General features: G+C 36.2%; 6 protein-coding genes and 1 non-coding gene across 7 annotated transcripts; 5 read left to right on the forward strand and 2 right to left on the reverse strand.

Annotated features, from left to right (window-relative positions):
* The first annotated feature begins 8,396 nt into the window (after positions 1-8,396).
* LOC130933497 (uncharacterized) lies at positions 8,397-10,250 on the forward strand. The gene has a single exon (XM_057863132.1). It carries the CDS (start codon positions 8,397-8,399, stop codon positions 10,248-10,250), a length of 1,854 nt encoding a protein of 617 aa, XP_057719115.1.
* Positions 10,251-10,400: 150 nt separating this feature from the next.
* On the forward strand, positions 10,401-13,517 carry LOC130933498 (uncharacterized). Its single transcript, XM_057863133.1, has 3 exons — positions 10,401-10,422; positions 10,529-10,668; positions 10,923-13,517. The coding sequence occupies exons 1-3, from the start codon at positions 10,401-10,403 to the stop codon at positions 13,515-13,517; spliced, it is 2,757 nt and encodes a 918-aa protein (XP_057719116.1).
* A 5,141-nt stretch (positions 13,518-18,658) lies between these two features.
* Positions 18,659-21,602, reverse strand: LOC130936228 (serine/threonine-protein kinase CDG1-like). The gene is made up of 5 exons (XM_057866263.1): positions 21,474-21,602; positions 20,547-21,128; positions 19,997-20,443; positions 19,792-19,907; positions 18,659-19,628 (listed from the first exon to the last, which is right to left on the reverse strand). Exons 1-5 carry the CDS (start codon positions 21,592-21,594, stop codon positions 19,071-19,073), a joined length of 1,824 nt encoding a protein of 607 aa, XP_057722246.1. The 5' UTR covers positions 21,595-21,602; the 3' UTR covers positions 18,659-19,070.
* Positions 21,603-22,833: 1,231 nt separating this feature from the next.
* On the forward strand, positions 22,834-24,932 carry LOC130936014 (violaxanthin de-epoxidase, chloroplastic). Its single transcript, XM_057865980.1, has 5 exons — positions 22,834-23,250; positions 23,331-23,485; positions 23,569-23,665; positions 23,745-24,136; positions 24,252-24,932. Exons 1-5 carry the CDS (start codon positions 22,987-22,989, stop codon positions 24,751-24,753), a joined length of 1,410 nt encoding a protein of 469 aa, XP_057721963.1. The 5' UTR covers positions 22,834-22,986; the 3' UTR covers positions 24,754-24,932.
* Positions 24,933-48,621: 23,689 nt separating this feature from the next.
* On the forward strand, positions 48,622-50,640 carry LOC130932530 (uncharacterized). Its single transcript, XM_057861864.1, has 4 exons — positions 48,622-49,350; positions 49,434-49,625; positions 49,972-50,220; positions 50,310-50,640. The coding sequence occupies exons 1-4, from the start codon at positions 49,327-49,329 to the stop codon at positions 50,364-50,366; spliced, it is 522 nt and encodes a 173-aa protein (XP_057717847.1). The 5' UTR covers positions 48,622-49,326; the 3' UTR covers positions 50,367-50,640.
* A 3,355-nt stretch (positions 50,641-53,995) lies between these two features.
* On the reverse strand, positions 53,996-56,586 carry LOC130936113 (U-box domain-containing protein 9-like). The gene is made up of 2 exons (XM_057866108.1): positions 55,798-56,586; positions 53,996-55,269 (listed from the first exon to the last, which is right to left on the reverse strand). The coding sequence occupies exons 1-2, from the start codon at positions 56,083-56,085 to the stop codon at positions 54,193-54,195; spliced, it is 1,365 nt and encodes a 454-aa protein (XP_057722091.1). The 5' UTR covers positions 56,086-56,586; the 3' UTR covers positions 53,996-54,192.
* Positions 56,587-57,501: 915 nt separating this feature from the next.
* On the forward strand, positions 57,502-57,574 carry TRNAA-UGC (transfer RNA alanine (anticodon UGC)). The gene has a single exon. It is a non-coding gene; the product is annotated as a tRNA-Ala (tRNA).
* Positions 57,575-72,089: the final 14,515 nt, after the last annotated feature.

Genomic DNA, 72,089 nt, shown 5'->3' on the forward strand with positions numbered 1-72,089 from the left:
ACTTTTTTTGATGTGTCATATTTTAATAGGTGTTTATTTATTTTAAATTTTTAATAAAATTTATTAAATGACTAATTTATCTAATAAAATAAAAAATAAAAAATTAATTTTAGGTCATTAAAATTTGTTGAAAATTTAATAAAATATTTAAAAAACAATGTTATATATTACTCTTTTGTTTTTCATACAAAATCTTTAATTTTTAACAAAAATTAAATAAAAATTCAGACCTTCATAAAAAATAATTGTAAACTAGCTACATTAATTTTTAAAAAATAAGATATAAAGTGTTTTAATTTTTTCCTTTTCTTTTCGTATAATTCTAAACCAAATTCTACAGAATAAATTTACAAATTTAAGAATCTACTTAATACGATAAAATTTTCAAATTGAAAATTTTGACAGTGACACTAATTCGTGTTTCTATTTTTAATTTGTCACATCAATATTTTAGTTTAAAATTTAGTTAATATAAGAAAATTTTTAAATTAATATTTGAATAAATATATAACAAATATATTAAAATAAACATTGAATTAGAATATGACACTTCAGAATGAATAACTTACATGTTATTTTAAAGAGAGTAGGATCAGATAGCATTTATCAATTTTATAATAGTAAATACATTTATATTTAACAACCATGTTATATACTTATATGTCAATCACTAAATTAATTACTTATATAAAATAAGTGTTAAAATATAAAATATTTTTTAAAAATAAATTTAATAAAATATGATAACTAATTTTGTGATTATTTTTATGTATACATAATATTTTTATATTTTTTAACCTTTTTTATGAATTTATAAGTCTAGTATTTTATGGAAATGATTTAAAACTTATTTAATATTTTATCATAAATTTAAATCTATCACTTTTTCCAAAAATTCTTAAGAGACCAATATTTTTTAAATCCTAATTATCCTAATTCTACATCAATTTTTTTAAATTTAATTATTTTATTAATCTCTATAATTTTATTAAAATTTTAATTAAATCTTTGTATTTTTTTATTAATTAAGTTCTTATATCATTAAATTTTGAAATTAAATTTTATGATGACAAAAACGTTATAATTACTAAAATATTCTATTAAAAAAATAAATATATCTAACATTTGTCTAAATATTTTATTTTATTTAATAAAATATTTTATTAATTTTAATATTTTTTATTATTATAAAAATTTAATAAAAATATAGAAACTGAGAAGTAATTAAAACTCTTTTAATCATTGGAAACATGATTGATCAACATTATTGAACATCACGATACCAACAACGACATCACATCACAAAACATGAAAACAATATAAATCCTTTATAGTAGTTTTTGCATTGTTACCCCCTTTGCCGCGTCAAACAATGTGACCTTATGTGCTCAGAGAAACCAAAGGGTGAGTTTACCGAAACAAACGAATACAAATTTTTCTTGTTTCTTTATTTAAATAAATAAAAAAAAAACTGAAAAAATGTAAACGATAAGCTTTTAATTTAGCTAATGACTTATCGTAGTAGTGTCCATTTGAAATTAATATTAGTAATTTATTCCAATTAAATTGTATTCATTTAATTCGAGTAAAACTATTTTGATTATACTGGATTTATCCAGTTTGCTTACACTCCTAGTTCTAGAAATGACAACGGAACATAGCAGAAGCGGAGAATGCCTCCTTGCTTTTTGTTTTCGTTCTTAGATTTATTTTTCGTTTTTGATTTTGATTTTGCTGTGAGAAAATATTGTCCCTTCATCTTTATTTTTTGTAAGCTCCATTTTTTGTGGAGTTTATTTTTTAATAATTTTTACTGATGATCAATTGTCATAAGAATAAAGTTGTAAGTATCCATTATATATAAAAATTAGAGGTGTGCATGATCTGACCCGAAGATCTGTCCGACTTGGAGGCTGGAGTACTTTAGAGATTAATTTGGTGTGATTTTATTGGGTCTAGAACCGGATAAGGATCTCAAAAATAGACCCGGTCATTATTTCGGGTCGGGTCCGAGCTATGGCTCGAGCCGCCCGAAGTCGGTCCGGTGACCCGATCATCATATACAATTAATATTTTATATTATTAGTGATGGATGATGGCTATTCTTATGTGGAATTTAAGTATTGTAAAATTTAATATTTTGTATTATTAGTTATTATAAGACTATAAGTTAATGTTTTATATTTAAAATGCATAAGATTTTAGACTAATGCATAATATTGTGTTATTTGTATTGATTTAAATATTTGGTGTCATTATACAATATTAGTATTGATTATGGTTATACTTTAATTTTAGAGGAGTTGGTTCTTGTTATATTTTTCTAAGTAAATTTTACCATGTCAAATAATAGTTAGAGTATTGAAAATTTGGATATTTTCACGTGCTAACTTATAAGAAGGTATCAAAGTAATGTAATGTTAACGGCCCGGTTTTCACCCGATTTTTACTCGGTATAATCGTGGTCCGAAAGTGTATAGGTTTCATCGAGTTTAGGACCGGGTTCGGGTCTAATAAATAGGCCCGGTATATATTTCAGGCCGGGTCTGGATCACATAAAACCCGATTTCACCCGACCCATGCACACCCCTAATAAAAACAACAAAATTTTATATAAAAACGCTAAACGACACACGGTAATTTTTTTCAAACTGACGCGGTGGAGAGATGCAATGGCGAGGTGGAGCACAGAGCAATGAATGAAGTGGAAAATGCGACAACAGAAAAGAAAATGGACATAACGGCGGAGTTGTGGAAAGGAGAATAGACGGACCTCGAAGAGGAGAAAGAACATTGCGAACAGAGAGAACGGTGCGGTGAGGGGTGACGGCATGGTGAAGGGTGACGGTGTGGTGAGAAGGGAGAGTGATGAAGGGGTGGCTGCAGATAGGTTGGATGGAGTATGGACGGTGCTAGCCATTAAGGATATCCAAATTGAAGAAGGGTTATGCAAATGAGAATTTGAAATTTAGGGTCTCTCTCTCCCTCTCCCTCTCTCCCTCTATCCCTCTCTCTCCCTCTCTCTCTCCATCTATCTAGCTCCTCTCTCTCTCTCTCCCTCTCCCTTTCCCTCTCTCTCCATATATATATTATTTTGAGTATGTAAAATTACTAAAAAAATATATATGAGAAAAAACTATGAAAGACAATTACGTAAATTTATAAATTTCGAAGATTAGCGAGAATGGGGCGGGATCTTTGCTCGTGTTCCTAGGCCTGCTTTGGAAAAGTTTTACCTATCTCCATCTCTACAAAAAAAATTCATAGTTGGATCTCTATTCAAAGTGGTCTTTATGGAAATTTTTGTGTCTCAGAGAGAGATATGATTATACCTCAGATATGCATTCAAAATATTTTCAAATAAACAAACAGCCCAATATAAAAAATTGCCTCCAACCCTCTCAAACTCGCCTTGAAACTCGGAGATAGTGGTGAAAGGCCGTTCACTTTAAACAACGATAAATAGCAACGCTAATACGACTAAAAGGGACAGATTCAGAAAAATAAATGACAATCCTAACATTTTTAGTTCTGTTTCCACTTTAAGAGATATATTATTGACTTGAGCGTTAGAGTCCTTTTTGCAGGTTCTACGACCAAGCTCAAGCTCTGAGGATCTTACGTCTCTGCTATCTTGGAAGCTCGGAAGCATTCATCACACAGTAGCGACGAGTTATAGCTCGGAGAGTATTCTTGACAGAACATTTGGCGCCCATCATGAGGACAAATTCTAATTTTACCCCATAATTATTTTTCTTTTGCTTGTTCTATCTCCCTTTTTTTGTAGAATTCTGAGCATGGCCGATGACTTGTCACCACCACCCCTTTCTACTCATGCTGAATTGATAGCCATGAATGCAACTCTTCAAGCGAAAGTGAAAAAGATGTCAGAACTTCTAGCAGGAAGAACATGTGGAGATAGAGACGAGGATGACAAAAAGAATACGAGCAAGAAAAACCTGGAGGACGAACATCAATCTGGAACAAATAAAGGCAACGGAGGTTACTCCCCCGAAATCTACAAAGAAAAGGACAAGTCCTTTCTCTGCAGAAATAATGAACTTCCAAATACCAAAGAACTTAACACTCCTGACCACATTAAAACCCTATAAAGGTTTCGGTAACCCAAAATCCACTTCACTAAATTTGAATCTATGATGTTTTTAAATGGCACTTCTGACCCCATCTTATGTCATTTTTTTCTGACCGTTTTGGACGAAGTTGCTTTACTATGGTTTTCTAGTCTCCCTGCAGGTTCAATTTCTACCTTTGATGAGTTCGTTGACCTTTTCGTCAACCATTTCGCAGCCTCGAAGATTTACGTCCATGACTCTAATTTTCTTAGTACCATCAAATAAGGACAACATGAAAACCTAAAAGACTACATGACAATATTTTCCAAAGTCGCAATGAAAATCCCTGACCTCAATTCAAACGTACACCTGCATGCGCTAAAAAGCAGACTACGCCTGAAAAGATTCCAGGAGACTATTGCAGACACTAAACCTAAAACATTAATCGAGTTCAAGGATAAAGCCTCGGGACAAATAGAAATCGAAGAGCTTATATAAGCTAGAAAAGCCAAGAAAGAAACGCCCCGAAGAGAAGAGGACATACATGGAAGATCAAGTCAAATGCGAGAACAGAAGAAACCCTTCAAATTGATGCCAAGGTTCAATTGGTACACAAAGTTCAACACAAATAGAGAATACATAATAAAGGAACATGCTAAGATCATAAAACCACCCAGCAAAGCAGAAAGTTCTTAAGATAAAAAATATGTGGACAAAAGCAAGCACTGTGTATTCCATCAAAAGTTTTGCCACACCACCGATGAATGTGTGGTAGCCAAAGAATTATTATAAAGACTTGCAAGACAGTGGTTGCTAGATAAAAACATCAGTGGCAGGATTAAAAAAGAAACATCAAGCCCAACAACAGATCAGCCAAACTATACCTCAATAACCAAAGACAAAGGAAAATGGCATACTCCATCTAAACTTTCCACACCAAGGGGAGTCATTAACTATATCTCAGGAGGTTTTGCAGGAGGAGGCATCACCAGCTCCACAAGAAAACAAAGTTACCGAACAATGCTAGCCATGGAAGGAAATTCGTTGGCACAACAAACCTCGTTCCATGCAGGGCGCATTTCTTTTGATGCATCGAACTTCAAGTTACAATGCCCAAACTTAGACGATCCTGTCGTAATCTCGGTAAACATGGGAGACCAGACAGTCAGAAAGGTCTTACTTGATCTAGGAAGCAGTGCTGATGTATTATTCTATTCAACTTTTAAAAAGATGTAACTCAAGAAAAAAGCTCTACAACCTTCAATTGGAGAATTGGTAGGCTTCTCTGGGAAAAGAGTACCCATAATAGGTTATATATGGCTAAGAACGATACTAGGGGAGCACCCATGCTCAAAAACCCTATATATCCAATTTTAGTAGTTGACTGCGTCAGTCCCTATAATGTTATTCTGGGACGACCATCCCTTAATTCTTTTGGAGCTATTATTTCTACAGTTCACTTGTGTGTAAAGTATCATGTGCAGGATAACATCGTTGAAACCGTACACACCGACCATAAGGATGCACAACAATGCTACAATATAGACCCAAAATTGAAGCCACTGCCAACAGAAACCATTTGATGGGTCAACTCTGTCTATAATACAGAGGACATCCCGACCTTGGCTGAACTCGACCCTCGAGACAACATCTCCAGCCGACGTACTCCAATGGACGACCTAAGTAAAGTATAACTCACCGAACTTGAAAATCAATATACTAATATCGGATTTGCTTTTTCATCTTGGCAGTGACATCTATGATAACATCTTCTTTCTTCTTCACAGACTTTTCCAAGTTTTTTATCTTTTCTGACACACCTTTCTCGTCGGCACCTAGCAGCTCGGTGGTCTGACTTATACACAACAACCTCGACACAACTACCTATAAACAAAGAATCGCATCAGATTGAGTAAAAAGAAAACAACAAATAAACAAAAGAAAAAGAAAACTACTTGCATGTACTTTCCAATACCCTCCCTTCCAACTCTCTTTAGCATCCTAACATCACTAGCATGTTGAGCAACCTTATCAGAAAGCTCTACCACGGGAAATTGTTCACTCCACAGAGACTGTGGTCCAACTCCATCAACAAAACCATGTAATTTCTTTTGCTTTTCAAAAACAATTTGATCCCCAGTCCCCACATCTAACTCCTTCTCAGAAAAAAATCTCTAAAGACCTCTCTGAGTCAACATATTCATTTCACTTGATGAACAGGGCGAACACTTGAATGAGCAGCGTCAGCGCCAGCCTCTTTCTCCACACCCGAAACACCACCATCTTTTTCACCTTTCTTTTTCTGGCTTAAGAAACACTGCAACCAAGAAGTTGTCAAGTTCGGAACTCTTCCACCTACAACACAACAAAATACACATCAAAAACACGTTACAGTAGCATAAACTCCCTGAAACCATTCACGTATCTTTATGTACCCCTAGTGCCTCCTTATCTGATTCAACTTTTACCATTTTAGAAATCGACAACAAATTACTTGCTGTAAAGCAATCTATCAAGAAATCCAAAAATAATTTTTCATCTTCATTCCTCCCAGTGGCTTCCAATATTTGCATTGGCTCTGGACACCAGTAAAAGAAAAATTTTTCACCGAACTCATCGTCTAAAAAGAAGGGGTATTCGGTCTCTCATGACTGAACTTTACAAACATAACTTTAAAATCTTTAAACGAAGATTTATACAAAATAAATAGCGAACGACCAAGATAGTTACTGAGGTTAATTCAAAGACCTTTTCGATCACCCTTAGATTGAAATAAAGAGAAATAGATATTTAGTAAAGGTGAAAAATCAAGAAAATCCATTATGTATTGAAAGGCCTGCAGAAAAGCCCATGTATTTGGGTGAAGCTGTGAGAGTGCACAGTTCAACTGAGTTAAGACATTACACTCAAAATCTGAAAATGAAAATTTCAAATTTAATTCTATCAAACACGGGGTGTACAGGTAAAAGTACACCCAATCTCCTCTTCTCTCACAGACTCTTTCCTCGCTGCTACAAGGGAGCAACTCTACACCGATAGCAGCACCACCCTTTATCAATTTCAAAGAATTGAGTCCACGCTACAACTCAACATTGTTGAAGGTTGAAGCGTGATGCTTCACGTCAACGTGAACCCAACAATAGATATCCTCCTTTTAAAATTTTACCACCTTATCCCTAGCCATTACTGAAAGAAACAAAGTCAAAAGACAAGAACTACTAACTTTTAGAAGTCATGTCTTTTTCTGCTTCACACTAAGATGCAGTAGATAGCCAATATCATTTTCCAAAGCACAACAAGTAATAAAGAAATCCAATAAACCCCATCACACCTTCTCCTACTACTCAACAGTTAGATTTTAAAACTGTTCAGTTACCATAGTGATGTGTGGCGGTAATTTTCTCAAAGTAACCGCCAAAGACATTATTACACCCATCACACTTTTTGCATTCTAAAAATATAGAAAAACCAAGCTTGCCTATGCCTACCGAAATGACGCGCGTTGAACTTGGGGGCTCAGAGGATAAGGATTAATCCAAGGTATAACACCAGGAGTAAAGCCCAACTTGCTAACGACAGGATACGGATCTAGCAAGTCAAGCTTGGGGGCTGTGTTCTTTAACTCTCATAACTCGGAGAGATACGGTTATACCTCGGATACGCATTCAAAATATTTTCAAATAAACAAACGGCCCAGTATGAAAAACTGCCTCCAACCCTCTCGGATTCGCCTCGAAATTCGGAGATGGTGGTGAAAGGCCATTCATTTTAAACAACGATAAATAATAGCGCTAATACAATTAAAATGGACAGATTCAGAAAAACAAATCACAATCCTAATATTTTTAATTCTGTTTTCACTTTAAGAGATGATATGACCAGTAAGATCGGTTACGAATTATAGCTCGGTAACGCACCCGCAATAATGGCCGAACATTCGCAATAATCAGCATTTATCTCCATAACGTCGGACATGCGATTAATGCTCTCCTCAGACGTTACAGCTTAGACAAAACGGTCATCCCAATCCGAACAAATATAAAAGCAAAGGACAGGAACGAAAGAGGTATGCAATCTTTCTAAGAAAAACTCCTCATATATTGTCCACCTATTAACTTGAGCGTCGGAGTGCCTTTGCAGGTACCCACCTCCACCTCTCTCTTGTCGACGAAGTCTGGGACATATCTTGGAAGCTTGCCGACCTTACCAGAGGGAACGACCTATACCTCGGCTCACGCTGGTAAGAACATTGGCGCCCACCGTGGGGCCGAAAAATTTTAAAAACATCATTCGTGGCAGGCCCCAAAATTTACATACACTTCCATGGCTGACGCTCCCCCGCCAACTCCATCCGAACTTCTGAGGATGGTGACTGAACTACAACAAGCAAATCAGCGAATGGCAGAGGAAAACCAGAGAATGCAAAACCAAATCGCACAATTAGAACAAGCTCGCCTAGAGCATCATAATCGCGATCATGAAAACAACGAACGAACTCATGTCTCGGAGACGCCGCAGAGCGACAATGAAGGAAATCGGCGCCATGATGAAACCCAACCCGATAACGAAGAAGAACAACCCGACAACTCGGCAGGACCATTCACAGCAGATATAATGAACTTCCAACTCCCCCGACAATTCACTCTACCGACGACTTTAACCCCATACGACGGGTTGGGTGACCCGAAGCAGCACGTCAAGAAGTTCCGATCTATTATGATCGTTAACGGTGCATCTGATCCAATTCTTTGTCGATGTTTTCCATCTTTTTTAGACGGTCCTGCACTTGACTGGTTCTGTTCTTTGCCTGCAGATTCGATATCTCGTTTTCAAGAGCTGGCCGCCCAATTTGAGGATCATTTTGCAGCATCCGCAATATATCTCCACGATTCTGATTACTTGACGACCATAAAACAGGGAGCACGAGAAAGTCTAAAGGACTATATCACCCGCTTTACAAAGGTCGCCATGAGAATTCCCGACCTCCATCCAGAAGTTCATTTACACGCCATAAAAAGCGGCCTTCGCCCTGGCAAATTCCAGGAAACTATTGCGGTGACCAAGCCAAAAACCTTAGCCGAATTTTGTGAAAAAGCCAAGGGTCAGATCGACGTGGAGGAACTCAGACAAGCAAGGAAAACGGATAGATCGGCAACGAATAAGGACGATGATAAACCTCGGGATAGCAAAAAAGCATTTAAGCCAGTTCCACGATATGACTCATACACCAAATTCAATACAAAAAGGGACGATATTATAAAGGAGATATTAAACTCCAAACTAATCAAGCCTCCTCGCAAAGCTGGCAATTACCCCGAGTCAAAAAGCGTCGACAGATCAAAGTACTGTACCTTTCACCAGAAACACGGACACACCACCGACGAATGTGTCATCGCCAAAGATCTCCTTGAACGGTTAGCAAGGCAAGGACATCTCGATAAATTTATTGCAGGGCAGATGCAGAAAAATACTAGCCCCACACCAGACACATCAACAGCTGGCACCTCCTCAAAAGGAAAGGACAAAGCACCGGCACAACCAAGAGGTGTAATAAACTGTATCTCAGGAGGCTACGCTGGAGGAGGGCACACAAGCTCAGCCAGAAAGCGTACTTACAGGGCTATGCTAGCAATTACGGATGCCCCAAGCCATCCTCGGCCGCCGACGAACATTTCAGAAGTAACCTTCAGACCAACTGACTTCAACGGTGCCGATGCCAATCTGGACGACCCTGTTGTCATTTCAATTCAGCTGGGAGACTTGATAGTGAAGAAAGTTTTACTCGACCCAGGAAGCAGTGCAGATGTTCTATTTTTCACCACCTTTGAAAAAATGAAGCTGAGTAACAAAATTCTCCAACCATACATGGGAGACTTGGTTGGATTTTCAGGAGAACGAGTTCCTGTACTCGGATCAGTGTGGTTACAAACCACACTCGGTGAGCAACCATTACACAATACACAGGATATTCAGTATCTTGTGGTCGACTGTTTTAGCCCATACAACGTTATATTAGGCAGACCATTTTTAAACAAATTCGCTGCAATTGTTTCCACTGTTCACCTCTGTGTCAAGTTCCCTGTGCAGGACAATGTCATAGCTACAGTTCACGGAGATCTCCAGGAGGCGAGGCAATGCTACAACACAAGCCTAAAGCCACCCAAAAAAGTCGGATAGTCACATGTCAACTCTATAAAGTCGGAACCGATAACAATATCCGAACTTGACCCACGGGCCGACTTTCAGGACCGGCATACGCCGAACGAGGAGTTGACAAAAATCATTTTAAAAGACGATCCACTAAAATTTACTTTTGTAGGTACTTCCATGACTCCAGAAGATACGAAAAGTCTAACAAGCTTTCTGCAGGAGAATGCCGACCTATTCGCATGGACCTCCGCTGACATGCCAGGAATAGACCCTTCTATTATAACATAAATTGGCACTGAATCCAGCAGCTAGGCCGATCTCCCAGAAAAAAAGAAACCTCGGCACCGAGAAGCGACAAGCATCAATTGCCGAGGTACAAAAGCTCATTCATGCAAACTTCATCAGAGAAATCCGATTTACAACATGGCTCGCTAATGTGGTTATGGTAAGAAAAAATAATGGTAAGTGGCGCATGTGCATCGATTTTACTGATTTAAATAAAGCATGCCCAAAAGATGCTTACCCCCTACCTTGTATTGATACACTGGTTGACAACTCTTGTGGCTATGGTACTTTAAGCTTTATGGACGCATACTCTGGCTATAACCAGATTCTTATGCACAAAATGGACCAGGAAAAAACGGCTTTCATAACTGAAAACGGAAATTATTGCTATAATGTCATGCCTTTGGTCTAAAGAATGCAGGAGCCACATATCAGCGGCTAATGAACAAGATTTTCCAGCAGCAAATCGGCCGAAATATAGAAGTTTATGTTGATGATATGGTCGCCAAAACAAAGCTCGGCGACTCTCATATCCAAGACCTAGCTGAAATCTTCGGACAGATCCGGCGATACAACATGAGGCTAAATCCAGAAAAATGCGCCTTTGGAGTGCAGGGAGGAAAATTCCTCGGATTCATCCTCACAAGCCGAGGAATTGAAGCAAATCCAGAAAAATGTCAAGCAATACTCACCATGCAAAGCCCATCCACAGTAAAAGATGTTCAACGGCTAACAGGACGATTAGCCGCTTTATCTAGATTTTTACCATGCTTAGCTCCTAAATCGTCAAATTTCTTTCAATGTTTAAAAAAGAATGCAAAGCATTTTGAATGGAACCAGGACTGTGAGCTGGCTTTCCAGAAATTAAAAGAGTTTCTTTCAAAACCCCCTGTCTTACAAAAGCCAAAACCCGGTGAACCATTATACATATACTTATCTATCACTGACAATGCTATCAGTTCTGCACTTGTAACAGAAACGGATCGGAACCAACAGCCAGTCTATTTTGTGAGCAAGTCCTTACAAAACGCCGAGCTTCGCTACCCAAGGTTGGAAAAGCTTGCCTTAGCTCTAGTGTTCTCATCAAGACGCCTCCGACCATATTTCCAAAGTCACACAATCATCGTCAGAACAGGACAACCTTTGCGGCAGGTTCTTTCAAAACCTGAATTAGCAGGAAGACTAATTAAGTGGGCTATCGAGTTGTCAGAATTTGACATTCAATATCAGCCACGAGGGTCGGTCAAGTCCCAATACCTCGTAGACTTTATCGCCGAACTTACAGAACCATGTTCAGCCACATCCAGTCCAACCTGGACCTTATTTGTAGACGGGGCTTCCAACCCTCAAGGCGCGGGCGCTGGAATACTACTCGAAAGTTCAGATGGGATAGTCATCGAGCACTCCCTCAGATTCTCATTCAAGGCCAGCAACAACCAATCCGAATATGAGGCCCTCATCGCAGGGCTCAGGTTAGCAACCGATCTACATATTGATAGTTTAAGAGTTTACTGTGATTCATTATTGATTGTCCAGCAGGTAAACCACAGTTTTCAAACAAAAGACCCGATCTTATTAAAATACTTGGATATTGTTCATCAACTGTTACAAAATTTTTCAACAATAGATATCATTCATATTCCTAGGGAACAAAACCATAGAGCAGATATTCTGTCAAAATTAGCAACTACACAGACATACACCACTACCCTTCTACAGTCAACATTAGATAAGCCGAGCATTGATACACATAACGTTCTAAACATTGTTGATAAAGAAAATTGGCAACAACCTTACATTCAATACCTCAGTTCGGGAACCATTCCGAGCTACATTGACAATAAGGGTAAATTCAGAAGACAAGCCTCCTATTATACACTGTTAAATGATAACCTGTACAGGCGAGGATACTCTCGACCTCTACTAAAATGTTTGGACAGGGCAGATGCCGAACTTGTATTATCAGAAGCACACGAGGGAATTTGTGGAATACACTCTGGAGCTCGAAGCCTATCACAGAAAATCCTCCGAGCCGGTTTCTACTGGCCGACGATATGGGAAGATAGCAAACACAAGGTCAGAACATGTGATAATTGTCAGCGGCATTCGCCGACCATTCATCTACCGGCAGAGCATCTTCACCATTCGACGGTAAGCTGGCCATTCGAAAAATGGGGAATCGATATTCTAGGACCTTTCCCCACTGCTCCAAGACAGGTAAAATACTTGGTAGTGGCAATTGATTACTTTTCCAAGTGGATTGAAGCACAACCTTTGGCAAAAATCACATCCGCACAAATGATAAGCTTCGTTTGGAAAAACATAATATGCAGATTTGGCATACCGAGTAATATTATAACTGACAATGGCCTTCAATTTATCGACCAAAGTTTTAAAGCTTTTTTGCAGAGTCTTAAAATAAAACAGCATTTTTCTTCAGTCGAACATCCACAGTCAAACGGATTAGCAGAAGCCGCCAATAAGGTTATTCTCCAGGCTTTAAGGAAAAAGCTAGACGACGCAAAGGGATTATGGGCCGAGCTTGTGCCAGAAGTGTTATGGGCATATAATACTACTGCTCATTCAACAACAAAAGAAAGCCCATTCCGTTTGGTATACGGATCTGAAGCTATGATCCCCATAGAAGTCTCACATGGCTCAATGCGGACGATAGCTAAGGAGCATGACCAAGCTCGGCAAGCAGAACTCGATCTAATTGAGGAGATACGAGAAACAGCAGCCATTCGACACCGAGCATTACAGCAACAACTCAGCCGACGATATGGGCAGAAGGTGAAACCGAGGACCTTCAACACTGGTGACTTGGTACTCAGAAAAACCGAACAAGCCCGCCGACCTCCCTCTCATGGGAAACTTGCTGCAACATGGGATGGTCCCTACAAAATATCTGAAGTCCTCGGCAGAGGGGCGTACAAGTTGGAAGACATTAATGGCACTCAACTTCCTAGCACATGGAACGTCGGCTCCCTGAAGCGATACTACAGTTAGCAAATCAGCAGGCCAGTACTCTTTCTCCTACCACGAGAATTTTTCCCAAAGTTTTTTGCTCGTGGAGGTTTTAACGAGGCTGGCTTACCTTGAAAAAATTAAACATTTCACAGGTACTGCTGTTAATACATTGTAATTTACATTTCACTTTAATCAAACTGATCAATCATTCCCCGAACGGGACTTACTCCAGACCAAATTACACTCCTTTAAAGGAGAAACAGATTATATCTAAAGTCGCATTATTACTATACGAATGCGCAAATACCATAATCCAAACTGTCATTAAAGCCATCCGAAGGCAACAAAATACACGATGGGGAAAGCAAACAAACCCCAATCAAAACAGTTTTCTGACAGATAAATACTTAAATACAAAATATTACTGTTCAGTCATAACAAACCAGATCCTCAATTCAAAACAAAAAATTTTTTCTCAAAAGAAAATATCAGTTATTTAAACTGTCACCTCCTTCTTCTTCATCGTCAACAAGCTTACCATCCCGAATTACTTTACCGGGATCCATGGCCGAAAAATCTTCTTCCGGACACAAAAACCTCGCCTGATTAATAGCCCGTTGAAAACCCTCAGCAAAAGCATCCAGAACATCTCCTTCCCTACGATTCTCAAGATCTTTCATCTTCGCCGACACCTCAATCACCTGAGTACTCAAACTCGACAAATCATTTTCTTTTTTCTTCAGCAGACCAGAAATCTCCTCATAACACTCTTTTTGGACCTTCAGTTCACTCTCGACCTCAGACAGCTTTTTCTTCAAATCAATTATGTTCGTTTCTTTCAACGAGAGTTGTTCCTTCAATTCAGAAACTTGCGAAACCTCACCAACCGACTTCCTGTGTTTTTTCTCTTGGCTACGACCAATGCAAGCTAGCCGAAACCCCAACACCTAATACCCACAGACCAAAATTCAGTCCAAAAAAAAAAAAAAACAAAACAAAGAACAACAGATACCTGTAAAAACTGATCAACACCTATATCCCCAACCTCCTCTACTCGCCTAACGTCCGTCACAGTCTGAACGACTTCATCAGCAACAATATTAAATGGAAACTTTTGGTTCCACACAGACGAGCTCTCGCCTTCCTCTTCAAATACATGTAGCCTCTGCTGCTTCGTCAAAAAACTTGACAAATCATCCAGCTGAACATTTTCCTCCTTACCCTGCATATCTCCCGACAAAGCTGACTCTGTCTTCCTTTTCTTAAAAACAATCGCCTTCTTCCTCGGCGGGGGCTGATTAACCTCGGCACCCCCATCAGCCTTGTCCGGATTAGACGACGAACCCTCAAAGTTTTTTGCTTTAAATCGAGACCTTAGGCTAGATGCGGTCACCCCTGGAAAAGCACCAGCTGAAAACACCGAACAGTTATTTAGCTAGGCAATCAAAAACACATAACATTAAGAAACAATTTTTCAAATCCTTACCAAAGTATTCTACAACAGAGCCCTTATCTTCCTCCCAAGGAAGTAACTCAGACACCGAAATCAAACCACTTTTCTCAACCATCTCTAGCAGAAATGAAATTTTACACTCATTTTGACCGTTTATGAACTCGGGGCCCAGTATGTGTTGCGGATGGCAACACCAATACATAGGAAATTTTTCCCCTAAATGTTCATCAATGTAAAAAGGGAATTCTTCATCAACAGATTTCACTTTCAGATACATTTCCTTGAAATCCTTAAAGGAAGATTTATAAAGTTTAAAAACCGAAAAACCTGGAGTACTATTCAGATTAATCCATAGACCTTTCCATACCCCCTTAGCCTGAAATAAACAGAAAAACAGTTCTAAATCCGGCTTAACTTCAAGGAAATCCATCAAACCTTGGAAACATCTAATAAAAGCCCAGCCATTAGGATGTACTTGGGAGGGCGCACAGTTCAGTTGTTTCAAAACACTACATTCGAAACTGGTAAAGGGAAGCTTCACTCGCAACTCCTCCATGACGCAGCTATACATATAAAAACTTTGAAAATCGTTCCTTCTATGAAAAACACGATCGGACCGGTTGCATGGCAACAGTTCTAGCCGAAAACCAGCCCTAGCTATCCTACCCAGATTCACCCTGTTGACACTCTCAACATCAGAAAACAATGAGCCTCGAATATGCACGTCCCTGTCAACCCAACTATAATCCTCAAAACTTTCGATTTGAGGTAAAAACTTTTTCTTTTTATCACCCATTCCCAAGAAAAATTTAACAAAGGAAGAAGTAGGAGAAGGTTTACTAACCTCTAGTACTCATGCTTCTATGAAAAACTGAAGCTTCAAACTTAAACGGAAAAACAGAGAAGCCACTCTCCTTCCAAGCCACTAATTAAATGAACTTTTCAGTTCCATCAATTAATCCAAACCGCACATCAACACCCACTTAGAACGGTTATAAACCCACTTGGGAAGTTGAACCAAATCATAATAATAACTATACACAAGGCCCAATAAAAACAGGCCCTAAACTAATACATTTTGAAATCTCTAAAAAAAAAAAAAAAGAGAACAAACAAAAAGTACTGCTGAGTGAGCCACGTTGACCTGGGGGCTCCATACACCGAGCTATAACCCGGCAAAAAGCTCAACCCGTCTCCTCAAAGCCAGGCTAAGCTTGGGGGCTGTGATATGACCAGTAAGATCGGTTACGAATTATAGCTCGATAACGCACCCGCAATAATGGCCGAACATTCGCAATAATCAGCATTTATCTCCATAACGTCGGACATGCGATTAATGCTCTCCTCAGACGTTACAGCTTAGATAAAACGGTCATCCCAATCCGAACAAATATAAAAGCAAAGGACAGGAACGAAAGAGGTATGCAATCTTTCTAAGAAAAACTCCTCATATATTGTCCACCTATTAACTTGAGCGTCGGAGTGCCTTTGCAGGTACCCACCTCCACCTCTCTCTTGCCGACGAAGTCTGGGACATATCTTGGAAGCTTGCCGACCTTACCAGAGGGAACGACCTATACCTCGGCTCACGCTGGTAAGAACAAGAGATATATTATTGATTTGAGCGTTGAACTCCTTTTTGTAGGTTTCACGACCAGACTCAAGCTCTGAAGATCTCACATATCTGATGTCTAGGAAGTTTGGAAGCATTCACCACACAGCAACGACAAGTTATAGATCGAAAAGTATCCTTAACAGAACAATATGTATACGATAAAGATGGCAATAACTAGTTCTATAATAAAACATAATATTATACTATTGTAAGAAAATTTGATTACACATTTATAAAATATTTAATTATTTTATTACAATAAATTTGATTATTTTAATAATTACGATGTGTATAAAGATGAACAAATATATAACATCTAATTTTGTGTACTCATTTTGTATTTTCGCAAAAAATTTATAGATGTGAAAATTAAAGAAAAATGATGAATTAATCCGTTTTCATGGATTTATGTATTATTAGTGTTTAAAATGATTACACATACACACAAGTTAAATATGTTAGAGATATAACTATTTAATAATTTTATAAAATAATATATATCAAAATTTTTATGATTTAAAAGTTTAGAGATGAGATCAAACCAAAACAAATAGAAAATGTATAACTATTAACTTTAACCTGTATTATTTATTTTGTATTTAGATGACAAATATTCACTTAAGAGTTAAGCATGTTTTTAGTCCTTAATATATAAGTCAAAAATTTTATTCGTTCCAAACTTTTTTGTGAGTTCAAAATCATCCTTAACATTGAATTTAGATTTAAAATTATCTTTCACACAAAAATATCTTTATTAGTTTTTCTTTCTCTTTATCACGGTCTTTTTTCCTCTTTACCTTCTCCATTACTCTTCATATTTGCCAGATTTTCTCAAGCTCTAACAACAACAACAACTATATAACTGCTGTCCTTTTAAAACTCAAGTAAATTAATTAAGCAAATAAACAAATTAATCAAGCATCTTAACAAATTAACACAATAAAGAGAGAATTCAGTTCAATTTAATAGCCAAACAACTGCAATAGGGACGGACGGCAACGGCGGAGATCGGAGAAACCGGAAACACACACAACGCATACAACGGGTCACACACACAATCTGGGACACAAATACAATGCAAACATAAAACAGAACGAAGAGCAGAAATTGAGAGAGATACATTATAGAGAGAGAAGAGAGAATCCAAGAGCAAGTTTGTATCAACTTCAGTTGAAGAACAAGATGGTGGTTGAAGATACCTAGAAATCAAGCATCACTGACGACCAAATCACCGTAAACCCTAATAACGAAAACGAAGAACTTGAGGAGGGAGAGATCCTCAACGATAACTCCTTCACCACCTCCAGGCCACCTTCCTCCTCCGGCGCCGATGCCCTTGCCCGCAACCCCGCCCCTATTCTCTTGAGAATTCTTCGACCTTCTGGTTCGATAACTCCTCTGCTAAGTCCAAGCAAACAGTTTGAGAAAGCTCCATCAGACTGATTTACACCTTTGCTGTCGTTGAAAAATTCTGGAGGTCAAGCTTCTTTCTTTTCCCATTTTTTCACTTTTGGGCATGATCAAAATGGGATGGCGAAGGGGGAGAGGCGTCGGCGAAGGAGAAGTGGGAAGTTGGGATGGCAAGGAGAGAGAGGGAGGTGCGACCGGCGAGGTCAGATGAGATTGGAGAGAGGAGGATAGTAAATTGGAAGAAGTCAAGGAAGAAGGAGAGGAGGGCGGTGAATTAAACTGATGATGGTGAGTGAGAAGGAGGAGGAGGGTATTTTTATTAAAAAATTAGAGAAAGAACGATTTTAAAATCAAGTTAAATTTTAGGAACAATTTTGTAAGTAAAAAAATGTTGGGAATGAAAAATTTTTGATCTATACTTAAGAAGTAAAATTGTATTTAACCCTTCATTTAATTTAATTTAGATAGCAACAATAAGAATATCATCGGCATAGTAGCTATAAAAGCATATGATTTGTTTATAAACAGGTTTTGATTCCGAAGGATTAATCATTGACTTGTCCCATTGAAGAATACCCTTAAAAGGCATATGATGCGTTTCAGGGAAAACTCAAGTTTTTACTCTTTAGAAAGATCACGAGCGAGTTGAAAGAAGAAGAGAAAAGAACGTCGCCGATTAATTGAGAAATAAAGTAAGTTTTATTAATCGGTTTCCGAATTATTCATTTCAATAGTCTAGTAGTACAATAGATTCATAATAAAAGCACAAAAGAGATTTGCTACCATAGGTCTGCAGCATTGTTGTTATGTTTTGTTTTCGGGTGTATTTGCATAAGAGGAAGACCTAATGAACTCAATTGAGTCCTTTTGAGGAGTGTATTGGATCTATCGTTCCCGTTTAGCTGCAGTAGGGGCGCTATATGAATTACCATTGGAGGCGCAGGAGTATATAGCTTGTTCGCCAGAACAGAGCACCTTTAATGGGAGTATTGGGAGCATTTCAAGATGGAGAGACACATATATAGCATTCACACCACACCACTCCATCGCTGCATAGATAGAGTTGCAAGCTGCAACCTTTATATATAGTCCATGTTTGTTTTGTTGACATGGATCAAACAGAGATCTGTTTGGGGGACTTGGAGCTTGAGCTGGTGGATGGAGTTGACGACGATGGCGGGCGCTTATTATTGTCTTGCTTTGCGGCGGAGATGCGTAAACAGGTATCCTTATAGACGGCGTCGAGCTCGTCAAAGATAACTTCAATGGTTGGACGACTCTTGCCGTGTTTTGCAACACACAGAACCGCTATGTGCAATATGGATTCGAAGTTCGCCTTGTTAACCTCGCCTCCTAGCCTCGGGTCCTCAAAATCCCTCAGCGGACGCTTTCCCATACTTACATCTCGAGCCTTTCTGGTTAGCTGGTCTCTTGCATCAAGATCCATCTCTATCACTTTCTGTCCTGAAAGGATTTGTAAAGCCACAATCCCAAAACTGTACACGTCACTTGCACAGGTTAGCTTCGCATTGCTCATGTACTCAGGATCCATGTACCCTATTGTCCCTCTAATGTCTGTGAATACCTTGCTCTCTTCTACCCCCATCATCCTTGCCAATCCGAAATCCGACAGTTTCGCTTGGTATTCCTCCGTCAGAAGTATGTTTGTCAGCTGAAAACATGCAAGCATTAAATTTGTTAGAATATGTAGGATAATATTATAAATTTACTGCAAAATCAATCACTAGTATAAAATACATGTTAAAATACAAAATATACATTAAAAATTAGTTAAACAACACATATATAGTGATTGAATTAATCAAGGTACATACCTTTATATCTCTATGGACAACGCAGCCTTCTATATGATGGTGGAGATACTTTAGTGCAAATGAACAATCCCTCAAAATTTTCACTCTTGTTTCCCAATTCAAATGGCAGTCTTTTTCTGAATAACCAATGTTATGGTTTATTTTTTAATCACACTGAAGATAAAGTTAAAGGAGCTAGCTAGGTAGATGAGAATAGATGACTTACTTAGTAGATGTTGAGCTAGATTTCCGTTAGCACAAAATTCATAAACTAAATATTTCTCGTCACCTTCAATGCAACAACCAAAAAGGCAAACAAGGTTCGGATGGCGAAGTCTAGAAAGGCCTTGAATCTCCCGAGTGAATGAATCAGAAGGGCTGCTCTTGGTCAAATGCTTGATGGCAACAAGCTGACCGCTGGGGAGAACGCCTCTGTAAACCTGCCCGGCACTTCCGCGTCCTAGGCATATCTTCTCATCTCCGTAATTCATTGCCTTTTCGATTTCTTGTTTCGTGAAGCAGTATAGTCCTGCCCATGATGTTATCTCCTTCAATTGAAATGGCCTCAATGGCTGCTTCTTCTTCTTGTATGTATACTTTATCAGTAGAGCTATCAACAACAATACTACCACCACTACTGGCACGCTTATTAACACTAGACTTGCCGAATATTCTGACACAAATTAAAGTAATAATCAACACTTCATAACAAGTTAATAATTAATTAATTCAATTTGATCTAAAGTTTGAGGTTGGTATTTAATTTGTTAAGTTACTTGATTTTTTGACCGAAATCGGTGGCAAGCAGCGTAAGAATTTGTCAGCGAGAGATGGGTCATTTTGTTTGCCACCCATAACAGCAACAAGAGCTGCCACCCCGCATACGGCTCTGTCTGCGCCATCTCCGTTGCCTCCGTTCAAAGCGTCTCTCAGGCTCAATATTGCAGTGGTACAATCCGGACATGCCTCAACAAACGGTTGATCGAAGTGTGAGCATTGGTTCAAGGTATCTTGGTACTGCGGCATGGATGCAACATCTTGCATAGCCAAGTTGGAGCAATGGTAGATTTCCTTGTCCATGAACAACGCGTCAAAGCCACACGAGTGTGCTGGGATCTTGTATTGGGAGTAGAATAAGGTGCTGCAGTTCTGCCATTGACGCGGGGAAACGAAGAGTGGTCCATGTAGGCTGTGATTATGCAAGGCCAGTGCCTCCGACAAAGCTGTGAGGGCATTGCGGCAACACATGGTGGCCGGGAAGCCATCTGCGGTCCAGCTGCTTATATTCTCTTGGACATTCCAACACTCACCAAACGATGCCACCAACGGGTATGTCGTGAAATTCAAAGCACATTCCACTGCCAATTCAGAATGACAGCTTATATAAGGTATAATGTCAAATTTTAAAGTGTGTTACCCTTTGGACAAAGGAAAAAATGTCATGTGAGAATATTTTTTTATTTGGTCAGCCACTAAATTAGCTGACTTTTTTTTTCTTTTAATATTAGTGGGTTAAAAGTTTTAGTAAAAAAATTTGGTTGAATATAAAAAGATATTTTTTTTACTAAAAATATCTATCTTTTAATATTTTGTTTGATATATTATCAATGTTAAATAGTCTAATCTAATTTAAAAAATATAAAAAATACATCATTACTTAATATAGAATACAAATATAAGAATATAGTGAGAGTGGATTTTACCTTGTGGTAGGTCATTAGGTGCACTAGAAACAATTAAGGAAGAATCCAAGAACACTAAGAGAAAGATGAAGAAGGCAAACACAGAAACTCCAGTTGAGTGAAATATTGTTTTCATATCCATACCAATCTTTTTGTTTTACTACCAACATAAATTAGATTAGATAGAAAATGATTGAAGAATTGCCAAAATTTTCTTGAGAGGTTAGAGAAATTGGACATATATAATAGATCGAAAACCTTGAAGACATCGATTTTATAAGAATATTCTTTTTATAAAACTCTCATGGGCACATCACAACTTTGTATCTCTTCTTGCTACCATCGTCATATCTTTTAACATGAGTTGTAGAATAAAGCATTTTTTATAAATAATATTAATTTTGTTCTAAATTTTCTTTAAATAAATAATATTAATAAAATTGAGTACGATTTTGTAATACATTGTACTAAAATATTAATATAAAAATTAACAAAATAAATCATGCAATAATACTAAATATATTTAAAAGAATTTAAAAAAAATAGACACAAATGTTTTATAAAAAAACATTTAATTTTCATTAATTATTAAATTTTTAAAGACAGCTAACATTTATACCTTATACAATGTATCGTATTCTTTTATAATTTTGATGTCGGATTGTATGACGGTTGTTATTATATTTCTATCTTATTATTTGTTAAGTATTTTGGTGTTGCAGACCAATAAAGAAATTAGTTTATTTATTATCACCAAGTCATTTACACGGATATAAATTATTGCTTTATAAATCTTTACCAATACTTTTTTTAATAGCTTTTTTTGTAAGATGACAGATAGTAAGATTAATCTTTACTTTTAAGTAATATTATATTGAATTATTTTAAATTCTTATATTATTAATTTTTATTTTATAGTTTAGACATAATTTTTTTTTATTTTTTTGTCTTTTAACAAAATAACAATTGAAAATTTTTTCTATTTGTAGATTTAATTTTTAGATATTATAATTAAATCATATAAAAGATATTATAATTATAAAAGTACTCTATATACATACCTATTATAATTTGATAAGAGATATAAATTTATTCTGTTTCTAAATTAAACTATCTTTTTATATTTGGAATTCTGGATACTCATTTTTTTTCATCGAATACTCAACATTTAAAACTTCTGGTGGAGTATGTAAGTGTTTTTTTTTTTTCTGTAAGAGAATTTTAGGTTTTTATTTTGTTATAGAGAATATTGGTTTTAGTCCAATTGAGATTGTAAGGCCTTCTAAAAAGACCCAAAGAAACTAGTTGAAGGGTGGATGTATGTTATTGTGGCAATTACAGCTTGCAAGCTTACGAGTTCGTTTACAGTCCACACGAAGTCGATGATGAATCTGTGTCTTATCTTATTCTCCATCAATTTGTTATGCCACGCTTTCTCTGTTATTTCTCCTGCACCACTTATCCTTCCTTCATCCGTCTTTCTTTTCTGTGCTAATATTCCTTCGTTTTTCTCTTCGTATTACAATTATCTCAAATGGCAACCTTGACTGCAAATTCAATGTTATTATCTTGTCACGAATCCACAATCACAACTAATGTACCATTGATAATGAAGTTAGGTCAAATAAGGTTTCACAGAACAGTAGGTTTTCACTCCAGTGGTCTTGTTTTCAGACTATTCTCTACTACCACAAATCGAACTACACGCTTCAACTCCTTAGTATCTTTTAGAGATCAATCTCTCACTATCAAAGCCAAACTCCATCATCATTCTTCCTCTCATACTAATCGCCCATCGGTATATAACTCTCCTTTTTAATTCACTTGTTTTTTTATAGTACTATTCTTCTGACTTTTTTATTTGGATAATAATAATAGATGTTGACGAACAGAATACTTGAATTCATGGGAAACTGTAGATATTTACGCACATTGGAAGTGGCTAGTATTTTGGCCTGGTTTCTAGTAATTGTTCCTTCAGTTGATGCTGTTGACGCTCTCAAAACTTGTACTTGCTTATTGAAGGAATGCAGGTATACCATACCAAATATATTAACTATAATACAGTAGAATAAACCTGGAATTTATCTTATTAATTTCGTGAATATAATTACAGGATAGAACTAGTTAGGTGTCTCTCAAATCCATCATGTGCGGCCAATGTTGCTTGCCTCCAAACTTGTAACAATAGACCTGATGAGACAGAATGCCAAGTTAGTACTCCTACTCTCTAGTCCAAATTCATCATCTTATAGTTAATTCTTCTCAAAACTTTTATTTTTTTCTTTTTAGATCAAATGCGGAGACCTATTTGAGAATAGTGTAGTTGATGAATTCAATGAGTGTGCTGTGTCACGGAAGAAATGTGTGCCTATGAAATCAGATGTGGGAGAATTTCCTGCTCCAAATCCTGATATCCTTGTTCAAAACTTTAACATTGCAGATTTTACTGGCAAGTGGTTCATCAGTAGTGGTTTAAATCCAAGTTTTGATACTTTTGATTGTCAATTACACGAATTTCACACAGAAGACAACAAACTTGTGGGGAATTTATCATGGAGAGTAAAAACTCCAGATGCTGGATTTCTTACTAGGTCAACCCAGCAGAGATTTGTGCAAGATCCCAAATACCCTGGCATCCTCTATAATCATGATAATGAGTACCTTCACTATCAAGATGACTGGTAATTTCTTTAAAGTTATATTTTGAGTATTATATTATCTAACTATGTATTGACAATGACAACTTCTTTAAAGTTATATTTGACCTTTCTAAGACTTACTAGCAATGATATACAGGTACATTTTGTCATCAAAGATTGAAAATAGGTCAGAAGACTATGTTTTTGTATACTATCGAGGTAAAAACGATGCATGGGATGGATATGGAGGTGCTGTTGTGTACACAAGAAGTAAAGCTTTACCAGAATCTATAGTGCCTGAACTCGAAAGAGCTGCAAAGAAAGTAGGAAGGGACTTTAGCAAGTTTATCAAAACAGACAATACTTGTGGGCCAGAGCCTTCCCTGGTGGAAAGACTGGAGAAAAAGGTGGAGGAAGGAGAAGAAACTATTGCTAGAGAAGTCGAGGAGTTAGAAGGAGAAGTAGAGAAGGTACGGAAAACTGAAATGACATTATTTCAGAGGTTGGCTGAAGGGTTCAAAGTGCTTCAAGAGGATGAGCAAAATTTCTTAAAAGGCTTGTCCAAAGAAGAGATGGAAATACTTGACGGACTCAAAATGGAAGCTACTGAAGTAGAAAAGCTCTTTGGAGGTGCTTTGCCTTTGCGAAAACTAAGGTAGATTTGAAAAGTGAACCAATTTTTTGTTGCTTCTTTTTTCTATGTTGCATGGATTTAGACAACCTTTTAAACTATTTAAGTATTCATTGTATTCATAAGTTATTTTGGCACGATTAGGTGTAAAGATTTAGTGTATTGTACAAAACTACAGATAAAAGATTCTTTCTCTGGTTCTATTGAGGTTGTATACTCCTTAACTATGTTAGTCATATTTTAATTGATAGAAAGATGCAACGAAATTACTAAAGAGCAAAAGAATATGTTCTTGGCAAGGGAAAATAGATGTAAGGCAGAGTACTAAGTACGGACTAGGAGTGAAATAGTTAATAATAAAACTTTATTAATTACTGGAAGTTAAATATATCCTAAATAAGTTTATCTTATCATTAACAAAACACTCTCATTTTTCATTTATATCACGTGTTGATTTTTTTCTAATTATTTAATATTCAATCTACTTATAAACCAAAAGAAATGGTTTACTTTTTCTATTCTTTTTATTAATTTAAGTTCTTATTTATATGACAAATTGAGATAATATGATTTAACAATGGGTGGAATAAAAATATTTAAAATGTTTTTAATACAATAGTATTTTTATATATGGGTGCACGGGAATCTTTACGCAAACATTATTTTTGAAATGCTAAAAATTAAAAACTTTTATTGCATTTTCGTTAGCCAATAAAAATAAGTATGTCTTTTATTCATACTCCAACCCAACAAATAAAGTCATACCCAATAATAAGGATAAGATATCCAATCCAAAAAGGAAGCCTCCAACTCACACTCGACCTCTTTAAAGAGATTGAATACCGCGAAGGAGCCTACATCTACTTGTCCAAGTAAGTAACTGCCTCCACGAATCTCTCTCAGTATTTCTATCTTTCCTGATAGATAGATTTCAACAAACTTCAAGATAGAGGGAACGGTTATCTATCATAAAGATGAAACTACTCCAACAAAAGTGGTTATCAACTCTACTATAAATACACTAACACCCCTCAGGTATAATTTACGTTCTAATCGACTAAAAATCTGCCTAAAGCTCTTGCTAACTTAAGCATCGAAGTCTCTTGCAGGTACCACGCCCCACCTCCTCACGAGGAACTCGGACGACAGCACCTCGGCGTAAGAACAAGTCAGACACTGCCTCAGAAGGAGTCTAGACCTCACATTCAGGCCCAAAATCAATGTTTCAGGTAACCCTCGGAACATTAGCGCTGTTGTCGGGGACCTTGAATTCGACCCTTAATAATGGCGGACGATTAGTATGAAGACAGTCATACATCATCTGAATCTAAACCTAAGCCCTAGCAGGAGGACCATGCCCTCGTCATACTCTCACCACAATGAATGCATGTTCCTCACGGAGAAAGAACGTCCGGAAACCCCCTGCCAAGGCGGATATAATCAGAGATACATCCATCGGAAGAGGAAGAAACCCCACATCCTATTAAGATTATAGGAATGGTCCATGGCCATGGCGGACAACTGGAGTAGCTCGAGTAGGAAATTGAGTGACAACGGAAAGCGGAACGAGAATTGGGAAGAGAGGTAAAATGACGAAGGGAGCTCGAAGAAAAGTTCTTAAAATTAGAAGGCGATCTCCGAAAATGAAGTAACCGAACAGATCGGGAAGAAAGCCTCCTAGAGGGAGAATATCTGTTCATAGAAGAGATCATGTGGGCTAAAGTTCCAAGTCATTTCAAAACCCCCAACCTAAATCTCTACGACGAAAAAAATTGATCCTAGACACCACCTCAGCAATTTTAAAAGTCGGATGTACCTAGCTGACGCTTTCGACTCTACTCGTTGCAAGGCCTTCCCGACAACCTTAAATAAAGTTGTGACGAAGTGGTTTGATAACTTACCCTCCAAGTTAGTAACTTGCTTTGACGACTTGGCAAGGGAGTTTCTTACTAGATTCTCTATTCAACAGGATAAGGCAAAACAAGCCCCTAATCTTGTTAGGGGTTAAGCAATAGGTCGGGAAAACTCGCCGAGATTACATGGAAAGGTTCAACAAATCATGCTTGGAGATTCAAAACTACCCACTGAAGCAGTAATAATGGGATTTGTTAATGGCCTTAAAGAAGGACACTTCTCTCAATCCATATCCAAGCGACACCCGGCCTCCCTGTACGAAGTACAAGAACAGTCAGAGAAGTATATCAACATCGAGGAGAATTCACGACTGAGAGAACCACTTCTGAGACCCAACCTGCCTTATCCACCTCGGGAAAAAGATAAAGAAGCTAAGAATAAGGAAGAATACAACCTAAAGAAACCCCGAAAACACCATAACTACACTCCTCTCTGAGTCTCTCTTGTGGATGTTTACAGAGAGATATGCCAACCGAGAAGCTTCCACCTCCTTGTCCGATTAAACACAAAAAGGCAGAAAGTAGGATTGAATATTGTGAGTACCAAAAATTCTATGGACATTCTACCAACGATTGTTATGATTTAAAGAATGTCGGAGAAAAGTTGGCCAGAGAAGGCCGACTAGACAGGTATTTGGCAAATAGATCGGACGATCCGAGCAAGAGAAAGAGAGATGAAGAAGGAGGACGACAAGAACGTCCACCTCAAACTCCCAAGCGTCACATACACATGATCAACGGGGGGATTTGCTGGAGGAAAAATATCCAAGTCATCACGAAAAAGGCATCTTAAAGAAGTGTACCAAGTCGGAGAAGATAGCAGATTTTCCGACCTGCGCGCCATATCCTTAACTAAAGAATATGCTTAAGGGTATAACACCTCGTCATGATTATCCAATGGTGATAACAATGATCCTCACCAATATAAATCTCCACAGAACCTTAATAGACCAAGGTAGCTCGGAAGATATCTTGTTCAAGCCAGCTTTTGACAAACTCGGGCTAGAAGAAAATAACCTAAAAGCATACCCAAATAATCTTTTTGGATTAAGGAACATGCCGATCCGATCTCTTGGGTACATCTCACTATACACCACTTTTGGAAAAGGTGCAAAGTCAGAGACATTAAGCATTGATTACATTGTGGTTGACGTTACCTCGGAATACAATGCCTTAGTAGGTTGGATAAGCTTGAATCGACTGGTAGCAGTTGTCTCTAAACCCCACTTGTGTATAAAGTTTCCTACTGCTGAGGGAATTGCTACAATAAAAAGGGATCAGAAACTAGCACGTAAGTGCTACAATGAAAGCCTTAATTTAAAAAGAAGTCCTGGGGGAAAAAAGGTCAACACTATTGAACTTGGTGGTATCCGAACTCGAGAAGAATTACGCCCCCAACATGGAGGCAAAGTAGAAGAAGTACAAATCAGGAATCACCCTAAAAAAACAACAAGTATAGGGGTTAACTTGAAAGACGGTCTGAAAAAGCAACTCATTGACCTTTTAAGGAGAAATTTCCACCTCTTCACCTGGAAAGCCTTCGACATGCCCGGCATAGATCCCAACCTGATGTCTCACAAGCTCCCTGTTTACTCGGGTTCTAGACCTGTCCAACAAAAGCGTTAGAAGCTTGGGCCCGAAAGGACACAGGTCGTGGAGGAACAAGTACAAATCCTATTAGAAGCAGGATTCATAAGAGAGGTAAAGTATCCACTGTGGCTGGCCAACGTAGTTTTGGTAAAGAAACAAAACAGGAAATGAAAGATGTGCGTCGATTACACCGATCTCAATAAGGCTTGTCCCAAGGATCCATACCCCCTTCCCAGCATCGATGCCCTGGTCGATTCAGCCTCCAGCTATCGATACTTATCCTTCATGGATGCCTATTTGGGATATAACCAAATTCTGATGCATAAGCCGGACCAAGAAAAGATCTCTTTTGTAACCCCAAAAGCAAATTGTTGCTACGTGGTAATGCCTTTTGGGTTAAAGAATTTCGGAGCCACATACCAGAGATTGATGAATAAAGTGTTTTCCTCCCACTTAGAAAAACTTATGGAGGTATATGTGGACGACATGCTTGTTAAAACCAACGTCGACTCATTTTTGTTCGATCTCTCCGAGGCATTTTCTACCATCAAGAAGCATGAGATGAGGTTTGATGAGCGGATATTTTATACGCTTTTTGGGGGTAATTTCATGTAGATTTTAGTATGTTTTAATTAGTTTTTAATAGAATTTTATTAGTTTTTAAGCAAAAATCATATTTCTGGACTTTACTATGAGTGTGTGTATTTTTCTGTAATTTCAGGTATTTTCTGGCTGAAATTGAGGGAGCTGAGCAAAAATCTGACTTAGGCTGAAAAAGGACTGCTGATGCTGTTGGATCCTGACCTCCCTGCACTCGAAATGGATTTTCTGGAGCTACAGGAGTCCAATTGGCGCGCTCTCAACGGCGTTGGAAAGTAGACATCCAGGGCTTTCCAGCAATATATAATAGTACATACTTTGCGCAAGGATAGACGACATAACTTGGCGTTGAACGCCAAGTACATGCTGCTGTCTGGAGTTAAACGCCAGAAAAACGTCATGATCCGGAGTTGAACGCCCAAAACACGTCATAACCTGGAGTTTAACGCCAAGAAAGGCCTCTACTCGTGGATAGCTTTAGTCTCAGCCCCAGCACACCCAAGTGGGCCCCAGAAGTGGATTTCTGCACCAATTATCTCTGTTTACTCAATTTCTGTAAACCTAGGTTACTAGTTTACTATTTAAACAACTTTTACAGACATTTCTTGTACCTCATGACATTTTTCAGATCTGAATTACATACTTTGTGACGGCATGAGTCTCTAAACTCCATTGTTGGGGGTGAGGAGCTCTGCAGCGTCTCGATGATTTAATACAATTCCTCTGTTTTCCATTCAAACACGCTTGTTCTTATCTAAGATGTTTATTCGTGCTTAATTGTGAAGAAGGTGATGATCCGTGACACTCATCACCTTCCTCAATCCATGAACGTGTGCCTGACAACCACCTCCGTTCTACATCAGACTGAATGAATATCTCTTAGATTCCCCAACAGAATCTTTGTGGTATAGGCCGGATTGATGGCGGCATTCATGAGAATCCGGAAAGTCTAAACCTTGTCTGTGGTATTCCGAGTAGGATTCTGGGATTGAATGACTGTGACGTGCTTCAAACTCCTGAGGGCTGGGCGTTAGTGACAGACGCAAAAGAATCAATGGATTCTATTCCAACCTGATTGAGAACCGACAGATGATTAGCCGTGCTGTGACAGAGCATAGGAACGTTTTCACTGAGAGGATGGGAAGTAGCCACTGACAACGGTGACACCCTGCATAGAGCTTGCCATGGAAGGAATCTGCGTGTGAGAAGAGGATTTCAAGGAAGAGTTGAAGTCAAAGGACAAAGCATCTCCAAAACTCCAACATATTCTCCATTACTGCACAACAAGTAACATATTCCCCAGTCCTTTATAAACAAGTAACTCTATTGTTCAAGTAATCCAAACAATTTTGTTGACATCCTGACTAAGACAAATAAAATAAACATTGATTGCTTCAAGCCAATAATCTCCGTGGGATCGACCCTTACTCACGTAAGGTATTACTTGGACGACCCAGTGCACTTGCTGGTTAGTTGTGCGAATCACAAATTCGTGCACCAAGTTTTTGGCGCCGTTGCCGGGGATTATTGAGTTTGGACAATTGAAGGCTTATTTTATTTCTTAGATTAGGAATAATTTATTTTTATTTTTGTTCTTATTTTTATAGAGTCATTAAATCAATATTGATAGGATAGTTTCTTTTCAAAAATTTCTTTTCAAAATTTATTATTTTTCTTTTAATTAATTGCTAATTTTCGTGAGTTTTGGTGTCTTGTTCTAAGTTTGGTGTCAATTGCATATCTCATGTTTTTCTTTAAAATTTTCGATTTGTGATCTTTGTTCTTCATTAATCTTCAAGTTGTTCTTGCTTATTTTTCTTGTTTGATCTTGAGTTTTTCTTGCTTTGTGTCTTTTCTTGTTTCACTTGTGTTCCTTTTAAAGCACTAATTGGAATATCTGCATCAAGTGTCATATTTATTCCCAATTGGCTAAAGCATTGGTTTATATTCTTGATAAGGGAGCACCAGTACTTTTGAAAATCTTTTTCAAAAATAATTTTTCTTAATTTAATCTTGTGCCAAACTTTAAGTTTGGTGTTTTCTTGTTAATCTTTCTTTAAATTTTCGAAAACTTATCTTGATTTTCTAAAAATTTTAAGTTTGGTGTTCTTTCTTTTGTTCTTGGTGTTCTTGTGAACCTTCAAGGTGTTCTTGGATTTTTCTTGTGTCTTGATCTTAAAATTTTTAAGTTTGGTGTTCTTTGGTGTTTTCCCTCCAAAAATTTTCGAAAACAAGGAACATTAGATCTAAAAATTTTAAATCTTGTGTCTTTTGTGTGTTTTTCTCTTTCATCATAAAATTCAAAATTCAAAAAAAAAAATTTTATTTTCTAACTAATTTTGAACTACATTTTTCGAAAATTTTATATTAAAAATTCAATTTTCAATTTCAAAATATTTTCACTTTCATTTATTTATTTCGTTTTTATTTAAAAAAAAATAATAATAATAAATAATAAATAATTTTCTTTCACAAAATATCTTCAAAATATTTTTTTTTATATCTATATCCCATTTTTGTTATTCCATTACTATAAAATAAATAATTCTCAACATATAAATTCTCAGCTTGTATTCCATTATGGAAGTAAGTATGAATGAACAGTCCAAGAGGACTCTGGGGTCATATGCCAACCCCACTACTGCTTCATATGGGAGTAGTATCTGTATACCCTCCATTGGAGTTAGTAGCTTTGAGCTGAATCCTCAGCTCATTATCATGGTACAGCAAAACTGCCAGTATTCTGGTCTTCCACATGAAGAACCTACAGAGTTTCTGGCACAATTTCTGCAAATTGCTGATACAGTACATGATAAGGAAGTAGATCAGGATGTCTACAGATTATTACTGTTTCCATTTACTGTAAAATATCAAGCTAAGAGGTGGTTAAATAACCAGCCTAAAAGCAGCATAAAAACATGGAAACAGCTGTCAGAAAAATTCCTGAATCACTATTTCCCTCCCAAACGGATGACACAGCTAAGGCTAAACATTCAAGGCTTCAAACAAGGAGATAATGAATCCCTTTATGATGCTTGGGAGAGATACAGAGAGATGCTAAGAAAATGCCCCTCTGAAATGTTTTCAGAATGGGTGCAATTAGACATCTTCTACTATGGGCTTACAGAAAAAGCTCAGATTTCTCTAGACCACTCAGCTGGTGGATCTATACACATGAGAAAAATAATTGAAGAAGCTCAAGAGCTTATTGATACAGTTGCCAGAAATCAGCATCTGTACCTAAGCAGTGGATCCTCTATGAAAGAAGAAGCTAAAACAGTAACTGCAGAACTCAGTCCAGTGGATCAGGCTAATGAATTCAATCAACAATTAGATTTTCTAACTCAGCAACTAGCCGAATTCAAGGAAATATTACAGGAAACAAGAATGGCTAACAGGAACATGGAAGTACAATTAAAGCAGACAGAAAAGCAGCTGTCAAAACAAATAACAGAAGAATGCCAAGCAGTTCAATTAAGAAGTGGGAAAACATTAAATACCTCACTTCAAAGCAGCAGGAAACCAAGAAATGAACAGGGGGACACTCAAAACCCCTCTGAGGACAATCAGAGCCCAGAGAGGGATAAAGCTGGCGCTGAACGCCCAGACCATGCTCATTCCTGGCGTCCAACGCCAGAAACAAGCATGGATCTGGCGTTGAACGCCCAAAGGGAGCATGGTTCTGGCGTTCAAACGCCAGTGACAAACAAGGATGTGGCGTCTAACGCCACTCCAGCTCCTACCACTGGCGTTCAATTGCCAGTAGGGAATCAGTTACATACAAGTACTGATAACAACCCTTCTAAAAAGGCTTCCCAACCCACTTCTGTAGGTAATAAACCTGCAGCAACTAAGGTTGAGGAATACAAAGCCAAAATGCCTTATCCTCAAAAATTCCGCCAAGCGGAATAGGATAAGCAATTTGCTCGCTTTGCATACTATCTCAGGACTCTTGAAATAAAGATTCCGTTTGCAGAAGCACTTGAGCAAATACCCTCTTATGCTAAGTTCATGAAAGAAATCTTAAGTCATAAGAAGGATTGGAGGGAAACTGAAAAAGTCTACCTCACTGAAGAATGCAGTGCAGTCATTCTGAAAAGCTTACCTGAGAAGCTTAAAGATCCTGGGAGCTTTATGATACCATGCACATTAGAGGGTAATTGTACCAAGCAAGCTTTATGTGATCTTGGGGCAAGTATCAACTTAATACCTGCATCTACTATCAGAAAGCTTGGTTTAACTGAAGAAATTAAACCAACCAGGATATGTCTTCAACTTGCTGATGGCTCCATTAAGTACCCATCAGGCGTGATTGAAGACATGATTGTCAAGGTTGGGCCATTTGCCTTTCCTACTGACTTTGTGGTGCTGGAAATGGAGGAGCACAAGAGTGCAACTCTCATTCTAGGAAGACCTTTCCTAGCAACTGGCCGAACCCTCATTGATGTCCAAAAAGGGGAAGTAACCTTGAGAGTCAATGAGGAGGAGTTCAAGTTAAATGTTGTCAAAGCAATGCAACATCCAGACACCCCAAATGACTGCATGAGTGTTGATATTATTGATTCTCTGGTAAGAGAGGTCAATATGGCTGAGAGTTTGGAATCAGAGCTGGAGGACATCTTTAAAGATGTTCAGCCTGATTTGGAGGAGTCAGAGAAGATAATAGAACCTCTGAAAATCCCTCAAAAGAGGAGAAACCTCCAAAACCCGAACTCAAACCATTACCACCATCCCTGAAATATGCATTTCTGGGAGAAGGTGATACCTTTCCTGTAATTATAAGCTCTACCTTAGAGCCACAGGAAGAGGAAGCACTAATTCAAGTGCTAAGGACGCACAAGACAGCTCTTGGGTGGTCCATTAGTGATCTTAAGGGCATTAGCCCAGCCAGATGCATGCACAAAATCTTGCTGGAGGATGACGCCAAGCCAGTGGTTCAACCACAAAGGCGGCTGAATCCAGCTATGAAAGAAGTGGTGCAGAAAGAGGTCACTAAATTACTAGAGGCTGGGATTATTTATCCTATTTCTGATAGCCCCTGGGTGAGCCCTGTCCAAGTTGTCCCTAAGAAAGGTGGCATGACAGTGATTCATAATGAAAAAAATGAACTGGTTCCTACAAGAACAGTTACAGGGTGGCGTATGTGCATTGATTATAGAAGGCTCAACACAGCCACCAGAAAGGATCATTTTCCTTTACCATTCATAGACCAGATGCTAGAAAGACTAGCAGGTCATGAATACTACTGCTTCCTGGATGGATATTCAGGTTATAATCAAATTGCAGTAGATCCCCAAGATCAGGAGAAAACGGCGTTCACATGCCCATCTGGAGTATTTGCATACAGAAGGATGCCATTTGGCCTGTGTAATGCACCTGCAACCTTTCAGAGGTGCATGCTCTCCATTTTCTCTGATATGGTGGAAAAATTTCTGGAAGTCTTCATGGATGACTTTTCAGTATTTGGAGACTCATTCAGCTCCTGCCTTAACCATTTAGCACTTGTTCTGAAAAGATGCCAAGAGACTAACCTTGTTTTAAACTGGAAAAAATGTCACTTTATGGTGACTGAAGGTATTGTCCTTGGGCACAAAATTTCGAACAAGGGAATAGAGGTGGATCAAGCTAAGGTAGAAGTAATTGAAAAATTACCACCACCTGCCAACGTTAAGGCAATCAGAAGCTTTCTGGGGCATGCAGGATTCTATAGGAGGTTTATAAAGGATTTTTCAAAAATCGCCAAACCTCTGAGCAACCTGCTAGCTGCTGACACGCCATTTATCTTTGATAAAGAGTGTCTGCAGGCATTTGAGACTCTGAAAGCTAAATTGGTTACAGCACCAATAATCTCTGCACCAGACTGGACATTACCATTTGAACTGATGTGTGATGCCAGTGACCATGCCATTGGTGCAGTGTTGGGACAAAGGCATGACAAGCTTCGGCACGTCATTTACTATGCCAGCCGTGTTCTAAATGATGCACAGAAGAATTACACAACCACAGAAAAAGAGCTACTTGCAGTGGTTTACGCCATTGACAAATTCAGATCCTATTTAGTAGGATCAAAAGTGATTGTGTACACTGATCATGCTGCTCTTAAATATCTACTCACAAAGCAGGATTCAAAACCCAGACTCATCAGATGGGTGCTGCTTCTGCAAGAGTTTGATATAGAAATAAGAGACAGAAAAGGGACAGAAAATCAAGTAGCAGATCACCTGTCCCGAATAGAACCAGTGGAAGGGGCGTCCCTCCCTCTCACTAAAATTTCTGAAACCTTTCCGGATGAGCAACTGCTGGCCGTCCAGGAAGTGCCATGGTTTGCAGACATTGCAAACTACAAGGCAGTGAGATTCATACCCAATGAGTACAGTAGGGTGCAATCAAAGAAATTAATCACAGATGCAAAGTACTATCTTTGGGATGAACCATATCTCTTCAAGAGATGTGCAGACGGAGTAATCCGTAGATGTGTGCCTAGAGAGGAAGCACAGAAGATCCTTTGGCATTGCCATGGATCACAGTATGGAGGACATTTTGGAAGTGAGCGAACAGCCACAAGGGTCCTCCAAAGTGGCTTCTACTGGCCCACTCTCTATAAAGATTCCCGAGCATTTGTGCTTAATTGTGACAGTTGCCAAAGATCAGGCAACCTACCTCACAGTTATGCCATGCCTCAACAAGGAATCTTGGAGATTGAGTTGTTTGACGTATGGGGCATTGACTTCATGGGACCTTTCCCACCATCATACTCAAACACTTATATTCTGGTGGCAGTGGATTATGTATCCAAATGGGTGGAGGCTATTGCAACACCCACTAAAACAGTGTTGAAATTCCTCCAGAAACATATCTTCAGCAGATTTGGTATCCCTAGAGTGCTAATCAGTGATGGGGGCACTCATTTCTGTAATAAACAGCTTTATGCTGCTCTGGTACGTTATGGAGTCAACCACAGGGTAGCTACTCCATATCATCCACAAACTAATGGGCAAGCTGAAGTCTCAAATAGAGAACTCAAAAGAATCCTAGAACGGACTGTAATTAACCGTAGAAAGGATTGGGCAAGAAGCTTGGATGATGCTCTGTGGGCATACAGAACAGCATTTAAGACCCCTATAGGGACCTCTCCATACCAGCTTGTGTATGGAAAGGCGTGTCACTTGCCAGTGGAACTGGAACACAAGGCCTACTGGGCAACCAGATTCCTGAACCTTGATGCCAAGTTAGCTGGAGAAAGACGATTGCTCCAGTTAAATGAGCTAGAGGAATTTAGACTCAATGCTTTCGAAAATGCAAAAATTTACAAAGAGAAAGCAAAAAGATGGCATGATAAGAAATTGTCATCCAGAGTCTTTGAGCCAGGACAGAAAGTTCTGTTATTTAATTCAAGGCTCAAATTATTCCCTGGGAAATTAAAATCCCGGTGGAGAGGTCCATATGTAATTACAAGCGTATCACCATATGGATACATAGAACTTCAGGATAGTGACTCTAACAAAAAGTTCATTGTTAATGGACAAAGAGTCAAACATTATCTTGAAGGCAATTTTGAGCAAGAATGCTCAAAACTGAGACTTGATTAAAACTCAGTAATAGTCCAGCTAATGACATTAAAGAAGCGCTTGCTGGGAGGCAACCCAGCCAATCACAAAATTTAATTTTATTCGTATTCATTAATTAATTAATTTTGTTTCAGGTATATGTCAAGTATCTTCAAAAGTGAAATAGCAATTGGTTGAAGTCACAGAGTTACAGGGAAATTTGGAAGCTCACTGGCATGAAAAAGCCAGTAAGAAATACTTTGGGCGTTAAACGCCCAAAAGAAGCTCCCACTGGGCGTTTAACGCCAGTAAGGGTAGCCATATGGGCGTTAAACGCCAGAAGGGAGCACCTTCTGGGCGTTAAACGCCAGAAAGATGCACCTTCTGGGCGTTTAACGCCAGTCTGCTAGCATCCTGGGCGTTCAGGAAAACGCCCAGTGACAAAGGACTTCCTGGCGTTCAACGCCAGAAAGAAGCACCAAATGGGCGTTGAACGCCCAGGAGAAGCAACATGTGGGCGTTAAACGCCCAAAACATGCACCATGTGGGCGTTTAACGCCAGGATGGTGGGGAGGAGGTAAAATTCGTTTTTCTTTACAATTTTTCTAAATTTTTATGTTTCAATTCATGATTTCTTGCATAAACATGTTTCAAAATGTCATCCTTCAAAATCAAATTGGTTTTCTAAAAATCCTAATTTCTAAAATCCCTTTCTCAAAAGTATCAAATGTATCTTAATTTATAAACACAAATCTTTTTCCAATCCAATTCTTTTTCAAATCTTTTTAATTTCTTTTTCAAATCTTTTTCAACCCATCATATCTTTTGATTTCGAAATTGCCTTTCCCTCTATTCATCTTCTGTCCTTCATTTTGCTTGAGGACAAGCAAACCTCTAAGTTTGGTGTGATTTGCCATGATCACTGAGCTAAAACTCATTAAGATCATGGCGCCTAAGAGAACAGGAAGAGCAAGGATGTGAACTTAAAGGAGCTGAAGCGTCAGAAATTAATTCTTGAAGGCACCCCACAGACTAGAGGAACATCCACTTCCCAAAATACAGGTTGTTAAGTTCTAATTCTAGCTTTAACTTTGTGATAGTATTATTATAGAATTTTACCTTAGAAGTTATATAGGAGTAGTAGTAATTAGTATGTCTATTTTGATTTTATTTCCAATTAAGCGATAATTTATTTTTCTCATCATCATCAGGCATAAATAAAGTAGTAGAATTTTTTTTTTAGAATAAAGAAGTAATTTATATTTTTGAGTTCTTAGTAATAAAGACTATAATTAATTATATGTGGTGGCAATACTTTTTGTTCTCTGAATGAATGCTTGAACAGTGCATAAATTGTACTTTGAATTTGATGAATATTGGCTCCTGAAAGGATGAGGAACACGAAAAATATTATTGATGATCTGAAAAATCATGAAATTGATTCTTGAAGCAAGAAAAAGCAGTTCAAAAAAAAAAAAAAAAAAAAAAAACAAGCCATGAGCACTAGCCAAGAGTAAAAAAGGGATCCAAGGCTTTGAGCATCAATGGATAGGAGGGCCCAAGGAAATAAAATCCAGGCCTAAGCGGCTAAACCAAGCTGTCCCTAACCATATGCTTGTGGCATGCAGGTCCAAGTTACAAGCTTGAGACTGAGTGGTTAAAGTCGTGATCCAAAGCAAAAGAGTGTGCTTAAGAGCTCTGGACACCACTAACTGGGGACTTTAGCAAAGCTAAGTCACAATCTGAAAAGGTTCACCCAGTTATGTGTCTGTGGCATTTATGTATCTGGTGGTAATACTGGAAAACAAAGTGCTTAGGGCCACAGCCAAGACTCATAAAATAACTGTGTTCAAGAATCAACATACTACACTAGGAGAGTCAATAATACTATCTGAATTCTGAGTTCCTAAGGATGCCAATTATTCTGAAAATTTAAAGATACAGGGGGATGCCAAAACTGTTCAGAAACAAAAAGCTACAAGCCCCGCTCATCTAATAAGAATATGAGCTTCATTTAAAACTCTAAAATATCATTACTTCTTAATTTCTGCTAAAGCCTATTTTATTTATCTAGTTGCTTGAGGACAAGCAACAGTTTAAGTTTGGTGTTGTGATGAGCGGATATTTTATACGCTTTTTGGGGGTAATTTCATGTAGATTTTAGTATGTTTTAATTAGTTTTTAATAGAATTTTATTAGTTTTTAAGCAAAAATCATATTTCTGGACTTTACTATGAGTGTGTGTATTTTTCTGTAATTTCAGGTATTTTCTGGCTGAAATTGAGGGAGCTGAGCAAAAATCTGACTTAGGCTGAAAAAGGACTGCTGATGCTGTTGGATCCTGACCTCCCTGCACTCGAAATGGATTTTCTGGAGCTACAGAAGTCCAATTGGCGCGCTCTCAACGGCGTTGGAAAGTAGACATCCAGGGCTTTCCAGCAATATATAATAGTACATACTTTGCGCAAGGATAGACGACATAACTTGGCGTTGAACGCCAAGTACATGCTGCTGTCTGGAGTTAAACGCCAGAAAAACGTCATGATCCGGAGTTGAACGCCCAAAACACGTCATAACCTGGAGTTTAACGCCAAGAAAGGCCTCTACTCGTGGATAGCTTTAGTCTCAGCCCCAGCACACACCAAGTGGGCCCCAGAAGTGGATTTCTGCACCAATTATCTCTGTTTACTCAATTTCTGTAAACCTAGGTTACTAGTTTACTATTTAAACAACTTTTACAGACATTTCTTGTACCTCATGACATTTTTCAGATCTGAATTACATACTTTGTGACGGCATGAGTCTCTAAACTCCATTGTTGGGGGTGAGGAGCTCTGCAGCGTCTCGATGATTTAATACAATTCCTCTGTTTTCCATTCAAACACGCTTGTTCTTATCTAAGATGTTTATTCGTGCTTAATTGTGAAGAAGGTGATGATCCGTGACACTCATCACCTTCCTCAATCCATGAACGTGTGCCTGACAACCACCTCCGTTCTACATCAGACTGAATGAATATCTCTTAGATTCCCCAACAGAATCTTCGTGGTATAGGCCGGATTGATGGCGGCATTCATGAGAATCCGGAAAGTTTAAACCTTGTCTGTGGTATTTCGAGTAGGATTCTGGGATTGAATGACTGTGACGTGCTTCAAACTCCTGAGGGCTGGGCGTTAGTGACAGACGCAAAAGAATCAATGGATTCTATTCCAACCTGATTGAGAACCGACAGATGATTAGCCGTGCTGTGACAGAGCATAGGAACGTTTTCACTGAGAGGATGAGAAGTAGCCACTGACAACGGTGACACCCTGCATAGAGCTTGCCATGGAAGGAATCTGCGTGTGAGAAGAGGATTTCAAGGAAGAGTTGAAGTCAAAGGACAAAGCATCTCCAAAACTCCAACATATTCTCCATTACTGCACAACAAGTAACATATTCCCCAGTCCTTTATAAACAAGTAACTCTATTGTTCAAGTAATCCAAACAATTTTGTTGACATCCTGACTAAGACAAATAAAATAAACATTGATTGCTTCAAGCCAATAATCTCCGTGGGATCGACCCTTACTCACGTAAGGTATTACTTGGACGACCCAGTGCACTTGCTGGTTAGTTGTGCGAATCACAAATTCGTGCACCAAGGTTAAACCCCTTAAAATGCACATTCACAGTAGAAGTAGAAAAATTCCTAGGCTTCATGCTAACCCAGAGAGGCATAGAAGCAATCCCGAAAAAATGCAGGGCTATTCTCGACATGAAGAGCTCGACCTGCCTTAAAGAAATTCAACAACTAAATGGAAGGTTGACGGCTCTATCCAGATTCCTAGTAGGATCAACACTAAAATCACTTCCTCTATACTCAATTCTCAGAAAGGGAAAGCAATTTGAGTGGAATTCAGAGTGCGAGCAAGCCTTTGAAGACTTCAAAGCATTCTTGGGACAACCCCTCATACTTACCCATCCAGTAGCAAGAGAAGAGCTCGTCTTCTACCTAGCAGTGGTGAGCTGAGCTATAGCCACATCATTGGTAAGAGAAGGCAAAGACGGACAGAAACCTGTCTACTTTGTTAGCAAGGCTTTACAAGGAGAATAACTGACTACCAAAAGATATAAAAGTTTGCATATGCCCTTATCCTCACCTTTTGAAGGCTTTGACCTTATTTTCAAGCTCACACTATCAAGGTCCGTACCAACCAACTAATGAAACACATTCTACAAAAGACAGACTTAGCAAGATGGATGCTACAATAGACTATGGAGCTATCCGAGTTCGAATGTTCGACCAAAAGTATGAAGACCAGACAGCAATCAAGTCTCAATATCTCGCTGATTTCATCACTGAATATACTAAAAGTCAAGGAAGCCTAACTACATAGAGCCTGTATGTAGACGGATCGTCCAATAAATTCGGAAGTGAGGAAGGAGTCATCCTGAAAAGCGAACAAGGAACTTGGATAGAACTTTCGTTAAGTTTCGAGTTTCCTGCTTCTAATAACCAGGAAGAATATGAAGCCTTACTTGCTGGTTTAAAGCTGGCTAAAGAAATGGGGGAAAAAACTAATAGTGTTTAGTGACTCTCAAGTAATAACTTTACAGATTAACGGTACCTATCAAGCCAAATACCCCACCATGAAAAAGTACCTAGACGAAGCACAAGAACAGCTAGCATACTTCTCAGAAGGAGAGGTTTGGCATGTAGCCTGAGAATCAAACATCTGAGCTTATGTCCTCTCCAAATTAGTCAGCACCAAGACAGGGGACAATAATAGAAGCATTATCCAGGAAACTCTACATGCACTATCAATATCAAAGGGAGTTGACAACTCGCCGGACATAATGACTATATCTACTTAGAATTTAGGATGGATGATCCCTATAGTCAACTATCTTAAATTTGATGTCCTACCTAAAAATGAAAAGGAGGCATGAAGACTTATAAGGGAGGCACAAAATTACATGTTGGTCCATAATGTCCTATATAAAAGAGGAATATCAACACACCTTTTGAAGTGCGTCCCGACCTCTAACACGTAAGAGGTCCTAGAGGAGGTACACAATGGCATATGTGGAAATCACCTGGGGGCCCGATCACTAGACAAAAAGGTAATCCGGGGCAATTTTTTCTGGCCAACTTTACAAAAAGAAGCGGCCGAGTTTGCTAAGAAGTGCCCACCTTGCCAGAAGCATGCCAACTTCCATGTTGCGCCTCCTGAAGAGCTTATTAGTGTTACCTCGCATTGGCCATTTGTAAAATGGGGTCTTGACCTCCTCGAACCATTTTTCCAAGCTCCAGGACAAGTCAAATACCTCATAGTAGGGATTGACTACTTTACTAAATTGATCGAGGCAGAACCACTAGCAACTATCACTGCCCAAATTGAGTCAAATACATCCTAGGTGTAAAGCTCTGTGTGGTAGGGTGTTATAAATGGCACGTAAATCAGAGCATCGTATCTCAAGTTATGAGCAAAAGAAGAAGAAGAAGAATAGTGTAACCCTCCACTTTGCTGAAATGTTTGGAATGTGATTAGGAAGTTTGTATGCTGAAATAGCCTTTAATGAGTGTGTATATATATGTTGGGCCTAACTCTGTCTCAGTCCAACCGCATAGCGTTTTTGGTTCATTTGGTCAAACTTTGGGCCAAAACCTTTAAGATTAGCACCCGATTTTCAATTCTAAATATTTTTCTAAATTTTCTACTATTTTATTTTCTCTCACGCAATACCAAATAGACTTAAATCGGTATTGACGGCTATTTTACCGGTACGCATTTTTACGCAATTTTCTGCAGAAAATTATATTTTTCTACTCGAAAAAATCTACTGAATCAAAATCTCACCTTTAAATTTTATAATTAATATTTCTAAATTTTAGAACTTATTTCTGGTAATTAAATTATTATTTTATTTTATCTAAGTGGTTAATTTAATTTTGGTTCTTACAGTAAACACGAACGTTCCCCTCCACACAGTAAAAGCAAGATCTTCAGAGGACCCAAGATGGAGAAATCTTGGAACTAAGAGCGGTAACGAAGTAAGGAAAGAAGGAGAAATAGAAGGTTCTTTGCGAAGAAGGGAGCAACGAAAGACTTTCAAAAATGTGAAAAAGAAGAATAAGAAGAACTAAAGTGTTTTTATAAGAGATAATGGGCAAAAAAGTCCTTTCAACCCTCTCTTAAAGACATGTGCGGATCCCAAGGAGTACTCGACGAGAAGGCCACGAATTGCTTGAGTACCCAACCTCTAGAAGGCAGAGTACCCGACATCGAAACAAAGGCCACGAATTGCTTGAGCTCAACCTCTTGAAAGTTCAAGACTCAAGTAAAGGCACTATTTATACCCTGACCCAACAAATAAAGCTAGCCCCAATAAGGATAAAAGGCCCAATAAAAAAAGGAGGCATCTAACTCACACCCGACCTCTTTAAAGAGATCAGGCACTTCGAAGGAGCCCAGCTCTACTTGCCCAAGCAAGTAACTGCCTCTGCGAACCTCTCCCACTATCTCTATCTTCCCTAAAAGATAGATTTCAACAAACTCCCAAGATAAAATGAGCTGTTATCCATCGATAAAGATGGAACTACTCCAACAAAGATAGTTATCAACTCTACTATAAATACACTGACACTCCTCAAGTATAATTTATATTCTAATCTACTAAAAATCTGCCTAAAGCCCTTTCTAATTTAAACATCGGAGTCTTTTACAGGTACCACCCCCACCTCCTCATGAGAAACTCGGACGGCGTCACCTTGGCGTAAGAACAAATCGGACACTACCTCAAAAGGAGTCTAGACCTCACGTTTAGGTCCAAAATCAACATTTCAGTTAACTCTCGAAACATCTCTTTAGTTTAATCTCATAAAAATAAAATGCTTCATTCAATTTTCTAGAACTCCTTAATAATATCAATCCCCCTTACTCTCCATTTGCACAAAATTACCATAAAAAGGAGAAATAAAAGTGTTTTATGGCTTAGACCTTATCATTTGTTTTTGGCAATGTTACAAGAACCAGACCGGTCAATAAACTGGTGAGATGACTAGCTTACTGATTTAATGGTTCGACCGAGGTTCAACCGAGATTCAACTGGGATTCGACTGGTTTAATTAAATATTAAATAAAATTTTTCAAAATTTAATATATAATTTAAATATTTAAATTCAATAATTTTTAACCTAGTAAAATTTAAAATTTCATAATTTTACATACTAAATTATCCATAATTTATCAATAAAAATTCATAAACAATTTTAAATATCAAAATTTATAATTAAAGTAAATCAAAACACATATAAATAACAAATACATAATGTTCTCAACAGGAATTTCTCCAAAACTAAAATATCCATTCTCCTGAGAGCTCAAACTCCATGGATGCATTGTCTCATGAGAGATTTGAGATACACCACTTACCACTAAATCTACCTGAAGTTGAGATGGATGTTCTTCCATCTATATAAAACAATATAAGGTCACTTCCAGTATTAGTTATTTGTTGAGTATCTATGTAAAAGCCATCCCTATATTGTTGCACGAAGAGAACAATTATGGTGGGTTAGGCATAAAAGTTCATGTCAGGAGATCAACATCAAGCTAATGTAAGAAAAAATATGATAAAAACACATTCCAATATTGATGTAAATTAATAGCAGCAAAAAAGCATAGATCATTCCTCAAATCAGTAGAAAGTAAAAAAGTCATACTAATTGTCAATGTTTGAAAAGAAATTCTTAATTGTTATCTATAACAAACAAATGACAATAACTCAAGTCATATCAACTATTTGTGAAATTGTAAGATTCTACATAATTCAACGACTAAGATAATCACTAAAACTAACAGAATATAAATACGTTGGTGAGATTTGTATGGGTACATATCCATGTATTGAAATGACCTCACACAATTAATTGAAACAAAAGTGAAAATTTAACTATGAATAAGTAAATTCAATTGATTCGCCTTTCCAAAAAAAAGTTAAGCTTGGACATGACTTATACACATGAACTAAAAAAGAGCTACCAGATTCAAAAAGAAGTTACTAGAAATGGTTTTATTATGGTGGCAATCTGAAAGGGGATGTATCTAAGATGCAAAAAAAAAAAATTCGAATTTTTGAATTAAGAAAAAAAGGAAAAAGGTATTTAAAAAAATAGAAAAGGGGATACCTGGTAGGTGGAGCGAGAGGTAGAAGCACCGCAAAGAAGAGAGGAGGGGCTGAAGAGAGGAGAGGAAAGGCGACAGAAGAGGGAAAGTGAGCTCAGACACGGAGTGGGATCTAAGATAGAGGCTTAACGCGCGCGCGAGAGAGAGGGATCGACGATGAGGACAGAGACACGATTTCAGGGTGACCGATGACGACGAAGACAGAGGCAGTGATGCCAACAGCAGCTCCGAGCAGATTAGGTGAAAGGATCTAGGAAAAGAGGATCGCGACGGCAGGGCTCGACGCTTGCTGAGGAAAAGAGTTCGTCGGCGACAGCAGCGCTAGCCGCTGGCTGCTGCTGGCTGGCTGGGAGAGAGAGAGGCTGCTAAGGTTCCGTCTTCTATGGAGCTCAGAGAGAGAGAGGCTATGTGGGGTGTGTGTGAGAGAGAAGGGGGAGGGTTTATGTATTTTTTATTTTATGTTTTTAAAATTAAAATCGAAAAAAATTATCCAGTTCAATCGGCTTACCAGTTAACTGCTAGTTTGATTGGTTTTTCACTGATTTTTTTAGACAAATTTTCTCTTCAACCGAATCGATTAGAAAATTGGTTTCCGGTTAATGCGGTTAAACTAATCGGTCCGATTCGATTTTTAAAATATTAATTTTTGGTCAATACATTTGAAAAACCGAACCCTACTGGATATATATGGGCCTTGCCCTTAATTGTCCAAGAGCCTCATATACCAGAACTTTAAACTAATAAAATTTCAGGATTGAAGATCGTGGTAGGACCAAATGGTGGAGGCTTCAATTACATGGGTCCTGAAGCCCGGACACCACTACCAAAAGTTGAAAGGAACTACAATTTTTGTTTACGACACAAAATAAAAAAATTTAAAAAGTTATTAAAATTTATTATTTTTAATTATTAATTGTTTATTGATATTTAAAAATATACACTAAAATATGTTGTTAGATTATTAAATTAACAGAATTGAATTAATAATTAAAAATAATAATAAAAAATAATAAATTTTGATGATACTCTAATATTTTTCAAAAAATGAGTATATAAATGTTTTTTTTAAAGAAAATAAACAATAACCTTTTTATATTTATTATTAAAACTAATATAAGAACACAATTTATTTACTTTGTGGCCATCATCAAAACATGATTAGCTTAAGATATAGCAGTCATATTGTAAGGATTTTGTTCAGTTTAAGGTTTAAACTGACATAGATGTACTATAAATTAAATAATTTTATTTATGTAAAGTAGTTCTAAAAAATCAATATGCAAATTTGACAAGTTTAAGTGAACAAGCTCTGCGTTATCGTGATTTGACTTATGATTTATCTTTTTGGAAAAAATGGCTTTTCACAGTTTAACTTTTATCAAACGAAACTCCAACCCGAAAACAAAATCTCGAAAAAGTCTGTCAGGCATTAACGAAAATATAATGGACTTCATAGTATTTTGCAAAACTTACGTTGAAATGAATGAATTTGTTGGGTAGTAAATAGTACAATAATTGAAGTGAATTGAATTGAATTGAATATACAACAGTAAGTAAGTGACAATGTCGTAAATTTTCGCTGCCCAATGCAATATTGTGAGATCATCAAAGTCAAGAGTTGCGCAAGCATAGAGGATGGGGATGATCACGTGGAGCAACTTAATTCCGCGGTGTGATTTGTTGGAGGTGAGTGAGAACTGAGAAGGGGGACAAAACTTGCTTAGTTTCGTATTATGGAAGGAATCATAAAGATTTTGGCGTGTCATGTCATGTGCTCAATTTGCGCGTCCTCTTCACCTACTAATACGTGTGAAAATAATATTGTCAAATGTCAAAGTTTTGGTACTAAGAAAAGGCCCCCCAATTCCCAATTAATTAAAACTACTAGTATCACTAGTCCTCTTAACGGTGAAATTCAACGGTAGATCCTAGACTATACAGTGAAGAATAGAGTGGATCTGGATTGGGGGCACAAAACCCCATGGGTTTGTGTTGATAACAATGACACAGAGAGAGAGAGGGGGGAAATATGGTATTGTAAGTCAAAAGTCAAAACTTGCGACAATAAATCACTTCACGAGGCACGATGGGTTACTTATGTTTCGCGTTTCGCTTCCATGCTGCGCTCTCTGCTCTCCAATGCTGCCTGGCCTGCTCCAAACTCCAATACCCTACCTCCTTCATTCAATCCCCCTCAACAACTACTCCAACTCCATGACCATGCCTTCTAAATACTCTTGCCACCCATTTCTTTCTAAAATAACCGTCCTAATTTTACATAAATAAAAAAGAGAAGTTTAGAAGGCCAACAATTTTATTAAATTATGGTCAGCATGTAACTAATAAGAAAAAGTAAGTTATTAGATGAAATCTCACATCAATCTTATATCATTAAAATCATCATTGATGGCTACAAATCACAAAAATTGCTAACCCCTAACATTCTTTATAAAATAAATAAATTCGAAATTACATAAATATCTTAGATACAATTCTATTACACACTTGTTCGATTTACATTTTTATATAAATCGAATCAACTTAACTCGATTTTTATAATTGTAAATGTATCTAGAATTAAAATAGTTAAAATTACAGAAATATATTATTTATATTAACAAAAAATTAATTATCAAATTATATATTTGTATATGAATATATATATATATTATATTATAATTAATTTAGTTGTTAATTTTTTTTATAGTGATTGTTGTCCTAATTGTCTAAGTTTTACTTACAAACCATTTAAAAAGACAGACAATTCACAAAAAATAAGTGTGTGATATGCATGTTTAGAGTATTCAAATGAATGAGTGGAGATATGTAACTAAGCTAGTCAAGACTCAAGTACCAGTAGCATATAGTTGTGGCTGTGTGATCTAAAATCTAATATGTAGATTTGGTAGCATAGATAGTGTTGACTCGCTGTTCCTTCTCCTTTGACTACGGTTTTTATCTCTGGATCTGTCCCACTCGCATGGCATCCGTTTTCTCCGCTGAGACGCTGACTAACGCTATCTATATTTGACTATTTTTCATCTTTTTAAATAGAAAAAAAAAATGCATCCACGTACAGGTGGCATGATACTTCCTTAGTAGAAACTAGAAAGTGCCTTTCTGGGAACAAAAGTAAAGTATTAAGCCATCCTGGCTTCCAAATCTGGCTGTTTATCAAAGCCATGAGATCCCGCATGTGCTAAGTAAATGAGCCACATTACTATTTTAATATTTAAAAAGATCATAGAATCTTAATTTAATTGGGATCATTCAAGAGAAAAGAAAGGTTTTGAATATTGTATTTTCCTTTTATGGTATTATTTTCTTTTATATATATTTTGCACGTTGAAAATTAGGAATTTATAAACATTTATAAATGAGAAATTGATACAATATATTGAAAAATAGTTCTCATGAATATTAACATTTAACGGTTATAAAATTGGTATAAATACAAATTAGCATATCATAATATATAGATATGAACTTATTAAAGATGTAATTATTAAAAATATAATTATTCATGTTTTTGCATATCAATTTAAACTCTCAGAATGAATAATTTATGACATGATCTAATATTTTTAGATCTAAAAAGTTTAAAGTTTAATCATTACTAAATACTAGAAGTTAAAAAAATAATATAAGACAAATAAAAAAAATTATACAATAATTTTGTAACAGAACTTACCCTATAAAATAAATAAAGTTTTCACTCAAAAAGTTTCTTATGATTATTTAATAAATTATATTTTTAATATTTTTAATACATCACTAAATATATATATATAAAATATAAATAAATAATAAAAATATTAAATAATATAAATAATTATTTTAATATTAAAATTTAAATAAATAATTTAAAAATATAAAATATTTTTATTTTATTAAATTAATTTTGGAACGTGTTATTTACATTATTTACAAAAATTATTATTTATATAAAAAATATAGATATAATATAACCTTGGTGATATCCGGACAAAGTTTTATTTGTTGATAGAAAAAGTTGGAGAACGTTTTTAGCTAATTGAAGGCAAAGAAAAAGACGGAGAGAGAAAAAGGGCCAGGGGGTATAAGAGGAAGAGAAGTGGGTCAAGAGGGACAGAATTGCAGCGGCCATTGGCATTCCACTTTGAAGCTTTATCAGATATTCATTCATTCATAGCACGTAGCTCATAGGCTCTGCTCTGTAGTTCTCAGTGGTCGCTTACACAAACACAGTAACAGTAATACCACCCACCCACACCTACTTGTCAGCAACAGTACTCACTCACTCACTCCTTCCTTTACTAAATTCCCCAAATCTAACCTACATACATACAACACAACCACCATCCTCTTCTCTTTTGTCATGTCCTTTTCCTCTTTATCCCATCTCCATTTTACTCCCCCTTCAATTTACACTTCTTCCAGGCCAGGCCCCCTTTTTGTGCCTCTTCTTCTTCCTCCTCCATACTTATTGCTATCACCGCAATAACTGGAAACATTATTATAAATTAATGAAAAGCCTTTCCCCCTGATACTTAGTCACCGTCAGCCTCGTCCTTTGGGTTTGCCTTTACTTTTTTGGTCGAATTTCTGACCAACGAATTTATATCCCCTGTCTCAGTGTTTTTATCGGGAGAAACAAACAAAGCCCAGGCCACAGGCCCCAGGCCCTAGGCCCCGCTCCTCTCTTCACGTTTCTCCTTCGTTTTAAAAACTAACACATTCTAATCCACTCTTGTACTTCACTTCATCTTCTTCAATCTGCTTCTCTGCTCTGTGTGCCTGCATGTTTCACTCTCCAGCCATGGATGTGAGCTGAGATTTCTTTCATTTCAAGTTTCTCTGTAATCATGTATGTTGTGAATGATTGATGTGTTGTTGCGTGGTATGCAGGAATGGAAGAGAAGTGGGCAGATACCGGCGTTTGGGAACTGGGAATTCGCGAACGAGTTGCCAATAACTCAGTACTTCGAGTGTGCAAGACAAGCTGGCTTGGTTCGTTACAGTTCCTCTTCCGGAGAAAGTGATCCCTGCGTTCGCGACCTTTACTCTCTTGATTTTCACAAACCTCCTACTCTCAAAAAGGTCTCTCTCTTTTCCAGTATTATCAATTTTTGTTTATATTTTATTGCTCTAAAAAGCTCTTTCAAATTAGCTATGGAAATTAAATTAAATCGATTTAAAAGGGCCTTGCTGTCATTCCTTGTCTTTACTCCTTGCACACGAACCCTCAAGATTTTGAGCAGTGGGTGGCACATAAATGTGTGTTGTGGTGACCCATGCCTCGTGAGGGAGGATCTGGTAGTTGATACAGTACGCTGGTTCTGTTTTTGAGCCATTTATTTCTGTCTCACCAACCACATTAAAACCCTTTTAATTTACCACAGTTTTGGAGTTTGCAAATAAACAAGGAATAGTGATTCTTGTGCAGGGGAATAGGAACAACAGGAACAGAGAAAGAGAAAGGAGGTGCTCTCATGGGAACGTTAACGTTAAGGGAAATGGAAATGGAAACATGAGAAAGCTTAAGCAAGGGAAAGTATGGGACGTGACGGAACAGCAACGGAGCAAGCAACACGACGTCGTTCCGCTTCCGCAATCAGCGGCCCCTCCTCGACCAAAACCCGTTGACGAAGATCTTTATAAGATCCCTCCCCAGCTCCTTCGTTCTACCAAAAGGGTATCTTTTTTTTTTAATTATTATTTTCACTTTCTTTTTGTCCATAGCACTACTCTATTATCCTAATAATATTTTGTTGACTTTTGCAGAAGAAAGTGCTGGGCTTCATTTCCAAGTGTTTGGTACCCGCTGCATGTGTTTCATGACCATCTTTCTTTCTTCTAAGTGAAGCTGCTTGCTTATGTGGTGATTATAGTTTTTGATGCACCTCAGATGCTGAATGAATGCCCTTTTTCTTTTTGTTTCTTATAGTGGTAGCATATAAATTATAATGATCAATGTAGTAATAGTAGTATAGTACTACTATTTGATATTTGGTCGTCTTCATTCATTTCAGTCGGTGTTTGCAATTATATTCTACTATTAATATTATTTTGAATTTAGAATTAGTAAATGCTATTTTGTTGGTATTAGGTGGCAGAGTTGATGTTACAACTTACAATGTCGGAATTCACGGATGCTTATCTTCTTTCTCGTTAATGTTGGACTTTGTAAAAAGTCTCTTGTTTTTTACTTTTTCTTTTATCTAATAATGCCAAAACAACGTTGATATACAAATCCAATGGCTATGAGTAATTAAGCTATAGTAGGCCTTGCATTTCCAATTATAATTTGATTTGGTACCTACCTTTCTTCTGCCATAGAAAGTTCCTAGCTATAATTTCTAATTAGGGGGACTTTATGTCTAAAACCACCCTGGTTAATGGATCTTTGTAATTATGTAGTTTGAAATATACTATTCTTTAAAAAATTATATAATTTAACAAATATGGACACACACTGCAGTTAAAAGATAAAAATAAAAATCGTCACACACTGAAAAGGACAGAAATCACTATTCACTAGTCAATTCCAAGAAAAACTTTTTACGTGGTCGCCAATCGCTAGATGGGGCTGTAAAACTGTTTGGCCTCGAATCACATTAGAACCGAGGTGGCTAATCAGGTAACAAATATCGAAGCCTATGTTATATGCACAGGAAACTCTGATAGGGATTATTTACTGTGATAATCGATGTGATTATTCATGTTTTGGAAATTAATAATAAAATAGTTGTACTGCCAACTGATATATGGGCTTGAATTAGCTAAATTAGCAAGAGAATATATGTTCCATGAAAGATGTAGAGTACCAAAATGCTTTCTACTTTTCTATTAATTCCATGAAAAAGATAGTACATAATTCCCTTTTTCCTTTTGTATTTTTCTTTTGGTCAGACACTTGTATTTTTGCTACATATCCACAGTTTGTAGCCTGTTTTTGGGTCGCAACCAGTGATAAATTCTTTCTTTCTAGTAGATGCTTTTTAGTGTCAAATGTATTATTGTATTCAGAGATTAATGAGAAAAATGCAATTTAAGAAGGACGATTAAATATATGGGGAGTTGCATCAAAATAAATAGTAAGTGAGAAAACTTCATGTACACTTTTTTTTTTGTCATGACTTTCTTGTAGAACTGGTTAGAAAATTAAACTACACTGAACTGGGCCTCTACTCTGGCCTTTGTCCAAGAAGAAGGGCTTTAGCCTTTTGGTTCTTGAGTCCTAACTCCTTAGGTAGCCTTAGCCATTGCCAATGCGTCTCTTTCATCTTTACATGGAAGCTATATACACATCCATATAATACTATAATTAAGTAATTAACTTCCTGCTATGTGTTCAATTTACATGGAAGCTCTGCACAATTAAAATTAAATTTCATTTGAAAAAAAAAAAAGAGAATATATTTTCTAGGCAGAGCATCCGCTTGATTGTTGGGAATGGATGAGTAAGATGAAGGTGGTGTGCAATGTCAATCCTTTAAGAAACAATAGAAATAAAAATAAGATACTTTTATTATTATTGTTAATTAAGAGACTAATGAGTATCATTTGGATTTAGGTAGAACAGGGAAGAAAGGTATAAAACCATATAATAAAACAAATGGTGGACCCTTTGTTTTTTGTTTTTGAATGTTAAATGGGGATTGGTTAATGGTTATTAAACCATCCTCCGCTGTTTGCTTGTCAAACTCAAAAGGATGCGCCCTCTACTCTCTAAGGACCACCTAACCGAAACAAACAACTTTTAAAATAAAAGGGGACCCAAAAATGGTACTTTATGGTTTTTATATTTATGTGCTAATCATAGTTCAAGTGTTAATTTAAACATCACAATTTGTTAGCTTAGATGACAAGGAAGTTCATCTTAAAACATCATTAGAATATAGTATACAATTCTCTCTGTAAAAAAAAAAATTTGGGACATGTGAATAAGACGATAGAAAGAAAGAAAGAATTGAAAACACACAGGCATTTCAAGTGATGAGATAGACACCCCCATTCGTCCATTTCATTGTCCTTGTGCACTATGAATGGTAACATTATCCCAAAGGCTGTGTAGCCAAAAAGTTGAAAGGGCCATATATTCCATTCCATTAATAATGGAATTGATTCCTTTAATTTTCATTTTCTGCTACCAAAAATAGCGAAATTATTGTGTGTGTGTGTGTAGGCACAACAATAATGGTGGCCGTTGTAGTTTAGTAAGTTGGGAATGAGCCATGTGGAGCCCGTGAATGAGTCTCAAGAAAGGACACGAAGCATGGCTTGGAATAATGGCTTTTTGGGAAGCAGTAGGTGGGGTTTTTAATGGTGGCCATGACAAGGACCTTGTAAATTTCTGTTTTTATCTCTCGTTTCTCAATTTTATTTCTGCACATCCATTTTGGTCCATCCACCTCCACCGTTTCAAAGCCTTAAACTCAACACGTTGAATTGTGTGACCGAGTGATCTCACTCGCACTCACCGCTCGTTTGCAACAATTATTGTATATTATAATATAGTGACGACAATGGGAATGCTGTGTGTGTTGAATCATTATTCATTGTCATCTATTTATTGTGGTAATGAATTGAATTGGGTATGGTATTATAACTCTAGGTACAATGAATCTTGTTCTAGAAAGGAAAGGAATCATTACATAAAGTACCACTGAGCACAAATGGTCCTTATTTTCAATCAATCAATATTTTATAAAGACCAAACAATTCCTATGCCTGTTTCAGAGGACGTTTTTGAGATAGACGGGTGGAACAAGTAACTCCCTACTCTACATAGGAAATGAACACAACACAGATACGATGGAAGAACGAGTCAGCACTTCATCTAGATAGTTAGGTAGTATTACTGTCAGCAACTTTGAATATTCGGGACTGTCGGTGATGCCAAGAATTCCATCACTGAATTTAATAACTATTTTAACAAAAAAAAACTATATTATAGTAGCTAAAACACAAGTCAAATTACTGATTATTGCAATATGTTAATTTAACGTGTGTGAGTGTGTGACCTTCATACATAGCATATTAACCCCTATTGTCGATTGGTGAGAGTTGGGTAAATAGGAGTAACGAATAATAATAATAATAATAATAATAATAATAGGGTGGTGGCACTGCCGACACTCTTCAAAGGTTGGCAGAGAAACAAAAAATAAAGAGAGAACCTACAACATCCATGGCCTCGCACTTTGATTAGAGATATCTTCTCTCTGCTTTATGATGGTGACTTACCAACGAGCAATACCAAATACAATGGCACCAATAACAAACAAACAAAACAACCAAGCAAACTGTGAGCATTCTAAATTGGCCGAGTACATGACAAAGTAGTTACAAAGTTTTGGATATCACGGGCAGTGAGGCAACGAGGAGAAATTGAAGAATAATGCAACATTTTTGCAAACAAGATAACCTTTTCTTGAAAACAAACAAAGAATAGAACAGAATAGAAAGAAAGCAAAAAGCCAGAACACTTTGCTCATACATTCATATGCTTGACTGCATGTGAAGGTGGAAAAAAAAGTACTGTATGCAGGTAATGTACACAAACAAGTGAAATTTCCTTTCCCATTTTTTACAGCTACCTGATGAGGCCGTTTGTACAGAAGAAGAACACAAATTATTTACAACGAGGTAGTCCAATACCAACTTAAGCAGTGTGTGTTAAGCAGGGTGATCGATTGAGCCTCTCAAGAATTCCATTTGCCTTCCTTTTTGCCCTTGAAGTCCCGTGTCGCGCAAGTTTAGACAGGGTACCGTTGGCTTTTTCTTCTTCTCTAACTTCCTTCAACTTTGTTCTATCACCGTAACAGATTGTATATAAAATTGCAACACAATTCTCCTTGGTTCGCTCTGACGTGCCCTCCCTTATGATAGCCAGCAAGAAGGCTACAGCTCCAAGATCCCCCATTTCTTCAATGGCCTTGGGATGGCTGGAAAGGAGTGCCAATATAGCGAGCAACTCATCAACTAGAATGTGGTCCATGATCTTCTTCAGAATGACCCGGACTGCACCTTCTCTCACTGTCCTCCCTTTATTCTCGTGCACAAGACATAGGTTGAATATAGCTGAGGCAGCATCTTTCACGGCTAATGGCTGTCCCTCCTCTAAAAGGTCAAGCAAATGTTTGATGGCTCCAGACTTTCCAATGATGTGCTTGTTGGAGTCAAGAGCCGATAATGTGAAAATGGCTGCTGCGGCATTGCTCCTTGTTTGAATTGTTCCGGATTTCAAGGCATCAATGAGAAGAGCAATGACAGTTGGATCCTCTCCAAATACTTTCTTATTATCGTCTTGAATCGAGAGATTTAGAATAGTTGTAATCAAGTCCTCATGGAGATCGGGGTGAACATGAGCCGTATTAGGCGATAATGGACTGAGCAACTGCGGAATCACATCAACGGACTCCCCAAAGAGGGTTCTAAAGGAAGGCATTCTCTTTGTTAGGAGGCGAAGCTCTCTTGCAGCTTCTTTCTGATCAGGGACAGACAATGACAGCTTATGAAGTAATGAATCCAAGTGGTCTCTATCCGCATTACTTACTACTTGGTTGATGTCCTGAACCGGCTTTGGCATCTCAATTGCATGCTCTTTACACCACTGCGCAATCATGTCCCGGACCAAGTAATTTGGAGTAAGATTAGTGTGAGAAAGGACTTGTTGGGTTTGAGGGCATGTTCTGTGCCCTTCATCCAACCACCTCTGAATGTATGCCCGATCATAAGTCTGCATTTGGCAACAACACATCAATGAATGAAAACACCACCCCAGATTTTTACTCTCTTGTTACAACTATTGGAGAGCTCAGCCTCAGAGCCATTATTCTCCCAATGCACACAATAACCTAGTCTCAATCTATGAACAAATCCAAACAAGAACTAAACATGCAGCCAGTGCACCCCAAAAAAATATGAAATTGATCTCGCTAATGGATCAAAAATCAAGGAATGAGTTGAAAAGGGATGATTTTGATTCCAAGGCACAATCCATAATTCTGCATTACGTCAATAATGGGAACCACTCTGTTCTATTTACCATTAGCAGATAAAAATAAATAATTTTACCAACAAATAAAATAAAAAGTACAGAACAATAATGAACAGAACAATTGGGTTGTCGGAGAGGCAAGGAACATGCGGAAGCGGTTAGATGCCTAAAAAGGAAGAACATAAAAATAAAATAAAAATAAAACAGCGTGAAGAGATAAAAAAAAAAGAGTAAATAAAATTGAAGGGGAAAGGAGGAAAGAGTGACCTGTCCGGTGGCCAAGATAACAGGATCCGTCATCAACTCGGTGGAAATGGGGCATCGAAATTCAGGAGGAACGGGGAAGCTGAAATCATCGAATGATGAGGGCGATGCTCTCTTCAAATCCCTAAGAGTCGATAGAGTGGCGATGGCGTCTTCAGCGTGGCGCGTGGTGTAGTCGTCGTCCTCCACGATGGCCTTCACCAGCCCCCTCAGCTTCTCCTTCAATTCCGCCGCTTTTCCACCACCTCCATCCGCCGCAGATGCAGACAAACCTCTCTCTCTCCTCGCCATTACACCTCAAAATTCACCACCTCACACAATTCATCTCCTCCTCCTTTTCTTTAGAATTTGTGTTTGCTTTGCACAGAAAACAGAAGCGTAAGCCGTAAGCGTGTGGGTGGTGGAGGGACAGAAATGTAATTGAGCAATTAAGCGTAGTTAGAGGCACCGACCTCTTTCTTACACTGAGTTCACGGGAGAATTCACAGCACACTGTTTCCACGCTTTTCTTTTTTCTCTCTTTATATTCTTATTCTCTTCTCATCCCTTCTCTTCTCTTATTCTCCTCCAACCAACACCTAGCCAGTAGCCACGCCCCCCTTTCACCATCTAAACACAAAACACAATTAGAAACGACGCCATCAATGGATTTTGTTTTCAAACTCCACAATCACAACACTACAAAAATTAGTAATTACTACAACTATTTTATTAATACCTTCTATTCTCTGTGATATTTATTAATTAATCATATTTAAATCTTTGTTCTATATTTAATTCATTCGTTTATATATATTCTAATAAAGAAAAATAGTTTTATCACCTAAAGATAAAGAATATCCCTACTAAAAGTAGGAGATAGGAAATTAATGGACATGTGAAAGAAGAAGACACCACGTCAATTGCAACTTATTGTTAGTAAAGAGTAAAGACTAAAGAGAATAATTTTGTACTATTGTAACTACCCTTTTCGGTTGTAGTTTCAGGATTTATTAGACCTAAAGCATAAACACTTTGATATCTAAATAACATTAACTATTAGGGTTAAAAAATTACTTTTTTTTTTTATATTTAAACAGGGCTAAAACGCCCAAAAGAAAGAAACAAGAAACTAAATACAGATATAACGGAATAAGGTAGTCCTTAGTTTAATTAGTGGAATAAAGTAAGTTAAATTACTTTATTCCACTAATTAAACTATGGATCATATACTTCAGCCTATAATTTTTGAAGCATTTGTGCTGGCCTCAAAAATTTTTTTCAACAACTTGAATCATACATTTTATATATTGCTGGCCTCAAAAACCTCATATTATATTGTTAAAATTAATTGGACTAAAATCATATTGTAAAAGAAAGTGACGATAAATGTTAGGAAGAATTTCTTTGGAAAACAAAAAATATTAGAAAAAATCTTAAATGTACCTAAAAATATTAATATTTTGTAATTTGAACTGTTGATCTTAATTATAAAATATATATTAATTAAAATAAAGTGTTAAAAAGAGTGAGATACATTTGAAAATTTTCCTAAATGTTATATATTGTTGTTTCTCTTTGTAAAGTTTGATATACTTAGTATTTTTTTCAAATATATTCATTCTCATTTTATGAGATGCCGATAGCCCGATACGACTCAAAAAGTCTAAATTAACTCATAAACAATGTTTTAGTTAAATATATAAAATAGTAAGTACATTTCCTTGTGGGGATGTAGCTCAAATGGTAGAGCGCTCGCTTTGCATGCGAGAGGCACCGGGTTCGATCCCCCGCATCTCCAAAAATATCTCTTTTAATTTTGTGACCGGTTCTGGTTTTATCCTTTCATTAAAGGCCCAATTAATTCGATTCTGTTTTTTATTTAGGCCTCTAAACAACCATCTTCATTCTTAACATCTGTCAATTATTCTTAGTCTCACACAGACTAAGTGGCTTAAGAGTTATTATCCATGTAAAAAAAAAGATGCCAACCCAAAAAATCCTTATATTATATATAAACTTTAATAGTTTTCTATATAATAAATGTTTTTAAATTTAAAATTTTTTATTATTTTAATAATGTTCTTTTATTTTTATCACATATTTTTTTAGAATATTTATTTTCAAAATGCTTTGAAAAAAAAAAGAAAAACTGAAAATAGATCAAGATAAACAACATAACATAATAACATATATATATATTACAAAAGCACTTAAGTAACATAGAAATTTGACATTTCAACAAAAAGATTTTCTAAAGCGACAAGATTAATAACATGATAAAATAATATTTCAATTATTATTAAATTTATTATTTTTATAACGTGTAGAAGAAATTGGTCCGTATTTAAGTATTTAACTCTAAAGAAAATCAAAAGAAAAATTAAGAACGAACAATAAACCCCGAAGAAGAGGAAGTAGCATCCCATACGACCGCCCATTGTACAAGTTCTTAGAATCAATCAGCAGTACGTGCACTCTTGAAGGCCAGAGTTCACTCCATTGAATGGAAGACGGTTTACAGTTACAGATTTGTTCCACTCTAGAACAAATGGGATTCTGAAAGAAAACATAGACTATTGAGTGGCTTTTAATTTTAGCATTTTAGCCATCCTTGATTAGTGAATAATTGTCTAAGTTTTACGTTAATATTCTAAAGCCTAATCATTATCAATCTACTCTTACAGAGTAGATCAGAGTAGTATGTGTTCAGTTGAGATTACCCGTTTAAGTTGTATGTATGCATGTATATAGGTTTTTCACCAAACAGCTTCATTCATTTTCACTATATTATTACTCCCTTCTCTGCATATATTTTTGTCTTTTCTTTGAGTCTCTGCTATATTGAAGGAGCCAAGATAGATCGATGGCACCAAGAACCATCTAGGCTGAACAAGTTTTTTATGTTATTTATTTTTTGCTTTTCTTTTTTTCTTAAAAGAAGGGGTTTTCTATCATCGTTTATTTGTTGCACAATAATACAACAGTGAACTCGAGACGCTGAACATAACCTCGGAACCATCGAGATAAAAAGAAAAAATAAATAAAGTGGGATATATGTATAGATAACTAGATAAAGTCAAGGATAATAAATCAAGTTGGGTTGGTCAAAAAAAAAAGTCAAGGATAATAAGAAGAAGCTAGTGAGATTTGCACAACAACAAAAATTAGGTGTTTGGTTATTAAATTAAGAATGATGAGAATTCGGCTTAATCGAAATCGAATCGCTACTAAATCGATTTAGTTAAATCTATAATAAAATTATTAAAAATTTAATATATAAAGGATAATTTTAGTGTGGTTCGGATCGAATTTTTTACAATATTCAATACAATCCGATCCGTGATCACTCTTAGTTAGATTGGCAGATTATGAAGTTCATAATGATAGTGATTCATCCAATAAAGAAACCATCAATTTTGCTCTATTTTCAGATTGCGAGCCAATGAACTTTGAAAAAGCCTCTAGAGATAACAATTGGAAGAAAGTAATGGATGAAAAAATTCATGCCATTGAGAAGAATGACATATGAGAGTTGACAGATTTACTTACATACAAGAAGCTGATTGGAATATAATGGGTTTACAAAACTATGTACAAACCTAATGGTGAAGTTTATCCTGTCAAAGCAAGATTAGTCGCTAAAGGATACAAACAAAAACTAGTATCAATTACTTTAGATTATTTGTCCATATTGCTAGATTAAACACTACTCGTATAATTATTTCACTCTCGACTCAAAATAAACGGAAGATACATCAAATGGATTTTAAGTCTACATTTTTAAATGACACTTTAGAAGAAGAAGTGTACGTTGAGCAGCATGTAGAATATGAAATTTCTGGAGAAGAAAAAGATAAAGCTTACAAGTCGAAGAAAGGTTTATACGGATTGAAACAAGCACCAAAAGTATGGTACAAGAATATCGATTCTTATTTCACTCAGAATAATTTCAGAAGATGTCTATTTGAGCATACTCTTTATATCAAGTTCGTTGAATCTGGAGATATCATGATCGTATACTTTTATGTTGATGATTTGATCTTTACCGACAACAATTTGAAGATAATTGTAGAATTTAGGGAGGTTATGATAAAGCACTTTAAAATGAAAGATATAGGGTTTACTACAAGAAAGTCGTGGGATACCGTTGGATTTACCAAAAAATTCTGCTGTCAATAATCTGTTTACCATCAGATTTAGCATCAGAATAAATCCAACGATATAAATCTTGCCGGTAATTTTTTAACGGCGAATTTTTTTTTCTTCTGCTAATTACCGGTAGATTTAGTGGCGGATATAAGCTTTTAATTTGCGAAATTTTAGAGCTTGTTACTGTCAGATTTTTTTCAGTAAATCCAACTGTAATATATTATTTATTATTAATAATTAAATTAATAGTTCCGGCATATTTAACCGAAGATAAATCCGATGCTAAACTTAAATTTTAATTTTTTAAAAAAATTTGTTTAAAAATTCAATATATAATTTTAAATATTTAAATTTAATAATTTCTAAACTAACAAAATTCAATTAAGTAGGAAAATCAAATTTAAAATGCACTAAACTCTTAATTACAAAAATTGAATCAAAATTAAACCAGAAAGCAAAAGAACAATACTGATGAGTGTTAGAGATTAGGCTATACTAATACTAGTACATTACATAAAGAATCAACTATACCAAACTATTTATGATACTGAAACTATTATTGGTTTTACAATTGCAAAAACAGTTAAACAACTTCCAAAACTAATCCATCACACAGTCCATTACTACTATATTTGTAAATCGTATACACTTTATAGGCTCGAGGCAAAAACATGAAATCCATATAAGATTGAAACTATAGCACAATGTTTCCAATCTTGACGAGTCCATTGTACATAAATTTTATGGGATGGGTCACAGATTTGGAACATTTTTTAGAGACAAGATTAGAACTAAAATGATAAAATTATGAGCAACACCCATAGACATATTATCATATTGTTTTTCTTCAATATCAGGGTGCCCAAAATTCAAATAATCTTTTTCAAATTTGATGAGAACTCGATCAACCAAATTCGATTAAAAAAATATTTATTCTTTATTCCTTTTGTGGTAATAAATTATATGAATATAAATACATAGAATGGAAACTAAAATTAAAATTTTCAAATTTATAATCATACATGAAATTACAATTGACTAGAGATTTGAAAAAATAATAAAGGAGATACTTATATAACATACATGCTTATTACATAAACCTAGAAAAGCTTACAATATATGCTTAATTATCCTCTATATATATATATGACAATTAAACAAGCCTTAAACCCCCAAACAAAAAATTGAACAATAATTACACAAACAATTGAACAAATAGACAAACAAATTCAGAAGATTAACAATTTCAAAAAAATTTCAAACAACTGAACAAATCCTAAACCCCTAAATGTTAAAAAAAATTCAAAAGAACTAAACAGAGAAAGGGATTTAGTACATAAGGTGGTGACAAATGAGAGGCGGCGATAATGAAGCTGCGAGAGGTAGCAACGATGACCGAATAAGGTGAGGCGACGATGACACTACCGGAGGTGTTGACAATTTTGATCGACGCAACGACGATGAGGGAAGACCAATTGGAGGAGGCCACGACGATGATGAACGAACATCGAGCAGGAGGCGCTGATGCTATTGAACGAGTGCGTTGCAGGACGCGGCAACTTTGAGGCGACGACAATGATTGAGTGATAGTGACCAGTGATGAGAGTGGGTAAGGGTGGTGGTGAATGGCGAAACAACAACGAATGGTGACAATGCAGGCTGACGGCTAGAGAGAAAGTGAAAGGGGAGAGAAGTGAGGTAGATAATGTTGCAAAAATAGAAGGGAAGGGTTAACAAATTCTAATTTAGGGTCAATTTTACCGGCGAATTTACCATGGAAAAAATTTGCCGGTAACGCACAGCCTGCAGCCAAAACAGTGTGTTTCATTTAATTACGTTACCATCGTATTTTTTCGCCCCTAAATCATACGGTAATGATTGCGCCAAGTTTTCTTTTTTTTTTCCCTCCAATTATTACCATAAAAAATTGAATTCGACGGTAACTTGTATACCAACTATTTAAATGATAGTATTTATTATGAAAGTATTAATAAAATAAATCTTATTAGTTATATTGATAGTGATTGGTTCAAAGATATAGAAACAAAAAACTACTTCAGGATTTTCATTTTATCTTGGTTATGGCACAATTTCATGGTTATCGAAAAAACAACTAGTAATTGCTCTCTCTACAATAGAAACAGAATATATAGTAGCAACAAGTTGTGCTACACAAGTAGTATGGTTAAGGAAAATTCTTAAAAAATTGAACGAGAAACAAAGTACTCTACCAACAATATTTTATGATAATAAGTCAGCTATTACACTTTATAAAAATCTAGTATTCTATGAAAAATCCAAGTATATTGATATTTGATTTCACAAAATTAGAGAGTTGGTGAATGAGAAAGAGGTACTAATCGAATATTGTCCTACTAAAAAGCAACCAAATATATTTATAAAGTCGTGGAAGATTGAACTATTTTACAATGCAAGTTGAAGAAGTTGAAAATCATTAATTCTACAAAATTTAAGGAAAGAAATGTTAATAATTAGATCAATAATGTTCAAAAGCCTTTGTCAACTAACGTGTTTAGTTATTAAACTAAGAATGATGACAATTTGGCTTTATCACTTTAGTACCACCTCAGCCTAAGTATGCAAGTTCAAGAAGACATATTGCTTCCCATTACAAGTTGTTATATTTGGAAGATATTGAAAGACACTAGCACTTTAAAAAGTTAAAGCCAAAATCCATCATGAAGTAATACATACTCTTCATGAGTAACCACTGGCAACACGAGTACAACTAAACTTTAGTTGTTTGAAAAAATGAAAAATTATGTTATTATTTTAGCATGAAGCATTTCTTGTATAAAGACATGTATACCTAATGTATTAAATATGTGTTTTAGAAATTAAATGAGCATGATTTTGAAATTTGAGCAATGCTCTTTTATTTTTTTAATATGAATATTAGTGAGTTTAAAAAATGAAATATATATATATATATATATATATATATAATTGTGTCATTTATGTGAGTGAGTAATTTTGGAATTAATTAATCATAGGCTATATACTTACACTAACTCATTATTAAAGAGTGAGACATCCAATAAAAGAAAAAAAAATTACAGAACAAACTTATAATTTCTTTATACAAGCTAAGAGAAATAGATATAGGCAGAGGCGGAGCTTTTCTTAGGCAATGCCAGGTCATAACTCTCCAAATATTTTATAAAAGTATTAGTAGCATATAGACCAAAGAAATTAGCTCAATTAGTTAGTATCATGTTCTTCCGGCCAAACAACTTAATAAACCTATATTTAATACTAACACAATCTCATTATTGGGTGATGTTAGGTAGTCAAAGAATTATATATAATATAAAAATATCACAAAAGAATTCCATTTTCTTGATAAGCGCGTGAATAATATATACTTTACTATTAATCTCCTTTCTCTGAGAGCAACTCTAATGCTAAGAAATAGAATTCTTCTTCTGACATATGGAGACTCAAGTACCATTGGAGTGAAAAAGGAAGGAAGACTCTTCACGTGGATCAAGGTTGAGAGTCCCTCTAAACAGGGACTTGCAACGACTAATAAAATCATGCCATGTGGTAAGTTAATAAAAAAATAAAAAATATATTAAATATATATTAAATAATTAAATTATAATTAATTTATTAATAATTATAATAATTTATTATATTAAATATTTATATATCTATTTAATTAATTATTTATATTAATTATTTAATAATTAGTTATATTAAATTATAATTAATATAAATAATTATGTTAAATCAATATCAAATATTATTTATATTGTTATATTAAATTATAATTAATTAAATTTATTTTACATAAAAAATAAATTTAATTTTTACATATTATAAAATAATTTTTAGTTAGATTATTTATTTTTATTTATAAAATTTAAAATACTAACCAAATTTAAGTTATTTATTTTAATATTTTATAATATTAAATTATTTTAAATTTATAAATTTAAATAATATTATTATAAAAAATAATAATTATATTAATTTTAATTATTTTAATTAATTAATTATGTGGGACCACAATAGAAACTAAAGTTAATTCCTTCTAATGGAGGAGAGAGAGATTTTTTGAGTTCCTATTTACTGGTAATGATGCAAAAGCTGACGTGGAGTTACTTTTTATGACAGGTGGGTCATAAATAGGGACTAGAATGAATTCCCTACTGGAGATGGTCTGAATGCTTGGTATCATTAAATTCTTTTCCAAGATCAATTTCAATTTCTCCCAAATCAAATTTCTAACGTCTCTCAATCACATTCTTACCTGTTAGAATGCAATTTCTCTCCAAAAAATTAACATCCAAAAAATCCATCACATTAAACCCAGTAAAACATTCATACTTCCTCCAATCCTATTCCAACCATAATCCCACAAGAAAGAAAAATGAAAAAAACAAAAAAAAAATCTCGAAATCTCATAATCGGAGTATCACATAGCATTGTCTTCTACTCATAGAGGTATATTATCTATTTGTATATTTTGATTAATTGGCATAAAAATACTTCATTATCACCCGTTGCATGTATTTGGATTAGATGAAAAATATGAAATTTTTAACCTTTAATTTATTTCGCATTGAGGGGTTTACGGGGAGGGAAAAGCAGTCGCGGGCTAATTTTGTGGTTGCATAAATGGTGTTTTGTGGATGGAAATGATGAGATAGTTACAAGTTGATAGGAGTCTCTAGCGTTCATATCATGCATCGCAAGAAATTTGAACTTCTTTAAATATGTTGTAATCTAGAACTATAAAATATTATATTATTGGCCCTGTTCTCGGTGATTTGTTCAACCACTTTAGATTGTGCTTGGCCCTGTTTTTGGTAATTAATTCTTCACAATGCAACATTGATTCATAATTTGATATTTTATTTTATTTTATATTATTTTATTTCATTTTAATCTTTTTTATTTGCGGAAAGAATTTAGTCACATTTAAATACATATTTTAGAGATTAATAATGTTAAGTGTATCTATTGAAAAGTAGCCACTGGGTTCAGATTGATTAAATTAAAAATTATGCAATATTGCATTCTTTTATTTAGAGTGTGTCTTTTATCTTTGAGTATAATCATGATACTTGGTGAAGTACTTAAAATTGGATTTGGGTATAGTTGCAATTGTGATTTGCTTAGCTCTTACATCATAGATGTTATATTAGTTATATTTAAGTAAAAATGTTATTGTAGCTATGCTAGTAAAAAATTTTGGACTTTTATATTTAAGTTAAATAGCTTAGTTAAAGTATATATCTATGTTGCTCATGATCAGGTATTTAAAAAACAAGCATTAAAAATGTCTTGTACCAGGAGCCGTAAAAATACACATAAGCATAATACTCTGGAAAGAGGACGGCTAAAAAAAGAGGTGAACCAAAAAACAAATGTTAAATGGCTAGGGGTGAATTTATAAAAATGTCAATTTTAAGTACCTACTACGTAATTAATAAACTAAATAAAGTAAATTAACTCGAAATTTTGTGCATTAATAGCAAATATTAATACTGAATTTCTCTTCGATTGTCACTATGTGCTTATTATGATTGTCTGTGTAGGAAACATAGGTCTCTAGGTGCTCCCCATGTTACATGGCTTCAGATATAAAGCATTTAAGTTCAGAAGCGGGCGGAAAAAAAATGAAGGAGGTGGAGAACATGGAATTTAGCTGGCTGAGATATGTATCTGAATGGGCAGTCAACCAAGATATCATGTTTGCCTTAGCATCATCTTATAATCGAGATGAGAAGTCATTGATTGTCGACACCAGAAAATTTTTATAACGGTTGAATTCATTACGCGATGTTTTGGTCTACTGAACCATGGTAATTAAACTCCCAAAAAAATAGAAAGAAATGCAAAAAAGAAAATTTTATCACAAAAATCTCGTTGAATATATGAAATTAACCAATAAAAATTTGTGCGTTGACTCATTTTCTGTTTGGCAGAAATGAGGTTTCAAGAATCCAAGAACACTAATAGAGCACCGAATTTTTAACAACTTCACAGAAAATACACAGGCTGATTTGAAAAAGGATGTTACCATATACTCCATGTAGACCGATGAGGATAGAATCATTTTATGGAGACACTTCATCATGCTGCTATCGAAGTATTTGTTCTTTCCCTCTCCAAAAATCACCGTTTTAGACATACATATATGGGCTTCCACTGATGTATCGAATCCAAGGCAGATCTATTGGACCAGGTACATTTACAATCAACTAATTGCAGGGGTTGAAAGGGTTTAGGATGTGGGCAAGAAGACAATGGATGGTTGTATGTTCGCGTTGCTGGTGAGTTGTATATCTCTAATCTTTGATTTGTTGTCTGTTAGTTTATAACATACTTTGATTATACTAACTGCTATAAGTTTCAGATAATATATCTCCATGCTAACAAGAATGGAGATTTAGAAAGATATAATGGAGAGAATTGTGGACCAGAAACTGATTGCTTGCTGATCTAAAGACGATGGATTAAGAGGAAAGCACGTCACATTCAGTGAGGTATAGGATAAATATATAATTTTTTAATAGTAATAAGTGTGAAAGATATGTTCACGTGATCACTTCTTTTATGCTCCAACAAAAATAAAGCTTATAATTTGTCCATTGCAGGGACTTTTAAATTTAATTGTGATGAAGTCTGATTCATCAAAAAAGCACAGTCGCGTATCAAAAAGAGGATACGTTAGAGAGAAAATAAGGTGTAAGAGAAAGACATGTAATGAAACTCCTATGAAAATGAGACTGACACACAAGTTGGACATGCATCAACTGATAAATTTGATGAAGGTCTTTCAAAGAAAAGACAACTTAATAATTTTTTAGCGTTATTATTAGCTCGAATGACTAATATTCTTCATTTTGATTCGCCTTTAATAGTTTGACTGTGAGTTGATACTGATTGTGAAAATTTATATGTAAAATAAGTATTGGTTATGTTGTGATTTTTTTTTGTTCTTGTATGTTATATATATTTAACACAGAATGTTATCCGTGTGTCTTAGAGATGTTAAACGTTTGAAAATGGGTTGTTATTCTTCTTTTACTTAAGTTTGCACCAAAACTTTTGAAAAAACTTTCAAATTAAAGTCCTAAATACATTCGAGAGCAATAACTTTACTTGATCAGGTTAAATTTGTGTTAATCATTTGTTTTTCTTCTATTTTTACTCAATCTCGAATTTATTTAAACAGAAAGCATAGACGAGATTCCAAGAAAGGACGTGTTGGGGCAAATATAGGTTGTAAGAAGAAGACATGTAAAAAAATGTCTAAGAGAGATGAGAATATGCCTGGCACACCAGCTGGAGATACATTGGCTGATAACTTTGATGAAGGTCCTCCTGATAAAAGTAAATTAACGGTTTTCCAACTTTAATATAAAATTTTATTTTCTAGTCTACTTCTTATTAATAGTATAACAATATCATTTTTTTTTAATTTGGACATATGTGTTAAAATAACTAATTATTACAATTATATATGAGGTTATACTATATATATAGTAATTTCAATAAACGTATTGTGTTCTAGATAACTCCGCCTATGTTACACTTGCGGTACATAGCCGGTCCCAAGCCCGGATAAAGGAGGAGGGTTGTGTTAGGTCTTCGGCAACCAACATAAAAATATAGCTGAACCCCCATGACATGAATCAAAGACATTATTGCGCTAAAGCTAGGTCGTTGCCCGAAAGCAACGCGCCGTATGGCTCGAGTACGGTGTCGAAGCGAGAGCTGCTGCATCGGTGCCCGGATGTAGTGTTAAATGAGCAAGGGTTCTCGCATTTTCGTGAACGGACGAGGGTAAATAAGCTAGTTCACAAAGGAAAAGATAAAAGTCGAAGCGACAGAAGGTTGAGATTTGGGACATGGAACATAGGCACTCTAACAGGAAAGTCCATGGAGGTGGTGGACACCATGACAAGGAGGAAGATTAACATTATGTGCCTACAAGAAACGAAATGGGTTGGTGCAAAGGCTAGGGAGTTGGATACTTCTGGTTTCAAACTTTGGTATACAGGAAAGGTGAAGAATAGGAATGAGGTTGGAATAATTGTGGATAAGCAGTGGAAGAAGGACGTAGTTGATGTCAAGAGGGTGGGAGATCGGATCATCTCTATCAAACTAGTGGTGGAGGGAGGTGCTTTCCATGTGATTAGCGCCTATGCACCGCAAGTGGGTTCAGACGAACAACACAAGATAAGGTTTTGGGAGGATCTAGAGAGTTTGGTTCAAGGCATACCTTTGGGAGATAAGATTTTCTTAGGAGGAGATTTAAATGGCCATGTTGGGAGAGAAGTGACTGGATATGGGAGTATTCACGGAGGCCATGGTTTCGGGGTGATCAATGCCGAAGGTAAAACTATTTTGGACTTTTCCTCAACTTTTGATCTTCTCATCGCAAATACATGTTTTAAAAAGAGAGACGAACATCTTATAACCTATAAGAGTGGCATGACAAGCTCTCAAATCGACTTCTTCATGTTGAGGAGAGTCGACCGGAAATTTTGCATTAACTGTAAAATTATCCCGGGAGAGAGTTTGACAACACAACATAGGGTGCTCGTCATGGATTTTCGCGTTGAGCAAAAGTTGAGGAAAAGACATCATACGAAGAACCCAAGGACGAGGTGGTGGCGGATGAAAGGTGAGGAACAAAGAAGCTTCCTAAGACGGGTAGGAGAAGAGGCAAAGTGGGATGGGAATGGAAGCGCGGAAGAGATGTGGAGGGAGATGGCAGAAGTTATTAGAAGAACAGCAAAAGAAAGTTTTGGTGAATCTAAAGGAATAGGACCAAGAGACAAGGAGTCCTGGTGGTGGAATGCGAGTATACAAGAAAAGATAAAGATAAAAAGGGAATGCTTTAAAGAGTGGTCTTTATGCCGCAATGCAGATAACTGGGAAAAATATAAGGCGGCTAAGAAAGAGACAAAAGTGGCTGTAAGTGAAGCAAGGACAAGAGCATATGAGGGTCTCTACCAGTCTTTGGGCACGAAAGAAGGAGAAAAATGTATATATAGAATCGCAAAGAGTCGGGAAAGAAGAACGAGAGATTTGGATCAGGTTAAGTGCATAAAGGATAAGGATGGAGAGGTGTTGGCTCAAGAGGAGAAGATTAATGAAAGGTGGAAGAGCTACTTCTACGAGTTATTTAATGAGGGACAGAAGACTCTTCCGAGCCTTGGTCGATTATGCACAAGGGAAGAAGATCAAAACTTTGACTACTATCGAAGGATTCGAGACTTCGAGGTAAAAGAGGCTCTAAAGCAGATGAAAAATGGCAGGGCAGTAGGACCTGATAATATCCCGATTGAGGTTTGGAAGGGTCTTGGAGGAAAAGGCATCAACTGGTTAACCAAGCTTTTTAATGAGATTTTAAGGTCAAAGAAGATGCCTGATGAGTGGAGAAAGAGCACCTTGGTACCTATCTACAAGAATAAGGGGGATATACAAAATTGCAGAAACTATAGAGGGATTAAGCTTATGAGTCATACTATGAAGTTATGGGAAAGGGTGATAGAACGGAGGTTGAGAAAAGAGACACAAGTAACAGAGAACCAATTTGGATTTATGCCAGGCAGATCTACCACTGAAGCGATATACCTATTAAGAAGGATGATGGAGAGGTATCGTAGTAATAAAAGGGATCTGCACATGGTGTTTATTGATTTGGAAAAAGCGTATGATAGGGTACCAAGGGAGGTCTTATGGAAGGTTTTAGAAAAGAGGAGAGTAAGGATCGCATATATTCGGGCAATCAAAGACATGTATGATGGGGCCACAACTAGTGTGAAGACTCAAGGTGGTGTGACAGAGGAATTCCCTATTGGTATAGGATTACACCAGGGATCATCCTTAAGTCCATACCTTTTCACATTAGTCTTGGAAGTACTCACAGAGCACATCCAAGAGCCTGTGCCATGGTGCATGCTTTTTGCCGATGATATCGTCCTTATGGGAGAGTCAAGGGAAGACCTAAATAAGAAGTTGGAGTTATGGAGAGAAGCTCTAGAAGTGTATGGTCTGCGCATAAGCCGTAACAAGACGGAATATATGGAATGTAAATTCAGTCTGAGAAGGGAAAACTCCAATATAGAGGTGAAGATTGGAGAAAACATCCTACGAAAAGTTAAAAGTTTTAAGTATCTTGGGTGCATCATACAGGATAATGGAGAGATTGAACAGGATGTAAATCATAGGATCCAAGCAGGTTGGTCAAAATGGCGGAGTGCATCTGGTTTTATATGCGACAAAAAGTGCCTTTAAAACTTAAAGGTAAATTCTATCGCACCGCTATAAGACCGGCTATGCTGTATGGTACGGAGTGTTGGGCGGCTAAAGGGGAGCACGAACATAAGCTGAGTGTGGCAGAGATGAAGATGTTGAGATGGATGAGTGGTCATACGCGATTGGATAAAATAAGGAATGAAGATATAAGGGAGAGAGTTGGAGTAGCACCCATTGTGGAAAAGATGGTTGAATCGCGTCTCAGGTGGTTTGGACATGTGGGAAGAAGACCGATAGAACATCCAGTCAGGAGGGTGGATGAGATGGAAGATGGACAAAGAGCGAAAGGCAGAGGAAGACCTAAGAAGACCATCCGTGAGGTGGTCAAACGAGATCTACATGTAAATGGTCTCTCTGTAGACATGATACATGACAGAGCACAATGGCGTCGTTTGATTCATGTAGCCGACCCCACTTAGTGGGACAAGGCTTTGTTGTTGTTGTTGTTGTTGTATTGTGTTCTAGATATAATGTTGAACTTAGGTGTTAAGGATAACAACTCTATACTTCTTTTTTAATTTTAGAAGTGTGATATTATTTTTTTTTTAGTTTCTAAATCTATCTTTAACAGTCAAAATTTTTTATTTTATTTCTATAATCATCTATTTTATCATTAAAACACTACTAGTGCAGCTACTTATATTGACCATGGCAATTAACTTACACTTTTAACTATGTATCTTTTTATTTTTTGAATTACTCACTTCATAAATTAAGAATTTTACAATTTAGGTGCGTTTTAATAGATTAATATGTATAACATCATTTCTACTTTACCTAATATGCATACTTTAATTAATAATTGGTTGCTAAGACGTATATTGACTTACCACGTTAGCTCCAAAGAAAAAACAAAAAAAAAAACAAAAATGAACGAGGGTTCAATTTGTTTTCAGGTTGTTTGTCTTAGGACTTGGTCTTAGTTATTGAGACTTGTTGGTAGCTGAAATTTAATTTACTATGCCTTTTAGAACTAGTAAGTACGCATCATATTATATTTTTTGGTTGCCTCTCTTCCAAGTTTATCTATTATTTGACGTCCAAAAATGTTGTAGTTTATACTATTTATATATTGTAATAATATGAAAAATTCCTAGAGCAGCAGTTGGGGGAAAAGGGATATAGTCATAAGGAAAAGAAAGAGACCATTTCAGATTCACATATGTCCCCAAATTGAACAAATGGCAATCTAATAATATTGTGAGCTGATTGCTTGCTTCTTCTACTAATATATGACAGTAAAATATTATGCCCATAATATTCTGTGACCTTGCTAGGCTTAATTAATCCTTGCTTCTTGAGAAAGATAATCATATTATTTTAGATACAAATTGTGGCCTTAGCTATACGCAGTTATAATAATAACAATCACAATAATCAAAGTACAAAAGCAATAATAACAAGTAACAACTTTTTTTAATTGGCAAAGGAAAAAATATAGTCGTCACATGAACTCCTCCTTTGATAAGCTGTTATACTAAATTTAATAATTTGAATAAATGATAAATAGATTTCTCATTATATTTTTTAGTCGATCTTGTTAAGGATATAAAAAAAACCAATTATTAATTTAAAAAAAAATTGCACATCCAAATATTTAAAGATTAAATATTAAAAATTTTAAATTTCACTGATATTTTTATTTTTTATATTTATCCTTAATTTTTTAAATAAAAATAAAAGTTTTCAAAATTTATTTATTCTTTACACTTTGTTTGGAGGATAGACAATTGGAAAATAAAATAAAAGAAAAGAAAATAAAAAAATAAAATAAAAGGAGAAGTGATTTTTTTTATCTTTTTATGTGTTGTTTGAATGAAGAAAAAATAAATAAAAAGAAAATAAAGAGAAAATTTTGT

This window comes from Arachis stenosperma, chromosome 6, assembly GCF_014773155.1.
Source record: "Arachis stenosperma cultivar V10309 chromosome 6, arast.V10309.gnm1.PFL2, whole genome shotgun sequence".
Taxonomy (NCBI): Eukaryota; Viridiplantae; Streptophyta; class Magnoliopsida; order Fabales; family Fabaceae; genus Arachis; species Arachis stenosperma.

Excerpts from the sequence above, each read along its gene's own strand:
- LOC130933497 (XM_057863132.1), top strand. The coding sequence starts at position 8,397 with ATGGCTGACGCTCCCCCGCCAACTCCATCCGAACTTCTGAGGATGGTG.
- LOC130933498 (XM_057863133.1), top strand. The coding sequence starts at position 10,401 with ATGACTCCAGAAGATACGAAAA. Across the intron at positions 10,423-10,528 it reads GACTCCAGAAGATACGAAAA|CAGCTAGGCCGATCTCCCAG; the intron begins GTCTAACAAGCT and ends CACTGAATCCAG. Across the intron at positions 10,669-10,922 it reads GGCTCGCTAATGTGGTTATG|AATGCAGGAGCCACATATCA; the intron begins GTAAGAAAAAAT and ends TTTGGTCTAAAG.
- LOC130936228 (XM_057866263.1), bottom strand. The coding sequence starts at position 21,594 with ATGGATATGAAAACAATATTTCACTCAACTGGAGTTTCTGTGTTTGCC. Across the intron at positions 21,129-21,473 it reads ACCTAATGACCTACCACAAG|TGGAATGTGCTTTGAATTTC; the intron begins GTAAAATCCACT and ends CTGAATTGGCAG. Across the intron at positions 19,908-19,996 it reads TCTAGCTCAACATCTACTAA|AAAAAGACTGCCATTTGAAT; the intron begins GTAAGTCATCTA and ends TTGGTTATTCAG.
- LOC130936014 (XM_057865980.1), top strand. The coding sequence starts at position 22,987 with ATGGCAACCTTGACTGCAAATTCAATGTTATTATCTTGTCACGAATCC. Across the intron at positions 23,666-23,744 it reads CTGATGAGACAGAATGCCAA|ATCAAATGCGGAGACCTATT; the intron begins GTTAGTACTCCT and ends TTTTCTTTTTAG. Across the intron at positions 24,137-24,251 it reads CTTCACTATCAAGATGACTG|GTACATTTTGTCATCAAAGA; the intron begins GTAATTTCTTTA and ends AATGATATACAG.
- LOC130932530 (XM_057861864.1), top strand. The coding sequence starts at position 49,327 with ATGTTTCACTCTCCAGCCATGGAT. Across the intron at positions 49,626-49,971 it reads AACCTCCTACTCTCAAAAAG|GGGAATAGGAACAACAGGAA; the intron begins GTCTCTCTCTTT and ends ATTCTTGTGCAG. Across the intron at positions 50,221-50,309 it reads TCCTTCGTTCTACCAAAAGG|AAGAAAGTGCTGGGCTTCAT; the intron begins GTATCTTTTTTT and ends TGACTTTTGCAG.
- LOC130936113 (XM_057866108.1), bottom strand. The coding sequence starts at position 56,085 with ATGGCGAGGAGAGAGAGAGGTTTGTCTGCATCTGCGGCGGATGGAGGT. Across the intron at positions 55,270-55,797 it reads TTATCTTGGCCACCGGACAG|ACTTATGATCGGGCATACAT; the intron begins GTCACTCTTTCC and ends TGCCAAATGCAG.